Here is a 72,089-nt window from a genome sequence, read left to right as displayed (position 1 = left end):
TTAAAATAAATACAGCATCTATACAGAAATTTAGCATATTTTTATTTTTTGTTTTCAGGAGTAGTATCTTCAGTTAAAGGTAGAGAATAGTTCAGTCACGCGAATAAAAAAGAAACTTTATTTTGAGACTATTAAATAAATCTTTTCAACTGTTCATTTCGCGCACTCAACTGAAAAAAAAATTGTTAAATCAACAAGCACGTGATTAGATTTTCAAAATAGCAATTTCAAATTTATAATTTTTTTAAAAGAAATTTAATTTTCTGTAAATTTAATTTTTTTTCACTTGCATTACTGCAAATTAAATTTGTAAAACCTTTTCATATTATTTTTTAGCAATGCTAAATTTCTATATTTCTCAAAAAGGATCCATTTATTGTATATATTTTTGCTATATATATTAATAAATGTTATTTTTTTAAATATATACATCAGCATGAATAAATAAAAACAAATAATATATATTTTTTCAATTGTCATTTCTTTAAAATTAAATAACTGACAATGAGTAATATGCTTACAGCTGCGAGAAAAAAAACGGACCATCCTAAATAACTTTTGATCTAATGATTGGATTTCCCCTTTCTAGGGCCTAATTTTAAAGATTCGAGGAGGTGATCTTAAATATGTTACTTAATTAGTGCAAACAATGACTTAAATTTCGAAATCAGACACAAAAACGCACTTTCTCTGAATAAATATACCTTCTTTCAATGGATTCTGGTTTCCGTCCTCAAAAGATATAGGAAGTAACGCAATCAGGGAAATATAGTCCCAATATTTTGGTCAGAAAAGCGGTCCTAAGTTTGGTACTCTTAATGTTAATTTAACTTTCTGCGCATTTCAACATATCTCGAGAACTCTTCAAGCAAATTGAAAATTTTTTGCACACAATTATAAAATTCGTTTATCCAAAAATAATTCTATGCAAAAAATAACCTTTAGTAAATATTTTTTTTATTATTTTATTTAATAATAATCGAAAAATTTTTTAGTTGTAAGGCATACAGTTTTTGACATCATTTTAAAGTACGAAATTTGAGAAAAATCGGATGAATAATTTTTACGAAATTAAATTTCAAAATGCAGTTTTTGTTTTAAAATACGAATTGAAACTAGTTTTACTCCATAGTTTTTCATCACTTTTTTTTACTTATTAATAAATATATCGTCTGATTCAAGTATTTTTTACGTGAATACAACTGTCAAAACCCGTTTTCCTAGGAATATTAAAGGTTAGAGGGTTTAAAGATTATTTTTTCCCTGCTCTCATTAATGATTTTTGTGCCAAATAAGGATATTTCATTATTTTTCCGAGTAAAACAAGCAAAAAATTTAAAGCTTCTTTTCAAAACTCTTTCTTATTGATTTCATTACGTTCTGTATTGATTTAGAAAATATTCTTAAAGCATTTCACCATGGCTGTTGATGAGGGATTTAATTTTACTTCATTCTGAGCAAAAACCTGCGATACAAACTTTATTCAATTAATTTATTTAGCTTCTGTTGATTCAATAGTTTTTGGTGATTCAATTTTCTATTTTTCCTGAGAACTACAACATCGTTAGAAATTAACTCGATTTAAAGGACACTGTCCCCGAGTTTGCATGAATAAAAGAAAAGTTTCCCATTCATGCTGTAAAACTACACTGTTAGAAAATTTCCTCAAAAAAATGGTTAAATAGCAATTTATTTAATTGTTATTTAACCATACTCAAACAAAGCAGTCAAATAGCCGTAAATAAGATGGTATTCAAACTGTTAACTATGAAAAAAACATTTATTAACTGCTTTCACCTTATACGATTAAATAGTCGGAATTTTATCGCACGAACTAAACCCACCTAATGAAGCTACTTAGTTCCTGGCAGGTGGGTTCGAATTGCAGCAGAGAGAGCTAATCTGTCATGACCCACAGAACGTCAAGTCGCAGCGTTGATACCTCAATATTTCCATCACCCCCTTCAACACATGAAGAGTTCACAGTGGACGACCCACATTGTTATCCCGGGCTGTTAGAATAGGATAGTCTTTTTCACACATAAATAGCAGCACCAGAAAGAGATTGAACTATCTCTAAAAGTTTCTTTTTTACTGTTTTTAAACTAAGATAGTTGTAAATGGTTAAGAAAAATGCATAGTTTTGTATTCACGTTTCTTAACCATACAAGTTGTAAATAGTTTCAAAACCGTAAAGGTAAAAAAAAATGTTCTTCACCGTAAATTTTACAGTTAATTGAATGGTCAGGCTGCTGCTGGTTGTTTTTCCATAATTTTAGAATAAAAATTCTAACAGTGTGTTTATCTTCCAAAAAAAGTAACTAGATTCTTATATATTTCTTAAAAATCATTAGTTTATAATGTGATCTTATTAGTTCTGACAATTTTAAATCTGCAGCTTAACTTACAAAAGTTGTTTTTGCAAATAGATGGTATTTGATCATTGGAAGAACATAAGTTTACATTAAATATATATTTGTTGCAGAGCAAAGCGTAGCAAGGTTATATATAAGCAATAAAAAAACGAAGCATAACAAATTAGTACTTGCCTGTAAATTTATTTGATATTTTTTTCTTTTGAAATAGATTAATTAGTACTTTTATAAATAAATAGCAACATGCTATTTACATAATAGTGTTTGTAACAATTATTGATGTAAATAAAACAGTTTTGTTATGCCTTAAACTTCAGAGACATTTTTGACGTTATTTTAGAAACGTAAATAATAAGAGTTGAAAAAGCTGGCTGCATTTTAGTCTCGAAATTTAAATGTTTTACAGGAGGCTTTTAAACATTTTTTGCAATATACCAGTAATCTAGTGAAATTTTCAATTTAATTCAAAATTATTTGTACACTTAGAAAAAGTATGGCCATAACTATCAAATTATGGTACAATTTACCGTGTTTCTGGCTCTATGGAAACACCAAAAAGCTCGATAATTTTCACTGAAGCCCTTCTGTAATGGTTTCAGTAAAAATTGATATAAAATAAGGTCCTATAACGCGTATTATAATATTTGGTATATGTGGTAAAATTTGCTACTTTGATAATGATACCTTCAGGCATGACATAAAGGAAATGTATTCAATTAAATTTATTCTTCAGTTTCGTGTTTTTTACTAAACGTGTGATAATAAGACCAGTAATTTTGAAAACGAGAAGTTCCGCTAAACCGTTATCATATGAACTGAAAAAATTATCAAATGAATGGTTTAAATTATTCTATGTATTTTAATTTCATTATTCTGAATAATGGCTTTTTAACAGAAATATTAATGCCAAACAATACGGCAATTTTACCAGACTTTTTTCTCCGTGTAGTACTAAACACTTCACTTGCTAACAACTCTATAATATAAAGTTTATCAAATTATGAAAACTTAAAGTTTATTTTTACATTTCTTGATGTTAAATATTAAAAAAATAATAATAAGTCCTTCGTGAGAAACATTGCGTTGAAAGATAATTATACATTAAAAGACCTGTTAGAAAAGTTAATTAAAACGTTTCAATCTTAATCTAAAATGCTTAAACACCAGCTCGCAATTTACAAATCTTGTTTTTGCTACGCAGCATTGTAAAATAACAATAACACAAGAGTGAGAAATTGAAGTAGAATAATTACAATGCTTAAAATTGAACTAAACAATTTTAAAACTCCATGCTTGATAAAAATTGATAGTTTAAAACATTTTAAATGTAATTTCTTCTGAAATAATACAATTGATTTAAATTCATCATGTTTACTAATCAAAAGATGCTTCAAATGACTTGCACAACAAAAATCTGTTCTTTATATATATATCTTCCAAATAAACTTGTTGCTAGCTGAATCAAGCTGAATAATTATCTAGATTAATAAACTTCAATTTAACAATAAACAACTGACTAATATTGTTGAACAATCTTGATTTCTGAACCAACAGCAAACTGAATACAATGTTTAGCAATCCTGGCTAATAATCTTTCAACTTGCAGAATTATGTTTAACCATCCTGAATAATAATCTTGATTTATAAACTTTCAACTGGATGAATAATGTTTAAACCTGGATAATAATTTTGACTAATAAACTAGCAATTAGATTAATAATGTTTAATAACGAAAGTAAGAAGCAACGTGAATAAAGCACAAACAAAGGTTCATAATTTGACATACTATTGGTTCAGTTATATAAACAAGAGCCTTTCTCTTGTTCATTGAACTAAAACTGCAGTATGTCAATTTATGTACTTTCATTTGCGCTTTATTCACGTTTTTTTTTTCACTTTAGTCTACATAGCATAAAGTTTTACCCTTTTCTTTGTTGAATGCTTAATAATCATAGATAATAATTTTGACTAATAAGCTTACAACTAGCTGAATAATGTTTAATAATCTTAACTAATAAACTAGCAAAAAGATGAATAATGTTTGATAACTTCAAATTTCATTTAAAAAATTAAATTATATGATAAATTAAAGAAAATTTACTAATTTATTTTCGAAAAATACTTTTGTTAAAATTTTAACACAAAACGTCATGATAGAAATTTGAAAGAAAAATTAACTAGAATACTTTTGAGTTTTCATCTAACGAGCCAATCAATTATTCTAAAAGCAACAAAGAGATCATTAATAACAACTAAAGAAAAATAATTAATTTCTTTTCTCTAAACTTTCAATGGGAAACGTGTCGTTTCTATAGATAGATAATCACTTCAGAAAAAAACGAAACGAATAACAGCATCTAATTAGAAGCTATGCATGTCGTTAATATATAATTATAAGATATATTTTGTGTAATGGAATACAGGAACTACAACAAAGTTATGAAAGAATTTAAAAAAAGATGTTAACACATGATTAATTCATAGTTTACACTGCAGTTTGAATTAATGAGGTTCAGAAGCTAAAATTGTGACTTTTTTCTTAATTCCTTAATGTATCTTAAAAGAAAAATTGGCTTACTTTAAAATTAAACTTGTTAGTCGTTGACTTTTATCTCATGAATTCTTCACTGGAGGTATTTTCTTTTCTAATATGAATGTTTACTTTTAGTAGATGTTTTCAGATAAATTTCCTTTTGTGAATTTTATTTTGTTTCTTTTTAAAGTAATTTTTGAATAAAATTTAAGTTCATATTTTTGCATTCATAACTCTGAGGAACAATTTTTTTATTACATTCATACAAATGTTTGATATTGTTATCATTCAGGGGTGCGGAAGTCAATTATAAAATTCGTTTTTCTCCTAAAACCACGGATTTTTTTAAAGGACATTTTCAATGTATTTTTTGTCGAAATGTACAAGTTTAAAAGCATTATATATAACAAAGGGCACATCATCATGAATAAAACTGCATGGGAACTCACACCCGGAAATGTAGTCGTATGCGGTTAGGGGCGTATCTTTATTATAAACTCTTCAGATGCACACGAAGAAGCAGTTAATTAATAAAGCAATTGTTAGTTGACAAATTATTAAATTATGATAAAACAGTCTATCCTGAACAATTCATGATTTATTAGAGTGTAGTAATTATAAGGAAACATAAAATTGCGATGATTTAGTAAAATAAAATTATCTGTTCTGGAGAAGACAAAGAAACAGTTCATATTAGGGTGGTGCCCCTAACGGCGTATGGCTGCATTTTCGGGAGTGGGTTTCTATGCAATTTTAATGCTCGTTATGTGCCTTAACTCTCCTAATAATTTTTTCCATCATTTATGCGACTCCTATTATATATAGCGTTTCTAAACTTGTACATTTCGGCAAAAAATAGAGTAAAAATGTCCTTTTTAAAAGCACTGTAGTATCAAGAGGACAACCTATTGCAAATTCGAAATCAGCGGTATGAAGTTTTCTAAAATTTGTTAAAAAAATTTCAAACAAAAAAATTCATCTGTTTAATTAAAGCAGGACAAATAGATTACAAATGATGGGTTCGGAGTAAGGTAGTAATAAAGCGCACATTTTCCATTGTTGATATTTTTCCATGAACCTGTTCCTTATTATTACTTCCAGATGGGTTATTTACAAGTTTCCGGAACAGCAAAATACATAAAAACAGCTTATTATCTATATAAATATCAATGTGGTTCATGGAAATCATCAATTATTTTGACAATTACTTATTTATCAATCATCAATTATTCATAACATTTCTGAGTTATTTTGAATATTTTTTTCATCTCCTATTTCAGGTATTTGACGCACGATTTCAAATCCTGCAGCCGTCTAAAGTATTGTTAGAAATATATCTAAAAACAGGTTTAAAAAGAGAAAAAGCACAGATTACATTCTGTTTTGAAATATCATTAATATTTATAAAGTTCAGGTTTCAGACGCCTTCCTTCATCAGGCTGTTTTTAAAAACCTTTCTAAATATTGATTTTATTCGTACTATAGTTAGGAGAAAGCATTTTGAAAGGGAATAGTAAAGCACAAAAGCTTTCTGGATTGCTCTATTGTCATATAAGAGCTTTTCTAAACATCAACATGTCACTTAAGAATGAAGACTTTCAGCATCTTCTGGCATTCAAGTTTTAGTGTTTGACGACAAACACTTACCGTTTAAAGTGAGAAAATAAACATTTCAAAAGAGCTAGAAATGTAAGCGAGACTTTTACGAGCTGAAAAGAAGTTTGAGAAGCATTTTAGAAATAAATTTGCGAGAAGCTGCAATCGATGTTTAGTGGGTGTTAGAAAGTGATTTCTTCTTTACTTGTGCTAAATGCTATAAAATAGGTACTAGTAGTGATAATTTACTTTTTTTTATCTCGAGCGAAGTACAATTGATACAAGAGGCTGCAAAATCGTAATTTTAATAAATAACTTTGACAACTTTGCAAAATAAATTTTACCTAACTTTTTTTTACAACTTCGATACTGCTAGTTAATAAAAGTGCATTTTTGAGAAAAGTTGTAATTGTATATCACTGTATAATATTTGTATTATAAAAAATATCACTAAAAAAATTAATGTTCAAAATTGATTTTTGTTGATAAGTTTTACACAAATCATATAATTGTAATGCATCATTGCGGGTGATATTGGAATCAGAGATCAGAGCAAAGAACTTATTGTTCTACTTTTCTTTTCGTAACTCTTTACTATATTTTTTTCTTTATATTTTAACTTTATATGTACATATATATATGTATATATATACAGTAAGACCTCGATTATCCGAGCTAGTTGGGTCCGCTAGTACCTCGGATATCGGAAATCTCGGTTAATAGGAACCATGTATAAAAACCTTCCGTGCTTGCGAATTTAACAACTTTTAAAGTAAAAAGCAATAGAACGTTTTTTAAATGATAAAAATAAACATAGATGAACTTATGTTTCACAGCTAAAAAGACTTAAAAAGGAAATCAACTCTAGTAGTAAATTTTAAAAAGTAAAATGGAATTTTCTTTAACTATACTTAGTTAAATATCGAAAGACGCATTTTCAAAAATAACACAAATCTCAAGAAAATATTGTATTTTTAAAATTTACATGATTAAACTTACAAGTCGCATGACCACTGTTAACAAAGCATTCATGGATGTTGTCTTCTTAGGGTGTAATATTTCATGGAAGTTGAGTGCTTTCGTAGGGAATAAGTGCCTGTAGCACGGAAAACGAACTAATATGTGTATAATTTCTTCCAAGCTCATTTTGGAGAGGAGAAAAAAAAATTAGAATTCGTTATTGCCTTGGTTAACAGAAACCTCGGTTGATCGAAGCTCGGTTAATCGAGGTTCTACTGTATATATATATATATATATATATATATATATATATATATATATATATATATATATATATATATATATATATATATATATATATATATATATATATATATATATATATATATATATATATATATATATATATATATATATATATAGTGCACTGAACGCAAAAAGAATAAAAAGAAAACCGTATAAAATTAAGAAAATTAGTAAGTTTTATTTAGTACGCATAAGCTGCAAGTATACTAAACTCATAAAATAAGTTGAAAAAAGTTAAAACTTACGGAATACTTTTAAAAAAACTACCATTTGCAAAAAAAATATACGTTATCGTTTTAAAAAAGAAAAACCAACTATTATTAACTTATTTCAAACTTTAAAGAAAGTTAAAAAAAGAGTTTTATTTTAACTAATATTGTGATTTATTTTATAAGCTGCTTTGAACTGTTCATCGATGTCGAATTTGCGGCTATATCAGCTTCGTAGACTGAATTCGTAAATTTGAAGTCAATCCAGGAGACAATGAAACCCTTAGATCAAGCATCAAAATTAACTCACCTTCATCAAAAACGCATCTTCATCAAGAACATTATTCACAAATTAGAACATTATTCACAAATTCTCTCCACGGTTTAACTGGGCAGAAATTAGACTCTTGCCCATTATCCGTTTACCGCTTGGGCCATTTTCGGTCAGCATTATGGTCAGTGTGAATCCAGAATAGTATAAAAATCAACCAGACATTTCCGGATTCGAACCTAGGCCCCTCATTCTGAGGCATCTTGTATTTTTATCTAAAAAGCAAACCTTATGCAATGTAAAACCAAAACTAATGTAACATAAAGAAAATACTGTATCTCTAAAACTCTGGTTCAACTTTGAGCCGTAATATCGGCTATATATTACTGTGTGATCAAGTTAAATATAGTTTATTTTGCTTTACAAACCTATTTTGCTTTATTTTTGTTAGTGCTTTAATTTAGGTTTTTCTTAAATCTAAACATTACCGTAGATTAACATTTAAAAAAAAGAAAGTCTTTAAATTATGGCTAGCTAGCTAGGAAATAAATCTTGCTAAAAAAATTAAGAAAATTTTGTTATTTTAAAATTGCTTGGTGTAAAACGTCTGCTGATTGTATTAAGTGTACCCTTTTTTTAAGAGAATGAGCAGGCACTACTTATTCACTTATTTATTTTATTGTTTCTTTTTTGTTTGAGTTACGAAAAGTAAATATATATTAGTGCAACTTAAAAAAACCAACAGTTGACTTCATTTTTTTAATTAACAAATTCAAACTACTTTACTTTGACCTTGAAACTTATTACATTGCTAACTTTAAGAAAGTTGCTGTTTTAAAAAAAGAGGACGTTGGAAATTTTTAAAATTGCTTTTATATGATTATTCTCCAAATACCATTTTTTTAAAAACTTTTTTATGATCTAATTCTATACTTGATAAAAAAAAACTTTTTTACAAAAATGTTTGAATATTTTAATTCTGAAATGTATGTATATTTGAAATATGTGATAAAAATATGGGCAAATTTTGAATCTATTTTGATTTTAAAAGAAAATTACGCAGTTAACAAACTTTTTACGGAAATCATGACTGCATATTTTTCTTATATTTGACAAGAAGGCTAAAACTCAAATGAAAAGCTTGATTAATTTCGTTCATCCAAAATTAAAATTTGTTTGAAGAAAACATTTCATTGCTTGCAAGCTAAAACGAAAAACAATTTAACTATTATTATTTATTTAAACTTATTCTAGTATTTTGTTAATAGCGGCATCGAAGATGAGGAAAGGCTTTGAAAAGCCCATTTCATCATTATATTATAGGTGCATGAAATCATGAAGCTTAAATAATTTGAAACAAATATGAAGGAGTCGAGGTGGTTCAAGGGATATGGCGTTCGCCTTCCAATGAGGTAAACTGGGTTCGAATCTCAGCGATGATTGGCCGATTCAAATTCTGCTCCCGGCTAGCACTGACCACAGTGCTAACGTAAAATACCCTCAGTGGTACATGGATCATAGGTTAGATTTCCCTTACCGTCAGGATAGCCATGAGAGGTTTTTCCTCTCAATGTAAAGCAAATGCGGGTAAGTTTCATCAAAACAGTTCCTCCACAAAGGCAAATTTCCCCCAATACTTGATCCAGGAGTTCCCTTGTTTTCCGGATTGGGTTTAAAATTACAGGGCTACTGATTTAAACATTAGTGTTCCTAAGCACAAAACATAGGGTCGGCAGTTCAACAATGATTATAAAATAAAATGAAACAAACATGAAAAAATTAAGGTGCAAAAAAAGCTATCGAAGTACGCCTAAAGTATACCCTAAATTACATCAAGAAAAAATTTTATAATCAATAAATAAACAGTTCAAACAATTTCAAATAAGGCTGAGATGTTAGGTTGTTTAAAATAATTGTTTCTGTAACTATTTCATTTTTATTCCCTGGGCTAGGGGACATTCCATCGTCTCATTCGACTTTCGAAATTCGAATTGTAAATTGATTTTTTGACGTCCCTTAAAGTACTTTTAGTGCTAGCAGTAAAAGAACTTCTACTGAATTGATGTTTTATAAAGTTGTGACTACTTATTATCATTTTTTCAATCTGCTAGCAAATGCCATTATCCAATGAAAAACTTATTTTAATGTCTTGTGAATATATATATATATATATATATATATATATATATATATATATATATATATAGAAATATATATATATATAATATATATATATATATTTCTATATATATATATATATACATATATATATATATATATATATATATATATATATATATATATATATATATATATATATATATATATATATATATATATATATATATATATATATATATATATATATATATATATATATATTAATAAAAGAATTAACTCTTTCGGTTTCATAAAATGTCTTTGTTAAAGAGTAAGCGTAGAGCTATTCTATTTTGGGAATTCAAGGTTGAAAACATGCCATTGAATAATAATTGGATTTATATTTGAAAGGAGGAGTTATTTTTAGAATCTTGTCCCTCTTTCACTTCCATATTAGGAAGCATTATATGATTTTCCATAGTGCGTAGAGTTACATAGACGTGTGCGACTGGGACCTAAGTACACCAATATCTGTAGTATTTAATGTGAGAGCGAAGGTTTTCGCACGCCTCTTGCTGAATAACGTGTTCCACAAAACATCTGTCGGAACCATCCGGAGTTTCGTCCACTCCCCTTCCTTTGCAGGAGTGGGGATGTGAACTGTTATAACCACCAGCATATCTTTCAATAAAGCGTTTGATAACTTATTATGGTTTTGACTGCATTTCTTAGTATGAATACACCCATGATAACAAAGATGTAGACCTGTTATTGCATATATATATATATATATATATATATATATATATATATATATATATATATATATATATATTCCAATTTTTATCTATCCCTCATTTTGAGGGTAAGGAATCCAAATATATTAAAAAAATTATATGTTTATTCAGAGAAAGTATGTCTCTGCCTGATTTCATAACTTAATCAATAGTTAGCACAAATTAATTAACTATGGAGTCAAACTCTGAAACCATTAAGGATTGATACTTAGTACGTGAAAATCTGATTATTAGAACGAAAATTATTTAGCGTGATACCTTTTTTTCCGAGCGGTATACATAAAAATGAACACGAAATTCTCACATGAGATAAGAAATTAAAAATAAATTCACATTACAAGTAATTAATCTTTGCAATGTCTATCCTATTTTATTCGGAAATAACTCCAGTTTTAATTTTTTTATTTTATTTTTTTATTTTTTATTTGTAAAATAAAACTATTTTATTTTCTTCGTCGGTAATAGTTTGAAAATTTATGTATTCTCCAAGCAAAAAATCAAAGAAATAAAATACGGAAATATATATCTGTAAAATCATTCCTGCTAAATCCATTTATCAAACATTTTTAAAAAAGAAATATCAAAATTCGTCAAAATGTTGAATCTGAAATTTTTTGACAAAGACATTGAAAACATTTCAGTCAGAAATAGACAAGAAAAGTAGCTTGAGGTCACAAAAAAGTCTAATATAAAAATACATGTCTTCGAAAAAAATAAAAATATGTGATGATTCGTAAAGCTTTCAAACATAGAAACTCATATATTTGTCGCAAACTTTTTGAAAGTGAGAGAAAATCTAAGCAGCTTCCTTTGAAGTCCGACTACAAATTACATTTTAAAGGGAGTGAAAATATTTTTATCAAAGAAAGGGTAGAAAATTCCAGTCAATGTTTCGTTTCTTTATAATCTTCTCTAATACTAGAGTCCCGTTGAAAAGTCGAATTTTCTGTAAAAATAAAAACTTCTGTCTCGGAGGATTATGACTTGAAATTGCTTCAGCTCCGAAGAAGTTGCCATTGCTTGAATCCTATCTAAAACTGTTTAAAATCATACTCCCGAAATCTTTGTAGTACATAAAAGATGCTGCTTTGTAACAAAATATAACTGTAAAAATTGTGTACTGTTATTTTTTTTTAATATTTATCAATGAATTTAAATGATTAGAACACGTATGAGTTTAGTAGTGGTAGGATTATGACTTGAAATTACTTTAACTCCAAAGAAGTTGCTTTTGCTTGAATCCTATCTAAAACTGTTTAAAATTATGCTCCCGAAATCTTTGTAGTACATAAAAGATGTTGCTTTGTAGCAAAATATAACTGCAAAAAAATATGTACTATAGAATATCTGATGCTAGTATACTCTTAAAAAGAAGTTGACCCGAAGTGTCACTAGCAAATCAATGTGAATTAATTCCTACAATCAATCCAATAAGACTCATTGTATAAAATAATTACTATAAAATAATTACTATAAAATAATTCACATCTTATCCTTAAAGTTAAGAAATAATCTGCATATCTATTTCTCTTATATAATACAAAAAAATGCGGATATTTCTCTATCTAAACTGGCAACACAACGGATATATATAATAATTAATTTTTCTTGGATGTCTTAAGTAATAATTTAGGTAATAATTTTATTAATTTTAATAATTAATAATTTTAAATAATAATAATAATTTTAAATAATAATAATAATGTTAATAATTTTAAATTAGTAATTTTAAATAACTATTTATACGTTAAAAATTTACTTAAATTCATTTTGTTAGGTTGTCTTAAATGATAGTTTAAGTAGAGTTTAATAATTCGTTAGACGTTAAGTATTTATTTAAAATAATTTTGTACTTTTATAATAATTTGTATTTTTGTATTTTGGATCCCTTCTAAAAAGACTACAGAAATTTGAACGGTACAATGGAGCCGCGTACTATCATGCCAATTATTGGTGACGGAGTTTTTTTTAGCAATAGTATATATATATATATATATATATATATATATATATATATATATATATATATATATATATATATAGTTTTCAATCAATTAATAAAATTTTAAACAAGCATAACATTTTAATGTTTGTACTGCCTGCTATGCTGAAATGCGCCGATCTCATATTTAAGGTGCTTTGAGTTAATTTCAGTGTAAAGTACCGACACTTAGGATGCATGATACGTGAAATCATTTTACCGTAAAATCCATTTTTACCATAAAATATTATATCGTTATTTTTAAAGTTACATTTATTAAATTAGAGTGATTCAGTGATTATTACTAAACAAATTCTAGTAAATCAGTTTTTTTTTGTCCCGTAACATGTTCCTCTAAAAATGGATTTTACTGTTAAAAATAGCGGCACCCTGAATGCCGGTACTTTTTACCGTAATTTGATCCTGAATTTTATGCACTACAGCTTAAAAAGAAACTAATACTCTACCCATTTAAATTCCAAACGCATACAATTCTTAAGAAATAGTATTTTTAGAGCATTTTTTTTGTCTTCACATATTTTCTTACAAAATTCCAAATATTTCGTAATGTTTTTAAATCTGAAATCAGGAACTAAAACTAGGAAATAAAAATATTTGTTATGTTCTTAATATTAAAAAGAAATAACAATAATTCCCAGTTAAAAATTTCGAAATTCCGTCTAACTATAACCGACAACTTAAGCAAAAACTGTGTTTTAATAAATCAGAAACTAGATAATAATATTTATGTGATTTATAATACTATCTATTCCTCATAGTTCAATCTTTCCTTCGTAAGAATCCAACCGGATAATCTAACAAAAAAATCTCAAAAAATAGAATTGGAAAGAGGAAACATAAAAGCTCAGAATGCAATAAAAAAATATAAAAATTTCAGTAAGAACTGTCTTAGAATAATCTCTCCCAACATATAGAAGAATAGATATCGATAAAAATAAGACTCGCAGGAGGGCGAGGATCCTATTATTAACGTCGGATTTCATCTGACAGATTTGAAGTCATCTTTTTTATCAAATGATTTACCAAAGGTGAATTTTCCTGAGACGCGAACAAAACATTCCCTTTGGTGAAAGGAGTGATCTTCCATGTAAAAAAGATTAGGTTTTGATTCTAAGCAAAGATTCGTAATAAGAAATCAATAAAAATCTTCTTTAAAAAATATCAGATGTGTATGTAGGGTTTAAGAAAAATAACGCGAGTTATTGAAAATAAACTTCGAATAAAAACGATCAAGTCATTGGATAAGAGGGTAAATAATTATGCCTCGATATCTTTTTCCGAGAACAAATATTCATTCAAAATACTTAAAATATATATTTCTTAAGAATATACTTTGATCAGTTTTATAAAAAATAATTCATATTTCTTTTTATTTTACTGCATTTTTATTGACTCAATTCATTTTTGTGTCTATGAGAATGGAATTTTTTAATGAAATTTTCGCCCACTTTCTGACTACTGACATAGTAAAAAATTCCGAATCAAATTAAGGTGAAAAGTAACTTCTTTCCGTAAGATCCATTTTTTTCTGGAACACGCTACGGAGCAAAAAATATGAAAGACCGTACTCTTGACGGTAAGCAGACCTGACTATGTAGGAGTCAGGGAACTGGCCTTGCATCAGAAAGGTTCTGGGTTCGAATCCCGGACGAGACATGGATGTTTTTTCATGCTCTGTAATGTCTGCCCTTACTGAAGGAGTAGCATTGGCCCACCTAATATGGTGCCCTTGAAAGAGTGGCTGATAAATCTGCCTTACTACGTCTGACTTGACGAAATGTCATACCAGGTGGGCATTGGCGAAGAAAAACCTTTTTACAGTAATAGTTATCGTAAAATCACTGAATTACTCTAATTCAATAAATATTACTGCGAAAATTATGGTCTAATATTTTATGGTTTCAAATGGATTTTACGGTTTTAAATAAATTTTACGGATGAACGGTAAAATGGATTTTACGTATTTTGTGGTAAAAGGGATTTTGCCGTGAAATTGATTTAACAGATGATTTACCCGGTCAAAATGCTAGTAATTTTTACAGTATAAGTTTTTGAAACTCCACAGCAGATCTGTGAATAGTTTCAAAATTCCTGTGACCACTTCAAGCAGAATACTCAGCATATTGGCGATAAAGGAAATTTATCGTCAATAAAACTTTTGACCGCTTTCCTACTAACTAGATTAAGTCAGTCAAAAAAATATATATCAATCTGGAATTTTTTTTCTAATGGCAAGAATCACGGCTTTCCGCTGGGTGACATTATAAATTTCAAACATTTTCTGACAGCTAAAAGAAGAATTTATAAAGCCATTTGATTGCCAAATTTACATAAAATTTCTATAATTTTCCGACTGTCTAGAGTGGTAAAATTTTGACCACAGCTTTGTGTCTGAAACTATTGCAAGTTACAATTGTTTTCTAGACGATACAGAGTAATCCTACTGCTGAGAGATAATGACAGAGTAATAATAGAATAGAGCAGGCGTATTATAGACTTCAATTTTAAAATTTTAATGCTAAGATTTAAATTTACTTAATCATTAATTAATAAATAATTATTAACCAATTTAAGTCGAAGTTTTTCAATAATATTTTGTAATATACCTAAAAATGTTATCAAATAAACTGAAAACTAGTTTAAAAACTTTTGCCCCGAAAGGTTTTATTTAATTGGATAAATTCATATAGATCGCAAAATTTTTAAAGCGTGAAACAAAATTTTAAAATTGTGTATAATTTAAATCTAAAATAATGTGAGATTTTAAGAGAAAATATTTTTTCGCTCTCTTTTTATTTACTGAAATATTTGCTGAATTTCAATTAATATATAGCTAAATAAACCTTCTCTTTTTTTTCCAGTTATTTGAAAATCTTACATTTTGAAGTCACACTTTTTCTTGTTTTAAACAACAAAAAAAGTATTTAAAAATATTCATGTCAAGTTTTATGTTGAAAAGTTAGTTAGGTCAAACTTACACCAAAAAATAATTTGATACATTTATGTTAAACAAAATACATCGAATCAAGTTTATGCCAATAAAATATTTGAATCAAATTAATGATTGAATAATAAATATCAAAATTATGTGGACAAATATTTTATTCGAAATTATGCGGAAAAATATTATATATGTTACCGGCAAAGTATGAACTCCGGCATTCTATAGAATGCCCAGGCATTCTATAGAATGCCTAAAAATAGCCGGCAAAGCATGAAATGATTTATATTTCAAACATTGCCTAGACATTCTGTAGAATGCCAAATGAGAAACCGGCAAAGTATGAAATAAACGTCCTGATGATGTTATTATGTAAATGATGTGCATGTTATTGTGAATGACAGAAACGGTGGTTGGTGACTTTCACCGGTGAATGTTGACAATCACATAGTCGCTTTGGTGAATGCCCGAAATATTTATTACATTCGATTTGATATTAATTTATTCGTGGATATAATTACATTTATACGATATTTTAATACTTACTGACGATAGATTAGAAGAAATATAAGTGTAGGGTATACCGGGCATATCTATGCCGGGTTATGGCACTTGACCTTAAAAAAACATCAGTGTAGGGTATACCGGACAGTAGCACTTGACCTAATAAGAAAAACATATGTGTAGGGTATACCGGGCAGTGGCACTTGACCTTTAAAAAAAACATCAGTGTAGGGTATACCGGGCAACTGTATACCGGCCAATGGCACTTAACTAGACCTTTGGTAAATGTCCGAAATATATACTAGGGCTAGTTAAGTGCCACTGCCCGGTATACATTTGCCCGGTAGACCCTACACTGATGTTCTTTTAAGGTTCAGTGCCACTGCCCGGTATACATTTGCCCGATACTCCAAACACTGATGTTTCTTCTAATCTATCGTCAGTAAGTATTAAAATATCGAATAAATGTTATTATATCCACGAATAAATTAATATCAAATCGAATGTAATAAATATTTCGGGCATTCACCAAAGCGACTATGTGATTGTCAACATTCACCGGTGAAAGTCACCAACCACCGTTTCTGTCATTCACAATAACATGCACATCATTTACATAATAACATCATCAGGACGTTTATTTCATACTTTGCAAAAATAGTATTTGTCATTCTATAGAATGCCTAGGCATTATATACAATGCCTATGAAAAGTATGTAATGCTTCTCATATTTCATACTTTGCCTAAAAACGTCCGGCATTATATAGAATGCCTAGGCATTCTATATAATGCCGGCGTTTCATTCTTTGCCTGTAACATATATATATTAGTCAAATTTATGTTTAAGAAATAATTCATGTGGGCTCATACCCCATTGTTAAAAAACACTTCTAAAAAGTGACAATTAGCCAATACACTTATAATTTTAATTATAAAATATTAAACCATCAATTTGAAAATTAGTTTAGGATATTTATATTCGTGAAAAAGGACAAAATATTTAATAATATAGTAAGATTTAAAAATTTCGAATAACCTGCATTTGTTTTATTTTATAAAGCAATAAAAATTTATGATTTTAAGCAAGGAAAAAATATTTTTTCACCTCCTTTTTCTCTTAGATACAAGCTCTTTTACGATTTGTTAATTGCTAATTAGTTGTCCCGAGAAAAAGTATCGGTTTTAAAATAATTAGTCGAAGATTAATTAGTCTTGCGCATATTCAAATGACAGATTTGTAATGCTTTCAAGCATTTTAAGTGTTGTTTAAGTTTAAAATAAGCATGCAGTTATAGTAAAATGAACCAAAAAATAATAATATTTTATTTTCAAAAAACAAAATATGTTACTTCATTCTCTCACCTTCTTTAAATGAAAATGGGCTTGAATTTTAAAATGACGTTTCTTACGGTACTCTTTAAAATAGTGATAGATGAATTTTTTTAGAACAATACATCCTTGCCAGAATAAGAATACTTAATCACATTTCGATTGTCATTCCTAATGTTTGCTTCGAATTTCTTTCAAAAATTGCTTTGACATTGGCATTCTTTCCCCTTTAAAAGATTATTTTTACCAGTCACAAATGATGAAAGAATTTATGTTAAGGCTAAAGCCTGATAGAAAACTCTCCGAGTATTCTTTGAATTATAAATGCAAACAATTTTTTTATGTCTGTCTGAGTTCAATATTTTCTTTTAGAATTAACTATCAAATGTACGATCTAGTTAATGAAAGTTTGAATTCAATTTTCGTTTGAAGTGTTGTGTTATCAGTTCAATTCTGCAGCTATTATTAATTAAAATTCGTTGTGAAAAGGCTTATTTTACATTTATTTTATACATAGATTTTGAATTTTTTAAATTCTGTTTTATGTAATTTAAAATATTTTCCACCCTCTGAGCAGATTCGCAGTTTCTTTCGGATTGCTTCAAGATCAAGGTTCGCTCCGCGCTCTAATTCAATGTTGCAGTATTTTAATATAGCTTTATTTAAATGGTAAATAAATTAAATAGCGTAATATAAATACTGTATCACATTTTATATATATTAGATTTGCATAAGATTCAATACTTCTTATGAATTTATTTTTTAAAAATAATTCAAAGAATTTCGATATTTTCCAAATTCTGAATTTTGGTGCTTGGAAATAACAATTTTAAAATTTTGATTTCAAAAAGGAAGGTGAATGGAAGGACCAAAAAAAAAAATTATGTAGCTTCACGCCAATTGACCAATTGCGCCAATCTACGGATGTTACTCAATTCTTACTTTTTTTTAACATTTGGGCTTTGTTTTTTATTTGTTTTGAGTGAATGTGCGTCTTACTACCAGGAGACGGAATCATCTGTTGCTACGTTATATCGCATTTTTACGTCCTAATTTAGTAGTAGTTTATTTACATCGTGCTAGAGCTACACAATGGGCTATTGGCGACGGCCTGGTAAACATACCTGAGGATGTTTCTCTTCAAAGGGGTATTATCTTTTATATACATTGGATTCACATAAGATGCAATACTTCTTATACATTTTATATACATTCTTTTTATATACAGTATTTTAAAAATAATTCAAAGAATTTCGATATTTGCACAGTTCTAAACTTCAGTCTTTCGAAACAACAATTCTAAGTTTTTGATTTTGCTGATAAGGAAGGTAAATGAAAAAAACGAAAATAATTCGAGATGTGTAACGTTCCGTCGATTGACCATTTGTCAATTACATCAATCAACGAACGTCAGTAACTGAAGTCTGACGTTTTTTAAACACTTAGACTTTATTTACACCTGTTTTAGTGAGCACGTTATTTACCACGAACTGCCGGAGTTACCGGTTGCTGCGTCTTTTTACGTCATAATTAAGTAGTAGTAGCTTATTTGGGTTGCACTAGAGCTTCACAACAGCCTATTGGCGATGGTCTGGGAAGCATCCTTGAGGATAGACATACCATCCTAATTTTGATCCTCGCTTGGGTAGCCCGACGACTTTTACGATTTAACAGTTGAACGAAGACCAATATCATATACCCTCGGTAGCTTCGCGGGCTAATCAAAGAGGTCACTCACCCACGGCTAGTGATGCTTGACTTCGGTGATCTGCTGGGAACCATGCCATAACGATAAATCTGCTGCGGTACATACGTCATAACTATAGATTAGCATATATATTTATCTTTAACAGTGATTTCAATCGTTACTATTAGACATCTAATTGTATGTAAATTTTTTAGCATTAATAGAGGTCTCATCTGTACTCGCGTGCTTATTATTTCCAGTGCTTATCATTTGCTTATGTCTCTTCATCGTTGCGGTCTTGTAAATCATCGTCATTTTGAGTTTATGAATTGCTTTTTGATGTCAGGATGCTGCTTTTGTTCCTGTTCATGTTTAAGTGATGTTTCAGTTTATTAGCGTGTCTGCTTTTCTTGACCTGCTGTTATCTTGATCTCTAGCAACAAGAATCACGCACTTCTCGCGGTCAGCGTTGTGTTATTTTGTTAAAACTACTTTTCATACTTTTCGAAACGAAACGAGGATGTTAGAGTGAGGACGCCAACGATAATGAAAATAAATAAGTAATGAGAAAGTACTTCAAAAAAAATAGTGCGTGGAGTCCCTCCGCGCGGAAGAAGTTAAACTGCGCAATCTGCGACGTTAATTGTGGAAGAATCAGCAGTCGTAGAAGGATCGCAAGTTCTATTCAACGACTCTTTTTCCTGCTCCGCTCGCTTCCGTGCTCTTTAAACACTGTAATATTGTGCATTTTTCCCTCGTGGACCTCTTGAACCAGTGGAACTGCTTGTGGTTGCCTCATCGTCTCGCCCTGGAAAATGTATTTGTATTAATAATGTATGTGAATGCGTCATAATGTAATTTCAAAAGAGAAACAATCAATTGACATAACCTTAAATCCGTCGCATTGTCCGTGGGATTGTTTTCACTCATTTTTTGCAATTGTTATCCTTTAAATTTGAAAATAAAAAATACTACCCTATTAAATTATATGTGTAACAAAGCAAACTAAAAAAATATTTACAGAAAACAATACTTTTATGACTTTTATTATTTTTATGCTAGTGCGAACCAAAACAATATGGAAATGAATGAGGGAAAACTGGATCCTACCACGTGATTCCCCGGCCAATAAAAATGTAGCGTTAAATGTTTAACGCAACCTTGTTGGAAGTCGCATAAGAAGTATAACTTCAAAATAGGTAGTATTCCAGATTTTAGTATAACAGTAACTTAAGTGCAAACTGAAAAGTAGCATAAAAGTGAGCTATGATAAAAGTTAAAAAAACTTCCTATCTAAATATTTTCCAATCTCTAGTCAATCTTCCGTTTATAATAAAACGCATCACTCTCCTGTTTTATACAAGTCAGGATATTACCCACCCTATGACAGAATAATCAGTATTAAAGCAAAAATATAAAACATTTATCACAGTGACTATGTGAGCATTAATATTCACCGCAGAATGACGTCTCTGAGAGTGGAATTTTTCTATTGAATTGTCGATCGTTTTTTGTGATTTAGCGTGAGCACTCCAATCTTAGAACTCCACAGAAAATAAACAAAGTATACTCAAAACTACTAGAATATAGTGAGATTTACCATGTTTCTGACTCAATGTAAGCACCATGTTAACTTTCTCTGAATCGCATTAGTTATGATCGCATTACTTATGAAAATGAACGATCAAATACTGCCTATATATTGGATAAGATTTGGTAATTTGATTAAAGTGAAAAAAAATTGGTGATTTTATCACAATACATGAGAGCATGGCATGAAACCTTTATTCGGTTAAATTTGAATTTACTTCAGTTTTCAATTTTTTTACTAAATGTAGGGAAATAAGAACTGCAATTTTATGTAACAGAATTTCCGGTAAACCGTTACCTTATGAGGAATGAAAAAATCAGAAAATGAATATTTTAAATATCGCATATTTTGGTTTTATTAACCAGAATTGGGACCGGAATAGCCTGATTGGCAGAGCGCTGGACACCTGTTAGTGAAAGCTGGTGCTCGAATCCAACCACCCCGAGATTCCCCGTGTAGTAAATGGTGACCTGGTGCATGTTAAATCTGTCGGGTCACAAAGTCCTCCATGGTCCTATAACAAATTATACCTCTGGGGGCACTGAATTGGAGATCGATCGTCCTCTGCTTCGGGTCAAAGTTACGATCTGGACGAATTACATGGATGGATGACGGCCTACAAACGGGTGTGACGTATGGGTGTGGCAAGAGGCAAATTCCTGACCATAGATGGTGCATCTGGGGAGATAATTTAAAATAAAAATAAGTTTTCAAAAATTTGAAATAAATTATTATAATTTTAAAAAGATAATAAGAAGCAATGATTTTCTATTTTATGTATTCAAAAATGAAATACAATCATCAGTTTTTTAATTCATTGATAAAAACTTATATAAAAGCGCTGATAATTTAAAATAATTTAGAGATAATTTAAAATAAAAATAAGTTTTCAAAAATTTGACATAAATTATTATAATTTTAAAAAGATAATAAGAAGCAATGATTTTCTATTTTATGTATTCAAAAATGAAATACAATCATCAGTTTTTTAATTCATTGATAAAAACTTATATAAAAATGTGATTAGATAACTATTGCTGAGTATAAATAAAAACTACTTAAACTTATTCTTCCAAAAATACGTCAAAATCCTTAATTACATTTACTGAAACGATTTTATTTACTACTGTTTGAAAAATTTTTGTTCTAGGAATACCAGCATTTGTTAACTAATAACAAATGATATTCCTCTTTGCTAATATAAATATAATTTAAAAACAGAGAATTAAACAAATATTTATTCAGGGTCAAATCTAAATATATAATGAAGAATAAATAAGTTTCGCGAAATAGACTTAAAATTCTTTCCAAAAATATGGAAATATCATATAAAGTAAAAATAGCTATTTATTTTACATTGTTTCAGTATTTGTTTTACTATAAAAGTACATAGAAAAATCTACTTAAAAAGAAAAATATATGTTTTTTCTCATGCTATTTCTGTAAATATGGAAAATAAATATAATTTTAAAAAAAGAACTATTTTACTGAAATAAAAGGAATGTGATTGAAATATTTATCAAAATTAAAAAGGAAAGTGATAAATCTAAAAAAATATATGAATAAATATCTGAACTTCACACAGAAATGATGTCAGCGAATATGTAAATATGTACTTCTTACTTTTCTTTTAAAAAAAAAAGGGAAACAATCAATATTTTTAAATGTAAGCAAGCAAATAAGTACTGTGACTTATTTATTTGTTTAACTTAAGTTTTAAATGAAAAGTAGAAAAGATAAGCAAACAAAATGGCTGCATACTCTACTTTTTACTTTACATGTTTATAATTTTCAAAATAATGCATTATGTATTAAATGTGTACTAAATTGTATTAAAAATTAATATTTATAAATGCAAATAATCATTAGGAATTACTTATTTTCTTAATTATGAGTTTTAAATTAAAAGTAGAAAAGATAAGCAAAAACACGGCTGCTTACATCATTTTGGAGTCTATATGTTTATTATTTTCAAAATAATAGTATTTTAATAATACTCTCAACCACTCAGAATAAGCACTTAAAAATTTGTATTGATAGAAACATGATAGCATTCAATATACTGTTTTTATTATTTTATTGCTATGTTTTTATTTTAAAAAAAATCCTTTCTCTGAGGATGGACACTTGCAATCAATATTTTGACAACTTTCCGATTAGCTGGATTACTAAAATCTTTACTGGAGCTTAGCGCCTAATGACAACTTTCGATCGTTTCTTAACAATTTATCGTCAATGAGAATTAGTGTTGAATCAAAAACATTTTCATTTCACAACTGACTAATCTCAAAAAGAGATTTGTGCATGGTGATAAGACTCGTCTCATTCAATTCCTGAGCTTTATAAACAGAATTGGTCGCCACATTGCAGCCAGCTTTCCGAGCCTCTAGAGATCTCAAATATTACCTGGAGCACTGTGTCTGCTGATAATACAAGTATCAATCGTTTTGTTTCATTTGCAAAATATACGTGAAGAAAAGAAATCTGGTAAAATACAGATATGCAATATGCACCAAATTTACACAAAAATACGTAATATTCACATAAAAGCATATTTGACAACTATTTAAACTACACCAATTACCGTGATGCCAGTAGAGCTTATTACCAAAATTAAACATCATTGGTGTCAATAAGAGTAAGGCGACTTTTTGCGAAATGTGAAATGTAGGATTCCTTCACAAATATTTCAATTCTTTCACTTTATGTGCACAAAGACAGCCTCAAAGACATGTATAAACAAACTAATTATGCCTCGAAGTTGCCATATGGACAAAGCAAAAATGTGATCTCCGTTACAATAAAATATATAAACAAATATCTAAGTTAAGTAAAATACATAGACAAGAAAGAATTATATTTCACCAATTTAAATATGTTTTACGGCGCAGTATTTAGTTAACTTCAAGTTAAATGACATTATAACTAATGTGAAGAAAATTTTGCTTATAAACGGCCATTTTGCTTATAAACGCACCATTTTGCTTATAAACGACAAGCTGGCGCTGACGTCATAAGTTGCACGTGTGGGTATCCGTGATCTTCTTTCTAAGTGAAAGTACACAATTAGTAGCTATTACCAAAATTAATTATCTTCAGCATCAATAATAATATTAATGTGTTTTTTTACGTTTCTCTTCAAAGGATTAGTTCCAATTCTCCTTTAATTTTGCTTTTCAGCTCAGAACTTTTTTTTTTATTTTCACTTAAGTTGATTTTAAATTATTTAGTTTTATAAAAACTTGTTTTAAAAGCACTACTATAAACGAAATAAACACGTGGTTGAGATAGAAATATTAATCTAGGGATCTTGACCGCATATTTCTATCACGATCATGTTGACCATTCAGATGACCTAGCATAAGGAATAAAAAATGATTAAGTAATACAGAACGCGCAATAAATTAACTTTTATCATCAAAGCTATAAGCTTGCTAACAGCGCTGTTCTTAACTTTAAAATATTTGAAAAAACTAAATCGTTTATAGCGTATTTTATAAAAAAATGGCTTCCGCTAATCAAAGGAGAAAATTTCATTTTGTTTTTTAAATTTCTCCGAATTTAAAATATAGTGGAAAAATCGAAAATCGGGCTTCGTCATTTTTTTACATTATACCCATTTATCTTCTTGTTAAACATTGTGTTTTTAAAACATACGGTTCAGTCGCAATCCAGTAAACAGACGCATGCGCACAAATTCTTTATTTTATTACTAGTGAGCTAAGTCCCCTATTCACTGACGCTCATCTCCCCGAATAATTGTGTGACGTAACTATCACTAAGATTATTAAACATCATCCTACATCACTAGTATATAAACATCACTATATAAGACATGTTAACTTAATTCAATCTTGAGGTACCTTTTCATAGAGGAAGGGCGGCATTGTCTAATGATCTTTCCCCACATTGGTGACCCGGACGTGAAATTATCAAGCCTACTTCGATGGATGGTCCACATTGAATAGTTGACTTGCTATGTGGGACTGCGTTATTCTCATCCTCACGCTGTTGCTTCTCAGTCTCATTTACGCACAACGTGTTTCTGCACACACTCGACTGCTAATAGTAACACAGGAGTGACCACACACACAACAATGAACTTAATATAGCTTTCACCATGTGTGCTCAAAATCCGGTGAACTTAATATAGCTCGCTCGGTCTTTCACAAATACGGCAACTAATGGTATCCGTTCATCGATTTCTATCCCTGATAAAATTCTGGTGGGGGAGAATTGTGGCGTAACTACCACTAAGATTATTAAACATCAATTTACTAGTATATAAGACATGCTAACTTGATTCAATCTTGAGGTACCTTTTGATTGATGAAGGTTGGCAATGTCTAATGGTGAAGGGATTTAATCTCAGATTATGGCAACCTTCATCTATCAAAAGGTACCTCAAGATAGAATCAAGTTAACAAGTCTTATATACCAGTGAATTGGTATTTAATATTTATAGTGGTAGTTACGCCACATTACTCCCCTTCCAGAATTTTATCTGTGATAGAATTCGATGAACGAATACCACTAGTGGATTCATATTGTTTATTTATTTATTCCAATTTTGCTCATTATATTTTTTCTTCATCTTTTTATTTTTGTTTTTATATCATTTCTCTCATTACTATTTTTTTTTCTTCCTTTATAGCATTTGGCTCATTATTTTTTTTTTCCTTCATTTTTTTTATGTTTATTGACCGGGAGACTTTATTTTACTTCCCCGGATTTTTTCTTCAGGCAGTTTATTTTTAAGCAAATCAACTCCTTAATGTGGATCATAAATCAGTTTTGGCAATCTCTTATCACGTCCTGGTCACCAATGAGGGGATTTAGTCTTAGACTATGTCAACCTTCATTTATCAAAAGGTACCTCAAGATAGAATCAAGTTAACGTGTCTTATATACTAGTGAATTGGTATTTAATATTTATAGTGGTAGTTACGCCACAATGGTCTTTCCCCACAATTACTTCGCTGCTGTTTCTTGACATATAATAGTTGAAATTATGCACACAAAAATATATGTACTAAAAGGACACTTGTGATTCCACTTCACAAGTCCAAATATTTCCCTTGTGATACTATTAAGATCTATTAGTGAACATAAATCATTTTTCTAAGGTATCATTTTTAAATAACATTTAAAATTAAAAGTATATTGTTATGACAAATTTAGTGAGTTCTCAACTGTATATTAATATTTTTGATTACCTGTGGCCAAACTACCACTATCAATATTGAATACTGATTCAATAGTATATAAGACATGTTAACTTGGTTCTATATTGAGGTACCTTTTGATAGATGATGGTTGACACAGTCGATAATTAAAATTTCCCTTCAATGGGGACCTGCAGACGTGTTATGAACTTGTCATTATTGATGGATGGTCTACATTAAACAGTTGATTTGCTTAATATAAACTGCTCAAAGAAGAAAAAAAAGATTCGATGAAGTAAATAAAATCTCCCGGTCAGTAAACAATATTGAAGAAAAAAAAATAAGCGAAATGCAATAAACAAAAATACGAAAAAATAATGAGCAAAATGCTATGAAAAATTAGGAAAAAAATATTATGAGCGAAAATGATATAAGTACATAAACAGCCTGAATCAACTAGTGGTAATCGTTCACGAATTCTATCACAGATAAAATTCTGGAAGGGGAGTAATGTGGCATAACTACCACTATAAATATTAAATACCACTAGTATAAAAGACATGTTAACTTGATACATCATGTTAACATCATACATCATACGTCAAGTTAACATGTCTTATATACTAGTGAACTAATTCACTAGTATATAAGACATATTAACTTGATTCTATCTTGAGGTACCTTTTGATAGATGAAGGTTGATATCGTCGATAATTAAATCCGCTCGTACTAAATGGACTGGTGTATTTAAATACAATTTTCGCATTCATCACTTTGGGCATGAAGTTGAAAGTTAAGATCTAAATCATTTAACGAACCTCTTTAACCGTATTTTATGATAGTATATTAATGTAAATTGCACCAGAAAATTATAAATGTAAAACGGTTGATAAGATCAGACACTAGTCTGAATAACTTTATCTGAAAATATGATATAGAATTACATCATTCTACTACTAATAATAATAAAAACAATCCTCTGAAACTCTTAATTTGGAAATCAAACTAAATCAAAAACGTAACAGGTAATTTTAACCTTTAAATTAAGGGAGAAAAAAATATTTTTTGGAAAACTATAACTTTATGACTTACCTGTACGTCAATTTTATGCTGATGACAGCCAAACCAATATGAAAACTAATGTGAAAAAACTGAATCTTACCATGTGATTTCGCAGCCAATAAAAATGTATTGACAACAATTGAAAACTGTGACACCCTCGTTAGATTTTTATACATATATAAGATATGTATGATTAATAAAATATATTTCTTATTTTCACAGACTCGTAAAAAAATCGCATTTAAAAAATTCAGATCGCAATCGAACACAAAAGAAATTTAAAAATTCACACTTTCAAAATGCACACGGTTCAGTGTTATTCAGCAGCTTAGTTGAATGATAACAATCCAAATCGCTCGTAATTATTTACTAGCGTTAAAATTCCGATATCCACCGAGGCGAAATCCAATCATTAAACTTCATTCCTGATCAAATAGAGAGAAATCCAAGAGAGTTTCTATCAAATTTTTAAACTGAGCTAGTTTCAATAAAAGTAGGCTTATTTCATTGATTTTGTTACATCATAATTGGTAACAAAATAACAGTACTTATTCTCTAAATCCATATCGAATAACTGTCAGTTGCATTAATTCCATACCAGTTTCCTGTCAGTTGCATTAATTCCCTATCAATTTCCAGTCAATTGCATTGATTCCATTCCATAAAAAAGATTTATAGAAAAGCAATACCTTTGAATTTTATTAATTTTATGCTGGTGACAACCAAATAAAAATAGAAAGGAATGAGATAAACTGGATCCTACCACTTGATCTTCTGGCTAATAAATATTCACGGACAACAATGGAAAACTGCGACACCATCCTTAGATTTGTACATATAGTAAGATATGTATAGGTATCTATATATATATTTCTCTTACACGGCGACAAAAAAAGCCTCATTACAACTCCCCGAATGGCAACGCTAAAAAATCGACCAATGATTGCTGCTAAAAATGCCACATGCCAAATCTAGAAGAGGTGGCTCATCATATAGCGCTTTTAAAAACGGAAACTGAAATAACCAGAGAAAGCATTCTCTCTTCCGAAATTCACCCTATCAGCTGCGACAATCTCATACTATTAAGCTAGGCAGAAGTGAGTAGTCTTCGTCGATAGATCTCTATTTTAGTATTTTGTCGAAAGCGCTTTTTTCACGAATTTATATATTACGAATTTATTTGACGATTTTTTATTTATATCACGAATTTATTTGTTTTATTATTGTTAAGTTTACTAAAAATATGTAATTTTTCTTTTTAAGTTGTTATATGAATTTGAATTATTGTTTTGAATTCTTTGAATTTTGTGCATTTGCAACGTACCTAAGTTAGTAGCGAGCGAAGCGAGCTTGGTTTGCGAAGCAAACCATATAAGATTGCGTAGCAATGTTCGGGGGCTGGCGAGCGTTGGCGAGCAGGGGACGCAGCCCACTTGTTAAAATATATTTCTTAATTTCACGGACTCGTAAAACAATTGCATTTAAAAAATTCAGATCGCAATAGAACACAAAGGAAATTTCAAAATTCACACTTTCGAAATGAGACGGCTCAGTGTTATTCAGCAGCTTGTTTGAATGATAACAATCCAAATCGCACGTAATTATTTACTAGTGTTAAATTCCGATATCCAACGAGGCAAAATCCAATCACAAAACTTCATTCCTGATCAAATAGAGAGAAATCCAAGAGAAATAATTGAAAAGCGGAAGAGTATAAAGAAAATCCTATAGAAGGCATAAAAACCAGTTTAAGCGAAGCGATAAAATTCACGAGATTTTCTTTTCTTATTATTATAGGCTGCGGATAATGAAAAGGATTTGAAGCTTTTATAGAGTTGAAAAGGAACTACAGAATTAATGCAGTTTCGAAGACAATCAAAGCATTTCCTGAAAAAGGAAATGGAATCCGAGATGAGACTAAACTTTCAGATAAAGATTCGAACAATTGGATTTTTTATTAAAGTTTAACGGAAATTCAATGTGGTTGTTTAGTTTAGAGTAAAATAATATAAATTCTCAAAATCATTTTCTCAAAAATGGCTTTACTTTCTCCGGCTTACATTTAGTAAAAGAGTTTTAATTAAAATATTAATAATAAATGTTACTATTAATATAATATAACATTAAATAATATGTATATATATATATATATATATATATATATATATATATATATATATATATATATATATATATATATATATATATATATATATATATATATATATATATATATATATATATATATATATATATATATATATATATATATATATATATATATATATATAAATAAATACAAAAAAACACGAAGAAAGTTAAGAAAAACAATAAGTTTCATAACAAATCAAATTTCAGAATAACAAATCACTTCAGCAGTGCAGTAAGAACGACACTTCAAAACCCTCTTGTTACACTCAATTTGCGCTTTTGTTTTCATATTTTGTAATCTGGCAATCTTTCTGCGAAAGCATTTTTAAATCATTCTTGAAAAATTTTTCGTCCATGTAAGTTGATCTGATTTTGCTACTCGCTTTATAGCCCCTTTTTAATGTTTTTTCTTTTTATTTCATTTTATTTTCTGTTTTTACATGTTATTTTTACTTATTTTTACTTTTTGTGATCTATTTTATTTATTGTTATTTTTATTAAAAAAATTTTTGACTGCTCCTCACACTATTGTATTAATATATTTTGCTTTGGCTTTATTGATACAATATCAGAAAGCACTCTGTTTTGCGGATATAATCGTGTGGGCTGAAGAAAAGATTATACCTTTTTTTCCGGTTTTTTAAATAAAATTTCATTCATTCTTTTTATATATATATATATAAACTGTTGTTTGTTATTTTTTACTTATTATTCCCCCCCCCCTTTTTTTTCATATGTCTATAATTTTTCTTTGTTTTATTCCTCATTTTGAACTTATATATATATATATATATATATATATATATATATATATATATATATATATATATATATATATATATATATATATATATATATATATATATATATATATATATATATATATATATATATATATATATATATATATATATATATATATATATATATATATATATATATATATATAAGTTCAAAATGAAGATAAAATACAGTTCAAAATAAGATAAAACAAAGAAAAATTATAGACATATGAAAAAAAGGGGATGGGAATAATAAGTAAAAAAATAACAAACAACAGTTTTAAAAAAAAAAGGATAAAATTTTATTTAAAAAAACCGGGAAAAAAAGATATAATATTTTCATCAGCCCACACGATTATATCCGCAAAGCAGAGTGCTTTCGGATATTGTATCCATAAAGCCAAAGCAAAATATATTAATACAATAGTGTGAGGAGCACTCAAAAAACTTTTTTACAAAAATTACAACAAATAAAATAGAACACAAAAAATAAATATTAGAGTAAAAATAACATGTAAAAACAGAAAATAAAATAAAAGAGAAAGAAAAAACAGTATAAAAAATGAACTATAAAGCGAGTAGCGAAATCAGATATACTTACATGAACGGGAAATTTTGCAAGAATGATTTAAAAATGTTTACGCAGAAAGATTGCCAGATTACAAAATATGAAAACAAAAGCGCAAATTGAGTGTAACTAGAGGGTTTTAAACTTATTTTTTTTTCTTAACTTTCTTCGTGTTTTCTTGTATTTATATATATATATATATATATATATATATATATATATATATATATATATATATATATATATATATTATTTAATGTTTTCTATTTTATCACGCGACAAATAGAAAGTTTCTGTCCCGGACTCCTACTTATGATGATTTGTATGATTTATTAGAAGCCGGACAGATTTTAAATTATTTCTAAAATTCAATACATGTAGAAATTTTACAATATCAGGAATATCTGATGAAAATAGTTAAAATTGAAATTAAAATACTTCAGCTCTGGCAAAGTCGTGGGTCACTTTAGAAACATAAATGTAACAAATATCTAGTGAAGTTAATCTCGAAAGTATTAACAAAAATCATCAAAATCAGTTAATTTGTTAAATAAAATATAAGGGCGTTATAATAAATCACCTTTTACTTTTGTTTACTCACATCTACTTTCTAAAAAGTTCTTTATTACTTATAAATGAAGATGTCACACTTTTTAATCACCAGATATCATAATAATTCGTCAGATTTTGACCTCATTTCTGCTTTATCCTATCTCGCTCTGTCTTCAGAATTTGTGAAAATAAAACAAAAAATAATTTTCATTTAAGCAATTGAATACGATTAACTGTTTTTTATACTTTTGAAATAACTCCCTGTGTTTTTTTGCATCAACAAACAAATTTTAATTTTAATAAAATTTTAAACTAAATTTGTACTGATAGAAGTTGGTTATGTGTCATTAATTTTGTTACATAATAATTGGTAGCAAAATAACAGTACCTGTTCTCTAAATCCATATCAATTTCCCGTCAATTGCATTAATTCCATATCAATTTCCTGTGAGTTGCGTTGAATTCCATGTCAATTTCCTGTCAGTTTCATTAATTCCATATCAATTTCCTTTTATCATCCGAACTTATTTTGTTATTTAACAGCAGTCTCTAAATCATTTGCTAAAAAAGAACTTTCAGATTAATTCTAAAAACTTCTTAATAAAATCTTTTCAAATAATTTTTTAAACTAAAGTTATCTTAAATTGAGCCTTAACATGGTTTGCTAAAATATTCATTTTTATTCATATAAAGAAGATGTCATACGTTTTTAATCACCAGATTTTTTAAATAACGATGTCATACATTTTTCATCACCCGTTTTTATAAAAAAAATACTCTTCAATTGATATATTTTTATTAAAATTACTTTTTTTCTTTCTAATAAGGTCGCTACTTTGTTATTATTGAGTTATTGAAAGAAAATTCTGAGAAAATAATATTTTTTTTGCTTAGATTTTTTTTTAGCTAAGATTAATCTCAACAAGAATAATTTTTTTAAAAAAATTTAGTTTTCTATCACGCAGTTTATTTCTTTAATTGTTATAAAAATAAAAGCAATGCACAAAGCATTAAAAATAATTTCAATAATTTTAAAAAAAAATTTTAAGAAGATTCTTTTTATCTTTTTTCTTTTATTGTTGATTATTTTTTGCGGTTTTAAAATAAAAAGAATACCTTTATTTACCTCAATATACTTTAACTAAAAGAATACCTTAATTATATATAGTGTCCTACTTATGGGGGCCTTATTTATACCTAAATAGACCCACTTAAATAAAATCTCCTTCATTTTGTGCTAAACCTTGACGCAAAGAGAACCGACGTGAATCATGCATGGATATTAAGAAAGTCGGTATCCAAACACATATTTAGAAAGTGGAATTCATTCTCTGTTCCATATGGACAGTTAAAAATCTGGGAGGGGGGGTTGTCCCATCGAAGCAAAGATTATAGCTCTTCAGGTTACAGCCCAAAATATTCGCTGCGTTTATATAAGCCTTGAAATATGCAATATTGTTTATCTTTTAACAATATTTAAAGGGTAATATCATCAATATTATGCCAAAAATTTCAATGATGATGGACCTCAATTCTGCCCCAGGCTAAAACTGTCCATTTTGGTACATACAACTCTACTGAGCTTTCTTGGAGATTGAAGCTAAGGGGAACGACGGGTCATTAATGACAAGCACCCTCTTACAAAAAATGCACTTCTGTGTAAATTTTTCAATGTGAATTGCGGCATTATCATGCTGGAAAATCTGGTTTGGGACACCAATTCTCTCTACAAATGGCAATAAATTGGTTTCTAGCATTTTTTTCTTACGCGGCATGAGGAAAGGATAGGTTAAGTTGACAATTTAAGTTGTAGGCTTCCCACACATTTACTGAGCCTCAAATTACCTGTTTAACGAAGAAGAAATCTCTTTTTTTTTCATTCCATGAAAATTGTACACAAAACTGTCTGGATCATCCAAATTCTTCACTTTTTCTATTTTTTTATTTTTTGAGGATAATTTTCACCTTAAGATACTGCTCAGTTATTTTATACTGCAAATTTCTGCCATAATTGTATAAAATGAAACAGTAGATGGGGAAAATATAGTCAGAGTGCATTCTTTTTTGCGGATATAATCGTGTGGGCTGATGAAAAGATTATATCTTTTATTTTCCGGTTTTTTTTTTTTTTAAAAATTTCATCCTTTTTTTTATTATTTTTTATTTTTAAATCAGTTGTTTGTTGTTGTTTTTTTTCATTATTATTTCCCCCCTTCTTCATTTGTCTATAATTTTCCTTTGTTTTATCCTCATTTTGAACTTATATATATACACGACCACTATTTACGACCACTTTTGGGGGGCACGGAATTTTTTCCATAGACTGCATGTTGAAGAAAACTGTTAGAAGAGACTATCAAATCCTCTCCTAGAGCAGCAGGACAAACCTCCGCACCAAATGTGGGAAAATTCAAATAAGGAAATACGAAAAAACTATCGAAACAAAAAGTATTAGCGAAGCAAATAATTTTGTGATGGCTTTTAATTAGATAGCTCTTTTTCACTATCTCAGAAAAGGATCGACAACCTCATGTTGCAGTCAGGATGTACTAAAGTCCTTGTTATAAATGATTTATTTCAAGAGTTGAAAGTTGAAATGGGAAAGAAAAATTATTTTTAAAGAAACTAAGTATCTCAAGTAAACAAACCTCTTCTTATTTTTTATTAAGGTAAACGAACTTTTATGACATAAAATTAAATGCAAATTTAGACAAAAAATACACAATTGTTTATTTATTTAAATTAGTTCTGTCATTAATTATTGATAAATTTGTTTTGACACATAATTATGCGAGTAAGAGTCATTTTTAATGACGCTAAATTTTGTTCATCAATCCCATTTTCATGACGCCAATGCAAGTGGCATTTCACCAAGAAAATGACACTAAGTAAAATTAAAATAGCTTGCGAAAAATCATGTGCACTCGATAACATTTTGGAGGTTAACACAAAGGAACGATCAACCTCCATTAACGATCATTTTATGGTGACAGAGATTGGTCGCTCCCGAGAGGTTTCACTGTATATATACATCGAGAGATATTCAAAGTATTGCATAATATGAGTTCCGAAACCACGTGATGTACGAAAAGCCTAAAAAGTATTCTGTTACCTAGTCCAAATGATGATTGTAGTAGTAGTAGTAGTTCATTTACGTCACACTAGAGCTGCACAATGGGCTATTGGCGACGGTCTGGGAAACATCCCTGAGGATGATCCGAAGACATGCCATCACAATTTTGATCTTCCGCGAAGGGGATGGCACCCCCGCTTCGGTAGCCCAACGACCAGCTCGAGCACTTCACGGTAGCACAGTTTAACGAGGACCAATACCGCACACCCTCGGTCCCTACGCAGACTGATCCAAGTGGGTCACCCACCCGCACACTGACCTCAGTCAGTGATGCTTGACTTCGGTGATCTGCTGAGAACCGTGTCTTAACGATCAGTCCACTGCGGGACTAAATGATGATTGTGTTCACCCTTGCTGATCTGGCACACATCTCAATGATAAAACAGTACCATCCATACATTAATAGCGTGTATAATGCTCCTCGTGTTAGAGCAACACTATCTGTATTTAAGTGATTTAAAAATTCATTCGCTTTAAAAATATATAAATAGGAAATAACAGTCGAGTTGTTTGAAGCGCTCAAAAACAGCCGCCCATTTTTAAGACTTGCCAGACCTGAATGAGAAGAGACAAAAGTGATTTGAAATATAGAACGAAAGATTTCCAGCAAAACATAAGAAAATGGAAATGAAAAATAGAACTAGAAACTCCACAGAAGCTGAAAGAAGGGGAAAAAAATAGATGAAAAACAAAACGAGAAAAATCACAGTCACAAATGGAAGTAAAATGAATTTCCACGCGGTTTCGAGAGTTCAGAAAAACTAATATCGTTAACAAGAGTATTAGCATTCATAAGAAAACAGGATTCCAGGGCATCAAGATGAGCTGATGTGACAGAGGTGACTTTGTATGACTTTCATGGGTGATGTGCCTTACCGCCTTAGAGAGAGCTTATTGGGATTATTTGCTTAATGCTTATCTTTTCTTACGTAAGGAAATAAGCAGGAAAACTAATATTTGGTTTAATTTAAAAAATATGGCAATACTTTTTGATGAAATGTATTTGTTAAACCTTTGATCAGAGTTATTCTTTTTTATTTATCCTTTTTGTTTAAATGAAAGCATGCAATTCAAATAATTTATTTCAAGCCTTTTTCTTGGTCCCTTTTACTTAGAATTATCCATGTTTGACTGATAAGAAACTGATATCCGTTAGTAAACAGGAAAAAGAGTAGTAATACAAAAATAGCATAGAAAAATAGCCGGAGATAAATCCTGCCCGATTCCGGTTGGAAAGCTGACGGCTTATTATTGCTTGACCGATGAGGAGATGTTCTCGAACAACTGATTTTCTATTTATCGAAAAAACTCTTCTGATAAATTCTGAAAGAATATTCTTTCGAAAACGTTTTATATTATTTATGTGGAAAGTGGATAGGATAGCCTATTTGGAGAGAAATCGCCATTTTTACTTTTGATTAGAACTTATTATTTGAAAAGCGTATTTTTGCTTATGTGTTTCACAACACACGGGTTTATAAGTGTGTTTGGACATTAATTATTAACTTTTACTTTGTAAACATGATACTAGCGTTTTATTTTATTTTATAAGCAGTCGACTCAACTTTGAGTTTACCACAATAGATGATCAACTCTGTAGCTTTGTAATTTTGAACCCAATCCAGAAAACAAGGAAGCTCCTGGATCAAGCATTAGGAGAGATTTGCCTTCGTCGAGCACTTTTTGATAGAACTACCTCGCATTTGTCTCACATGGAGAATAAAACTACGAAAACCTCCCATGGTTAGTCTGATGACAAGGGAACTCTAACCCATGATCCGTCAACCATTGAGGATATTTTACGTCAGCAGTATGATCGATGGAATTCGTATGGACCAGTAATCGCCGGGATTTAAAACCGGGTCATCTAATTGGGAGGCAAAATCTCTATAGAGCGTTCCCCTATCCTCTGAGCCACCATTACTCTAACACTAACATTGTAAAATTAATAGCAATCAGCATACGAAAACAAACATATCAAAACGATTAAATGAAACCAGTAATGAAAGCTTAGAGATAACAACGCCATTTTATTTAACCGCCCATTAAGTTTAAAGCATTAAATTTCTGAGAAAAAGGATCACTCAAAACCAGAACGAAATTAAATTTCTCATAATATATTAAATGATAAGCCATTTTTTGTATTTTAGAGGTCAGTTACGACCCTAGATATGCATTATAATATATTTTTAATCACCATTCTAGATATTTTATAGAGGTATTCTGCAATGACCACTCTTCATATGTATTTTAGTACCTTAGTAAAAATTGGGGTCCAAAAAGTATGCACATTCGAAGTCATAATTTAATATTTAAGCTAAAAAGAATTCGAGCAAAATGTAACAAGTCATAACTGAGAGGGGTGAGATTGAAAAATCAAAATCCTTTCGATTGCCGAATTAAACAGAGATGAGCTCAAAAACGATTATCAAACACACTTCCAATTTTCAACCGGCAATCAAACTAGAATTGATGCTTTACACCCCGCTTCTCTCCCTAGTGATTAGATATATTTCGATGACATGTATGTTAATTTCTAGCTCAAATATTAATTCACAGCCTTTAATATACAGAATTTACTTCATTTTTCTCAAGGTTTCTAAAGATTAGGGATTGTTTTTATGGAGCATCCTGTAAAATTTTAAAATTCTTAGAAAAAATTAAGTAAAACGATTCATACAAAGAACAGAAATAAAATAATATTCAAGTACAATTTCTGAATAACTGTTACATATTAAAAAAAGCAATATTATTATTGTAAGTAAGACCTGAATTCAAATTTAGAATTGCTCTAAACAGCTAAAAGCTTTTAAATTATGATAGAAATTCCTGGCTGCAAAATTATTCCACATATTGTTCCTTTTTATCCTACATTTTATTAAAAATTCTACTGTCGCAACATTATTTTTACTAGAGTTGTAGCTGCATGGAAATTACAACTCATTAAATAAAGCTTATATACATTTTCAAATTCCTTAAAATAATATTTTAATAAAAAAATGCACGTTTCATAACCTTCTTAAATATCTTAAAGCATTTAAAAATTAATCCTCTTAATTAGAATTTACTGAGTTAAATGTTAAGAACGAAATACATTTAAACTATCTCAATGAATTTTTTGAAACATTAAATATGAAGTAGAATTAAAAATTAAAGAATTTAAAAAAAATTTTAAAGATGAAAAAGCAAACTTATTGAGTTACGACAAAGATTAAATTTCCTTTGGGATGCAATTAGTTTTTTTATGATAGCAACATACTTTAAAATTTTAAGCGACTTTCTTCTGTTACAGTTATTTTGCTATAAAACAGATTTAAAGTATTTTTATACGCAAGTAATTGTGAAATAAATCTATAGTTTCGTTTAAGATTTGAGGCTTAACCCCAAAAAATAAAAATCATTTTAGTTTAATCCTCTCAAAATTAAACAAAAAACGTTTAATGGTTATTGCCTTGAATGTTCTGGTATTTCTCAAACATGAAGATATATTATTTATTGTTGAAAATTTAGTTTATTAAATTTGTTACGTATGAAAGACCATAAAGCATTTTAAAACTCTCCTTTTTATGATTTCTACATTATACTATATTATATTATATTATATTATATTATATTATATTATATTATATTATATTATATTATATTATATTATATTATATTATATTATATTATATTATATTATATTATATTATATTATATTATATTATATTATATTATATTATATTATATTATATTATATTATATTATATTATATTATATTATATTATATTATATTATATTATATTATATTATATTATATCATATTATGTTATATTATATTATATATTGATTCCAATGAGGAGGGAAATAAAATCATTAAAACTAGGTTGAAAAGAGCTGAAAGATGCCCGGAAAAAAATATTCTTTTAAATTTATCACGCTGAATGGAAATGACATTTTTGGTATTAAAAAAAGTAAATAAAAAAATGAATAGAATAAAAATAAAAATAGAAAAAAAAGATTCTGGTTACTAAAACCAAACTTTACTGTATTTAAACCATTCATTTATTATTTTTTAATTTAAAACTTCATTCGCTTTAAAAATGTACAAAATTAAAATATCATTCGACGTGTTTCAAGCGCTCAAAAATAGGTGCTCATTTTCAAGACTTGCCAGAAGTGATTAATTCGTCAGTCTTCAAATTTCTTTTTAAATTTCTTCTCATTCACGTCTGGCAAGTCTTGAAAATTTTTATATTTTTCAGTTTATGTAGTTCTAAATCAAGTAATATCTTACCCCTTCAGTTTCTTAAGATCATTTATCTAACATTCATTTGATATTCTTTCCGTTCATTTGGTAATGGTTTACTAGAAATTCTGGTTTTTCAAAACTTTAGATCTTATTACCAAATATTTAGAAAAATACAAACCTCTAAACTAAATTTAGTCGAATAAATGATTTTTATGCCGTCTTCTAAAGTATCATGATAAAATTACCAAATTTCACCACATTTTTCAAATTTTATCATAATTTAATCCACATTATAAAATTTTTATCACACATTATAAAACCATGTTTCATAGTTAACTTTACAAAAATAATTGCCAGGGCCTCTTCGGTAGAAACTACCAAGCTCCTTGGCGTCTCCTTAAAGCCAAAAATACGGTATATTTTATCATATTCTGGATAATAACCCTAAGCAACAAGTGTGACAGGTTAGTTTGACAGCTAAAAAGCGTAAAGCTTTGAACTGGCCGTGTCAATCACCTGACCTGATTCCAAAATAGCACTTTTGATAATACATCGGAAAAGTCGGGATACGGAAGAATTTTTTAAAGACGGAACTCCTTTAGGATCTTTAGTCGGCTTTAGAAAGCCTCCACTTTAAAAAGCCTCGTTAATTCTTTTCACAGACGGTGCGTCACAGTCATCAAAGCAAAAGAATATACAACAAAGTGTAAAAAATGAGCTATATCTTCTTACCATAAAAGGATTAATTTCAATAAGATTCTAGAAAAGCTTTTGTTTTCCAATGCCCACCCGATTGACAATCGGCAGTCAGTAGGACAGATTTGCTACAACTCTTTTAGAGACACTATATTAAGTGGGCCAATGCTGCTCCCACAGTAGAAATAGATAGTACAAACAGCAATAGATAGTTCACAGTAGAAATAGATAGTTGAAAGAACATCCTTACCTGGTCCGGGATTCGAACCCAGAACCTTCCTAATGCTAGATCAGTTCCCTGACCACCAGCAAGACTGAATCAGCAAGTCTAGCAAAATTAAATCATCAAAAAAAAATTTTAATTTTTCAAATTCTCACTTAGAAATTTTTGAACTGAATTGCCATACTGGGAAACAATTACTTCAAACCATCTTCGTCTTAAATACAATGAAATCGTAAGCTGCTATGGACGATATCTCCTCTGTCACTTGGAGATAGCAGGATATAGAAAAATATAAAGATAATTCCCTTAGATTTTATTGAACCGCAAAATGCTATAAAAATCAGAACTGCGATTAATCATTTCAGGCTATTTTTATTATTTTAAAGGCAGTAAAAAAATTTAGCTTTTAAGAAAAATGTTTTTAAAGAAAAATTGCATAAGGTTATGCAATATATCAATAAAAAAACTTGCGTTATAGAATAGTACATGAAACATATTTAGTTTATAGAACATGTTTGAAAGTATATTCTATAAACTATGCGATGAAAAAAATCCTTTTTTTTCTTTTTGTAGATAAATAAAAATTTTAAAAAATGAAAAGAAAATCCGTATATGCAATTTTATTAGACATTCTTCATAAACACATTTACTCAAATTATTTCTCATCGATAGTAAATAAATTCTAATTTAGAACATTTTTGTAGAAAAGATATTAATTAATGTAAAATCAAACAGTCCTTCTCCCTTCAAAAGACAACTTACCTAATTAAGTATTAACAACAAAGAAAATTATTGGGCATATTTCATTTAAAGATACTAACTACATTACTAATCACCGATTTCCATCGTTAAAATGACCTTTAAAAAATGTTTTTCTATTTTTTTTCTCCTTTTGAACGAATAGGAACATTTAGTTTCAGAGTAACTTTTATCACTTTATGAAAAAGAAAAAATGTTAGAAAGTCATTGCGTTTGAAATTTTTTGTAAAATTGTTATCTCTAAGCTTTACTTCTTTAAAAGAATGTTTCTATCGATAAAAAAGAAATTATAAATGAGCTTAAAGAACGATAAAATATCAATAAAACTAAAATTCGGTGTAGAGGATACGACTATTCTATCTGAAATACGGTTGCTTTAAAGTGTATTTATTATCAATTTCTTACAAATTCCAATATTAATTTCTTTTTTTAATGGAAAATATATTCTATTTAACTCCCACAGTGTTTTTCAAATTTATCGTATTAAGATACTGGAGGTTTAAATTAATCCTGCTGGATTTTTAAATTAATCTTACTTAAAACTGAAAATAAAGTTGGACGACAAAACGTATAAAGCACAAAAATAGACTAACAATTATTTTGTTTCTGTAATCAAAAACCTTTCGCAACGTTGAAAAGCTAAATGATTTGAAGAATGTTTATTTTTTGGACTCTATCTATGTTTTGTTCACGCTTTCTATTTTTTTATCTGTAGCACAAAAAATAATCTTTCTTAATATCAAAAATCTGATTGATATTTGGAAAATATAGGAATTTCTTAGCATCATTTAATACTAAATTCAATAAAAACAACAAGTAAAAGGAATGTTGTTTTTAAGCAAAGCAAGCAATTAGAATAAACTACTTTTATTTCATTTTTTAATTTAATAACTTGTTGTTGTTATTTTCTTCGAAAAGAACAATTATTTTTTAAAAAAAATAAGCAATGGAGAAATTAAATAGATAAAAAGTATTTTGCTACCGAAATGAGTTTTTAGCATGTTTTGTGTTTCTAACTTTATACAGTCGAACTCGTTTATAACGAGCTCGGATTTAACGAGAACTCGGATTTACCGAGGGAAACGAGAATATTTGGTTGGATCAATGTTAAGTCTATGGAACAGAAGTCGCTTTTAACGAGAAAGACCCGGTTTTAGCGAGCAATATTTTTCTGTCTTGCAATCTTTTTTCTCATCTTTCTAGTTTTTCTGTCTTATCTTTATTTCAAAATTATAAGAAATGCGCGAGAAATAAAAAAAAAACGCGAACTGAAAATTAATTGCCCTTATCGCTCTAATCTAAAGCATGGGAAAAGTCATCGGTCATGACGTCTGGTCATGACCGATAAAAGTATTTATTTAAATTTAGTAAGTAAGAATTAATTTAGTAAGCAAGAAAAGTATTTAATTAAATTAATTAATGTAAATAAAGTAAGTAAGTATTGATTAAATTTTAAGTAAACTCAATCATTTGACATCCAAAGCCCCCCCCCCCTCTTCTGATTGCACGCCTGCCTTAAGGACCCGTTTATTACGAGCACTCGGATTTAACGAGTACAATGTTACGGTCCCTTTGTGCTCGTTATAAACGAGTTCGACTGTAGTACGAAACTATGCTTTTTATCTGTAAATTTTATATTTTTATTTATAAATATACCATAGATACAAAAAAAAAAATTCTGATGATATTACCGCATTGTATGGTAATAATGACATTTCTCCCCTTTTTAGTCAAAAAAGGAAGTAAATAATTTTTTTGTGAAAAAATTTTGTTAATAAATCCTAAAATATAATAGCATTGGATTAGAGTAATATTTTAATGAAGAAACGGATGAACAATATTCCTAATTCCACGTAATTCCAGTCAAAGGATACAAGATAAGATGAGATTAACATACTATATGTATACGTTACTGTGAAAATACCTTTACTTTTAATATTTACCATAGAGTTGCTGTTCTATAATGTTGCTGAATAGTACTTCATTTCTAATACTGGTTTACAAAATTTCGATTAAGATGCATGATGTTGCACCACGCCAGTTTAAGCTGATGAGGACTCAATAAGAGTACTAATTAATGCAAAACAGCAAATAGTACACTGTAAGAAATTTCTCGGAAATAATGGTTAAATAACAATGAATTGAATGGTTATTTTACCATACTTAATCAAAACGGTCAAATAACCATAAATAAAATGGTAATCAAACGGTAAAGTTTATATGAAAAACTGCTTATTAACTGCTTTCACCTAATACGGTTAAACAACCAGAATTTTATCGCACCAACTAGAACCACCTAATGAAGCTACTTAGTTCTTTGCAACTGAGTACATATCATAGCCGAGCGGGCTTATCTGTCATTCTCATGATCGGCAGAACTGGAGTTCGAGTCCTTGTGTTGACACCACAATATTCCCGCCATTCCCTTCAACACATGAAGAATTTCCAATGTCCGGCGCTCAACGAAAAGCCGGGCTCCTATGTCTAGTTAAATAATAAAAAAAAATTGCGTTTTTAAGAAATGCTAGTTGTAAATGGTTAAAAAACCGTATAGTTTTGTATTCATGGTCTTATAACCATGCTTTTTGTAAATGATTTCAGAACCGTAAAAGAAAAAAATGATCTTTACCGTAAAATTTACGGTTAATCGGGTGTCCAGACAGCTACCAGTTGCCATAATTTTAGAATGAAAATTTTAACAGTGTACAATAACTCGCGAGATCACTGATACCTCTACAAAATTGTTTTGATAGTACAACTTTTACTTCAAATAGGAGGTCAAAAATCACATATATCAATTTTTTAACAGCAAGGAAAATAAATTTTATGCACTTGGAATGATTCAATTTGCCAGAAAGATAGAAAATTGCATTGTACCAGAATGGACAATATATGATTCAATAAAATATTTACTCACTGTAAAGAAACCGCCTTTCATTTTCATAACAAAAAAGATACTTTCCAAGCAACCTAATACTGTGCATTTTTTTAAAAATATATTGAATGGCTTCAATATCGGATGATTTGAAACGTTATGTGCTTTTCAGTTGAAAAAATAATATTGATTTATTTAGAAAGCTATTGTTGCTGATAATTTTATTATAACATAACAACATAATATAATAACAACATAACAACATTTTATAATAACATAAGTATCGATAATTGATTAACACAATTTTAATGTCCTCATCAAGCCATGAATAGAGTCAAACAATATGTAAAAAGCCTATCATTAGATTAATAACTAAAGATCTGAAACAATTTGTCTTTTATATTTATAAAAAAAATTTTACTATTAATGGATTCTTCTAATAATTGATAGAAGTGAACAATATGTAAAAAAACCTATCATTAGATTAATAATTAAAGATCTGAAACCATCTTTTCCTTTATATTTAATAAAAAAATTATTATTAATGGTTTCTTCTAACAATACATTAATTCGCATTTTTTTTTCGTGTATTTCTCTTTTTCTAGAACTCATGTTATCACAATTTCAAAAAAAAAAGTTTTATTTTTAGTAATTTTGTATGTAGTTAAGGACTATTTTGTAAGAGAAGTTTTTTAAAAGTTAACATTTATTATACATGGCTTCAGAATCTAAAAAATTATGCTACATTCAACTCAAGAGATGTCCTATTTGTTTAAAATTTGACTCTAAAAACCAGTTATGTGTACCTTAAACAATTTGCCACGCAACAAAAAAAGAAATTTTCGAAAGCAAACACAATTTCTCAGTCATCGCTAAAATATGCCCATGTTTCGGAAAATTAAAATCTTAGTAAATAGATAAAACTTGTTTACAATAATACAATTTAGGATAAATTTAAAGGAGCACTTTTATTGCTGAGCGTAAATTTTACAAAAGCTCGAAAAAAACCATTGAAAACTTCTTGTCACATATTTGTTTACAGCACAGATTTAGCCTCGAGTAAGTGCATGGAATAAACTGTTGAAAAGGCGGCACATTTAACAAATTGAATGCAGAACAGTGACTTTCCTTGCTTCAAAAAATTTCATGTTTGTCTAGAAACAAATTTATCATGTTCTAAGGAAAACTTTGATTGTTCCTAAAAGCCGCCAGGGATTCTTTGAATAAGCACACAAAGTCAACCATTTCTTTACAAAACCATTTTTAAAAGAATGGTAAGAGGAACGTTCAGAGCATGCTTTGAATCGTGTTTTTTTTTCTCCAAGAAATGTATATATATAGCAGTAAAATGGGGTTTTTGAGAGAATAAGAAGCTTTTATGTAGTACATGCAATACTTATTAAAATTAATTTTTATGACATTCAAAATTTGCATACAGAATTTTGATAGCGTTTAATATATATATATTTTTTTAGAATCCTTGTCGAAATTAAGAATAAATGGTAGGCATATTAACGTCCACAAGTTAATGTTAAATGAAAAAAAGCTAATATTTTCTTGTCCATTCTTGTTTTTGTCCTTACAGTGATCGCAAATTACAAGTTTATGAGCATCCTCTTCTCTGTAAAAAATTCCAAATCAATTTATAGTATAAAGTACCAGCTCATCATCCGTAAAATCCATTTTTACCGTAAAACATTATACTGTAATTTTCACAGTAATATTTATTTAATTAGAGAGATTCAGTGATTTTTACTGTAATTATTACTGTAAATATTGCAGTATATCAAATATTTCGTTCCAAAACATGTGCCGGTGAAAATGGATTTAATGGCAAACCACCCTCATTGCCAGTACTTTTTACCGTAATTTCTTACAATGCGTATTCTTTAGAATTCTTGCCAAAAATACGAATGAAAAGTAGACACATTAGAAATCATAAGTTCATATTAAAGTTTTGAAAAAATCTCATATTTTTTATCATAATAATCAGGTTTATTACAAATTACAGGTTTAAGGATAGCATTTAGTATATTTTTTAGTATCTTTGTTGAATATATAGGTATAAAGAATAGACGCACTTGGTGTTACAAATTACCATTAAATGTAAAAAGCTCATAATTTTTCATCATCACAAATTACAAGAGTAATGGCAGCCTTTAATGTATATTGTTAGAATTCTTATCGAAATTTAATATAAATGGTAGACAAATTACAGATCAAAAAATAGTATTAAATGAAAAAAAACGCAGAGTTTTTTATTTTAACATTAGCCAGTTAAACTCAAATTAAAGGGATATAATTTTAGGATCTCTGTTAAAAATAAGTAAAAGAAAAGCATCGGAGATGGCAAATTAATATTAAATGATATATAAAAACTCATAACGCTTAATCATCATAATTAATATTTGCGAATTACAGGTGTAATAGCAACGCTTAATTTATGAAAAATTAGGGGTAAGAACAGTTTATGATCATTTTTCAAAAAAAGGACATTTTGATCTCCATCTGTTGCCTTTTAGGGAATACTGAGTTTCTACAAGTCGATAACGTTAAAATTCGGTTCTCCCTGAGTGCTATTGCACAGTGAAGATGGACCTAACTGTTGAAAAATCCTTCTTATCAGCTTGCAGATTCGTTTTTTCTCAGACTTGTTTTGACTATTATTAGTTAAAATAATAAAAAATGATAAATATTTACTGAAATATATTTTTTGCTCGGAATTATCTTTGGAAAAACGGATTTTGCATTTGTGTGCAAAAAATTTTTAATTCACTTAAAAAGTTTGCGAGATATGGTGATATACGCAATGAGTAAAATTAACATCAAGGGTTCCAAACATTGAACCGCTCGCCTGGCCAAACTTTAGGGAGCACATTTCCCAGATATTTTGGAATGTCAGAAATGCGAATCCGTCAAAAAAAAGATATGCTTATTCAGTTAAAGTAAGTAACTTAATGTAACTTAAAATAAGGTAATATAATACGGTAATAAGGTAAGGTAATAATAAGGTAAAGTAACTTGAAATAACTCAAGTAAGCAAACTTAAAATATCGTCTGCACTAATTATTTATCATATTTGAGGTCATCCCCTCGAACCATGAATATTGAGTTCTAGAACGTAAAGATCCGATGATTAGATCGAAAGTTATTTAGGATGGTCCCCTTACTTTTTGTGCTCTGTACATAGTTTATTAACTGCATTTTTGGCAAAAACTCTAAAAATCTTGATGAAAGATGATTATTAAAAATCACTCACCGTAGAAGGATGGACTTAAGCTACCCAGGCTAACAAGGCCCGTACGCATCCACAGATGTCTCGTCATCACGACAACAATAACAACTACAGAACAGAAGGCCTCGAGTCAGACACGATAGGAGCATCGCACTTGGTTCTATGAAGAAAGGAGGTCTGTAAGTGCGCAAGGGCTTGGTCTAGGCCCGAGATCACGAGATGACCTGGTCAAAACCACGGGTCGCACGCAGCAGAACAGACAGACATGCATCGTCCCAGTGGACCAATTTCGGAATAGAAGGCAAAAACAAACATTTAATATGAAATATATAAAAGAAAATTTCATATAGTTCTATAGTTTAACTTCATGAATTTAAAATTAACACACCGTAAAAAAAAGTACCGGCACTCAGCAAGTCGTGATAGCTCAGTGGTTAAAGCACTGGGTTGTCATTGTGAAGAGCTAGGGTTCGATCCCCTGTGGCAGCTTGAAGCCCATCCAGCTTCAAATCGATGGGTATCGGCTTGTAGTCGGGGAAGTAAAGGCAGCCTTTACGCTGTGCTGACCACATTGGCGCGATCATGTAGTTGGTCACGAAATTGTGGATCCTTATCCGTCACGTCCCCGATGGCCCACAACGGGCTGTTGCGGGAATGCTTTTCTACTTTATTTTCCTCAGAGTGCCAGTACCCTGAGTCCCAGGTCTTTTAACCGTAATTTGATCCGGAATTTTTTGCAGTAAAATAGTTATTTTCCTTGCAAATTTCGCGATACTTAAAAAAAACAGTGCTACTTAAATTTTGTTTCTTATGCTTTAAGTTTTTAATGCATTTTCATGACACTTAGGAAAAGGTATTTATTTCCTTACAAAAATTTAAAACTTTAGTTAGTTTGAATGTTAATCTACATTTTACAATATTGTTTAGACGTTATTTAAGCATGGTTTTTGCTAATTAAATTTTTTTAAAAGGAAATTTTTAGTTAAATAAACTTTTAAATAAATGAATCATTACTAAACTTCTTAGCTAATTTAATCCAAAATTAGCGACTGAAAACCGATTCGAAACCCTTTGAGAATTTATTTCACTTAAAAATTAATATCTTTATCTATGACAGTTATTTGAAGATCAAGTTTAGTAAAGTTTACTTAAAGTAATCCCATTATAATTTCCAAAAACTAGTAAAACTATCGCAAAATAATATTAGCATCATAATTAAAAATAATAAAAGCAGCATTTTAGAAAAAAAAAATTTCTCTAAACTAATAAATATCTTTAATTTAACTCAGGTGTGCTGACAACAAATTTAAACATGGTTCATATTTTAAATAACATCCAAACGGAATTTTTTATTGCTTAAATTTAATCAAAAAAAGAGTCAACTCCCTGGTTATACTTATTTACTTGCAAGTTAATTACGAAAACTAATTAGCGTTTTCCTTTATTGTATTAATGGGTTCCATTTAAAAAAGGAATGATTGAATTAATTATCATATCTAAAGTAAAGTAAAACTTGTATGCTTTATTTCTAATAGTTGCCTGCTTTACTTTCACTTTTGCTTTATCAAACAATGTTCTCACTTGAGTGCGAATAGCTAGTTATTTTGATCAATGTCAAGATTAATTTAAAAGCAAACTAAGTGGTTTAAATGATTCATTTAAATAATTTAATGTTGAAAGATGAGAAAAGTAATCCCACGTTAATTTTACCATTTTAACTCATTATCTGTTTAAGAGAAATTAAAACATTTGAAGTAAAGCGAACCAATCAATGTGAAAACAAATATTTTGCGTAAAGAGAATAAATTCTTTCAATAAATTTAATGTTTTTTTAAAAGAGATACTTGAAAATACATCACATTTTCACAAAATTTTCAACTAAAATTAAGACTTATAATAAAATAACCTTATATATTACTCAATTAACATTAAATCCTTTAGTTTAAAATAAATTATTTTCAATGCATAGTATAATACTTCAATAATTCACTATATAATAGTTTTTCAAAACCTAAAAAATGCCCTTCTTTTACTTTTATGGTTAATATGTCTTATTGATTAAATTAAATAAAAAATACAAATAACTAATAAATAGTTTGTAAATTTTGATAAAATAGCTATTAGTGTTTCAATTTTGAAATTAATTAAAGAAGTACACGTGTTAAAAAAAATATTTGTGATTATACAAAAGTTTCTTTTTTTCTTCTAATGCCCGCCTGTGTTAACATACGTCAATTCAGGCATCTACAGGGCGATTTTGTTGACGTCTCTTACTGGGGCACCATATTAGGTGGGCTAACGTCGTTCCCACAGTAAGGACAGAGAGTACAGAGAAGGAAAGAACATCCATACCTTGCCCGGGATTCGAAACCAGATCCTATCTGGTGCAAGGACAGTTCCCTGCCCCCTACACAGGCCGGTCGGCATTATAGAAAAGTAAAATCAAATATATCTTGCGGGATTTCTGTTGGGGAGATAAACTTTTAATCGAATGTTGGAATTATCACAAACACAAATGCAATCGTATTAGTTCGAATGGCAGATTTTAAATTTTTTAATTATTCGAGCAAAGCCTTTGTGGCTCAAGATAGAGCGCTCACCTCCTATCGAGGTGACCCAGGCTCGAATCCCATTGCTGGCTGGTCGATGCAATTTCTACTTTCAGCTCACACCGACCACAGTGGTGACGTAGAATATCCTATGAGGTAAACGGTTCATGGGTTAAACTTTCCAAACCGTTTTGCTAACTGTTTGGGTTTTCATGGTTTTCCTCTCCATTGAACACAAATCGGGTTGTTTCCATTAAAAAATCCTCCACAAAGACTATTTTGTTCTAATTCTTGATCCAGGAATTCTCCTGTCTTCTGGATTACGTTTAAAATTACTATGGAGTTGAATATCGATAGACGTGAACTCAGAATTGGATTGGCTGTCCAACGCTGGTTCTAAAATAAAATCGAAATATTTGGGGCAGACACAGTATAAGAAGTTGATATTCAAATTACACAAAATTGTCTTCGTTACAGTTGAAACCCCTTTCTATCCCTATTCCATGAAACCCTTTTCTATGGGCCAACAAAAAAATCTATCATGATCCAACATAATTTACTGGTTGCCATAATAATTTTCCATGACAAACCATCAATACTGCCAACAAAAAAAGCCATCATAATCCAAGATAATTTACTGGTTACCATTATAATTTTCCATGACAAACCATCAATTCTACCAACAACAAAAAAACCATCATGATCCAAGATAATTTACTGGTTACCATTGTAATTTTCCATGACAAACCATCAATTCTACCAACAACAAAAAACCCTCATGATCCAAGATAATTTACTGGTTACCATTATAATTTTCCATGACAAACCATCAATTCTACCAACAACAAAAAATCCTCATGATCCAAGATGATTCATTGGTTACCATTGTAATTTTCCATGACAAACCATCAATTCTACCAACAGCAAAAAACCATCATGATCCAAGATAATTTACTAGTTACCATTATAATTTTCCATGACAAACCATCAATTCTACCAACAATAAAAGTCCATCATGATCCAAGATAATTTACTGGTTACCATTACAATTTTCCGTCACAAACCATCACACTTTTTGTTGGGACTTTCAAATGACCAATCAACACTCCGAGATTGAAATTGACCCATCAGTCACATTTTCTTCACTTGCGGGCTTCTTTCTCTTCAAGCAGTGAATCTTACCTTTATAGGGTGTGTTACCAAGCTATGTCGTTTTAGCTACTCACCGAAGCAAGAGAAGCGAGTGTTTTTTCCACCATTGCCGCTCATCCTTATTATTTTCGTTTCGCACATCAATATTATTTTTCGTTCTCTTAAATAAATTTTTAATTTATTTAACCGACAATTGGTATTTATAAACAAACAAATTGATGGTTTTAAAATATAGTTTTGATGTAACCATTACTTTATGTTGAAAAATATTACGCACAAAATATTGTCTGCATGAGATGAAGAATTTATCATTCAATGTGAAATGGTTTATCATATACGAGTTTATTATAACTTATTCTATAACGAAATAAAGGATGAAGCTCCATTATTAATAGCAGACATTTCTTGATAGATTACTAGTCTAGTAAAGGTAAATTAATGAGCTCATCAAATGATGAGTGTTGTTGATTCACCAATACCCAAAAACTCATTTGATTTTTGACCGCCATAGTACTTGAACATCCCCATAATGAAATTATGTATGTTGTTGGCCCAAGAGTTTAAAACATAACTTGTTAGTTAACCATCATTAAGCCAAAGCAGCATTTTTTATCATTAGATGATGGAATTTGTTGGTCAAAGAATTTCTAACATAACATGATCGTTGAGACCATCTTTCAACATGAAATGGAGTTTGTTGGCGTATCAAAATCCATTATAGCATGATTGTTGGATCATGGCTACTATCAAACAGCCATCAAGAAACTAACATAAACCATTAAAATATCTTGATGGTCCCATCAATGTTCCATGTTTATGTTCTGTATGGCTTCGTGCCTGTCTATCACTTCAATAAGAAATATATAATGAAAAAAATTGAAATATTTGTGAAAGAATATCGAGTCTGTCTCTTAAGAGAATTGATACTTGACTGGCTAGACTTACTCGAAATAGAATGGAAGGAACAGTTGCTAAAGTAAACAAATGCCACATTTCAACAACCAATCAAGATCGAGATATCCACACTTGCAGGCATCCCGCTGGGAATAGGGAAATTGTTAAAAAATCTATTCATTTATTAAACCACGTTAAGCACATCCAACAGCAACTTTCTATCCCTTCCAAAAAAAAAGCCAATCTTGTTCTGTTCTAAAAATAATTAAATAATAAAATAAAACTCACACACGACGATTTTTTTTATCGTTTCATGTTGTTCTCATATCATTATTTTCCATGCTTCTGTCTGCCTCGCCAGATTTTATTCTTAAAAGTCCTGACATGCATATATTTTGTATTTTACGTTACTATCCATAAAAGTCAGTATACTTCTCTGTAGAATGCCTAGGTATTGTATATAATGCCTAAAACTAACCGACAATATATCAAACGATTTACATTTCACACATTTCTTAGGCATTCTATAGAATGCCAAATGAGAAACCGGCAAAGTATGAAATACATCTCCGATTCATCAAATTGTCATTCAAAAATGTCAAATTCATAATGTCATTCAAGCCTGCCATGCTGCAATAAGTAGGTTCATTTCTTATTTTTTATATGAAACTTTTGTTTCTCTTAATAAGAAAGGCATAAATTATATTTTGTACAACTTTCATTTTTCTTTACCCATTATGAACAAATTTTTTTTAATGGCACTCTCATTATTTTTTCAGAATAGCATTTTTTTTTGAGAAATATACATCATTTACATAGTAACCTCATCAGGACGTTTTTTTTTCATACTTTGCCTAAATAGCATTTGTCATTCTATAGAATGCCTAGATGTAATACACATTTCCTAGAGAAAATATGTATACTTCTCTTATTTCATACGCTGCCTAAAAACATCCGGCATTATATACAATGCCTAGGCATTCTATAGAATGTCGGCGTTTCATACTTTACCGGTAACAGATGTATGCGATGGTTGCTGAATTTACATCGAAAAAATGAATTTAGAAAATGACATATTACTTCACTGGCGCTTGGAAGGAATCACTTTGTGTTGTTCCTTGTTTTAAAAACCATCCTACAAAGACTAATATCTAACTTTAGTCATTTGCCCGAGATAATTCGATACAGTAAACTGATGGTAAGTTCAACATTTTTTGCACCATAAGAAAAATTTAAAATTTAAACTTAATGTGTGTATTATATTTTGTTTTAGTTCCTAGTATTTATTAATAAAACAAAAAAAATGTGTTGAATTTTGTTATTTCTGTATAAAAAAGAGATGATAAGGGAAGCGGTTAATATCCACAGATTTCTTCATCTGCCGACTACTATGAACTGTCTAAACTAAAAACAACAATAACATCTCCAGATGGCCGTCTCATTTTATTAACCTTAACAATTCGATTACTTTCAATAAAGCTTACACTTCAGACACACACACTGTCGCTTTCGAACAATATATTACACACTACTTTTATATATCTCTCTCTCAAAACACCCCTATAATCACGGGAAACAGATTTCCTATCTGTCACGTTATTTGTAAAATATGGCGCAATTTATGGATTAATCGTTAGACACGAGTAATTGACCGTCCCGACCCCTATTGCCGAAGTTCTCGGTATTCTTCTTGTCTGAGAGAAATTCCAGATCTAAGAAATGTTGACAAGCAAAGATATATGAGCTTAAAGAAGATTATTTATCAAAAATGGTTTTTATTGGACTCAATCTAAAGCTTTCCAGATTCATCATTTCTTTGATAGCTGTCTGGGAAATATGACCGATGAATCTCTGATATCCCAGATATGAAATCGACTATTTTTTTCTCACATTCTTTTGCATTGTCGGATCATTTATTTATGCCCTGTTATGTTTCAGAAGAAATAATAGACTTCTTCCGGAAAATATGCTGTAAAATTGAGTTGCCGTAGTTGTTGTTAAGGGAAAAGAAAACTCCCATTCTTGAATAAATATATAAAAATGCATATTTTAATTGGTGTCTGTCAATTTTAATGATCGATATTATTATCTGGAGAATTCAAAACAATTCAGGAATTATGGGAAAGAATTGAGACATAATTGTTACCGATGTGAAGATAAAGTGATTGAAGTGGTTAATTGAAATTCAGCGAATGAGGGAACTGAACAGAGGGTCTAAAAAATTCAAAATCTGGTGAATCAAGGCCACATGAAAGGACAGGGAGAAGATTTTTTCGAGGAGATTGAAGAGGCAATTTAAAAATATATATATATTTTCTTAACTGCTGTGATTTACAACAGTTACTAATAACTGCTAGGTTGCTCAAATTTAGCCTATTTTTAGCAGAAGTAGAAAATCACGCAAAACGTCTGTACGGAGACAAGTAGCAGTTTAGTAAAAATAGAAAGCTTTTGTTGTATAATATTTTTTTATATATACATTTAAAAACTTACTCTAATGCCGTTTTGTCTGGGCTCATAAGAAAATGGAAAAATTAAGAATAAAACATTGATTTTTAAAATTTTCATCCAGGTGAAAAAATAACGCCAAACTGGCGATTTTTAAAAATAGTTTTACGACATTTAAAATATTTTAGTTACTTTTCCGTTTTAAAGCCTAGATAATTACTTACGGCAAGATGGCATACATAGTGTAAAATTATAGCTTTTCTTCAAGTGTAAGGCAGTTAAACTGCGCCTTTTTTATTTTCCTAGGTGTTAAAGCCAGTCTCATGGACGATCAACTGACAAATTATACCGTTTTTCTTCAATCATGGACAAAATGATTTATTAAAAGTTCCGTACTGCTGTTACACACAGTACATATCTTCTGTGGCTAAGAATGATGATAGCCGTGATGGAAAAAGACTAGACTACGCGTCAGAATTTTGAATTATATTTTTCTAACTTGGAAAATCAAACGGAAGAGAAAATTAAATTTGTGTCTACATTACTTCTTCGAAATTTACTTGAAGGTTTCCGGAAATATTAGATAAAATGCAGACACACAGCACAAGACGGAGACTAAAAATAAAATTTTAAATCTTGAATCACCTTCAGAGGCCACGCATATCCATCAAGTGACGCTAAGATAGCATTCCGGGGATACATGACCCCCTTACAGTTACAGTTTAAATAAGAATCGCACTGAAAATATCAATTTAGAGGTGGAAATGCTACCGCATTTAAAAAAAAAAATTTAAATAACTTAACTAAATTTTCCTTGCGAACGATAACTGGCAAAACTCAATTAAACCAGTTAAAATGAGAAAAAAAACGATTCGGCGCTAGTGTGATGAAGCCACATCACAAGCATGTCAGTTCTTTGCTTGTATGTACACTGTTTCCAAATCTTTATTAAAAAATTAAATTGTTGTTAAAAAATATTTGTCTGCTGTTGTTGTAAACTGCATATGTTTTAATAAATAAAAATGCATAGTTAAAGCTAGTCATTAAAGACAGAAAAATAAAATCTTAAATATAGCTTAAATTGAAGACAGTAAAAATAAAATCTAAATCTTAAAATTATACTTTGTTGACACAATTTCATTCATTGGACATAATTCAAATAAACAATAACAATGCAATATATAAGAACTGTGAAAATAAAGCAATTTAAAGAACTAAATAATCTAATGATAGCATGTTTCCTACGGCTTTTATCACTTTACCTTCATTTTGTTAACAAAAGTAATTTTTTTATACTCTAAAGCATTGTAATTTTTTAAAGAATTTTTTTCATACGCTTGTTTTTTTATTCTTTTGATCTTGTTAACGAATCATTAAGACAAAAGTACGAAACATCTTCGAAATATATGCATTTAACTTTACAAAAAATGATTTAAAAAGTTTTTTTATCTTAATATTCTCTTTTTTGTATCTCTTTTTTTTATTTTTCTATTTTTGCCTTTTAAATTTTTAACTAATATTTTTTTATTATTCATAGAAAAATATTTATAAAAATACAAAGTGATAAATAGAAAGCTCGGACGAATTTATGAATGAACTTTATAATTGTGTTAAGTCAAAGCAATTTTCCCCCAAAAAAAATTTAAATATATTCTTTTTTTTTTTTTTTTTTTTTTAGCTTGAACTACTTTTTATCTCTATGCAAAGAAAAGTATTAGGAACCTGATAATTACTTTTACTTAAAATAATTTTATTTTTGAAACACAAGAGTTTCTTTTTTTGATATACTAAAATGACTGAATATGGTTAACTTAGATGTATTATGAAAGATTTTGAAATAATTTTTAAAATTTTAAATGACAAATATATTTTACCTAAGAAACATAATTGGTACTCCACAAACATAAATCTTTTCATTTAAATAGTGAAATGTATGGAGATACCGTTTCGTTATATTATGGCCATTAATGATCATTCTACAAATGGAAACAATTTATCATGAACATCTGCTGGGTGACCACGCTTCGCATGAAGGTAATGTCAAATAGATCAAACTTCATGTTTGGTGAGTTAATCAATTCAGTCATATAAGATTCTAATATTCTAAGTAGTGATAATTATACCTAGTAACTACCAGAAAAAAATATAAGATATAAACCAATAGGACCTCAATATGCAATTTAACATTGCCTGTACAAATTGGATTCTTACTTTATAAAAACACTTAACTGGCTCACAATAGAATTTCCTGGAAATGCGATAATTGACTAGAATTAAATGAATGTGTTAAGTGTCTGGAGTTAAGTGAATGTGTTAAGTGACAGAATATTAAATCTATAATAAGACCATTCAGTAAATTAGAATTGAAAACATGCTGTTGTTGGCTCAGTTAAAGTTATCCCACATGCAGCAGAAAACATTGTTTTGAAGTTGCAGCAGTGCCATCTGTCGATGAACTTTGAAACTTATTTTAAAATTTTCTGCAAAAAATATCTTGATTCAGAAACAGAAGGTAACAAACATTTAATTGCCATCTTATTATTTTTCAGTTGATTGGTTGATTACTATTACTATGATTATTAGTTTGTTGATTATGATTACTATGATTATTAGTTGTTAGTTGATTATGATTATTAGTTGCTAGTTGATTATGATTATTAGTTTTTAGTTGATTATGATTATTAGTTGTTAGTTGTTTATGATTGCTGTAATTATTAGTTGATTATGATGATTAGTTGATTATAATTTGGAAAAAAAATTTAAGCCATTTTTAAAATATATTGTATTTTAACAGTAAGCCAAAAATACGCCAAATCCAATTTTAAATATTACAAGCTGATACTTAAGTTTTAATGTCTATCGCTAGGTTACTGAACTGCGTATAAGTACAAGATAAGTCATTAAAATTTACGAGCTGAAAACATTGTTTTGTAGTTGTTGTAATCAGCACCGCAATCTGTTGATGAACTTTGAAAAGAACTTTAAAATTTTCTGTGAAAAAAAAATCCTCGGTTTCCTAAAAAGAAGGTAGAAAACTCTTAATTATCATATCTTTCTATTGTTTTTTCAGTTGATTAGTTGATTGTGATTATTAGTTATTTGTAGATTAGTTGATTATGGTTATTAGTTGATTATAAATTAATTTTAGAGATACCCTGTATTTTCACAGTGAGGCGAAAATACATCAAATTCAATTTTGAAACAGATAAGCTGATACTTAGATTTTATTGTCTATCGTTAGATTACTGAACTGCATATAACTACAAGAGACGCCATTAAAATTTACGACCGTCTGTTTGATTTCGATTTGAAACCGTAAATTAGAGAGACTTCAAGTATCCTGAAGTCAAACTTCAATTATCTGCCAAGCTCATAATCAAACTAAATTAGAATGGTTTCTCATTCTTCCTAATTAAACACAAATATTTTGCTTAAGCGTGGAATTCATGGTTAATTATAGATTCTATAACGGACATTTAATCAAGAATATCATCAGAAACAGAAGACTCTTATAGAAAACTGGCTCTTTAAATATTGATTACTGTCTGAATTTATCCTCTGACTTTTCCAGGAAGTAAAGGCTTCGGCTAAAATGTGATCGAAGTAAAAGATTATTTTAGAAACCCAGTTAGAGTTTCGCTCGTGTAAGAATAAATAAAGAAAAGGATTGAATTCATACAAAAATATTTGTATTTAATATGCATATTTCAATCGCTATCTTTTAACATGAAAATGTTTCTGGACCATTAAAATTGTATTAACTAATTTAATTAAATATATTTCATAATTTTAATTCATCTTCCTCTTCATTTTCTGTATCATTTCATTCTTTAATTGTTTTAGTGTTAAGATGCATAATCCTTAGGAAGATGATTTGTCTTAAAAATAGGATAAAACATAATTTACTGGTACTGCTTATCAGAATTTATTCGATGACGTCAGCAGCAGTTTATGGTCAGTATTTTAGCCAAAAACTATACGATACCTCTTCGTGTGTATCAGTTTCACGATTGTTTGTAATTCTTTCTATGTTTAGGGTCATTTAATTTGTTAACACATTCATTGATCATCCGATCTATTGATCACCCGATCCATTAATCATCCAATCTATTGATCACTCGATCCATTGATCATCCGATCTACTGATCATCCGATTCATTGATAATCCTATCTATTGATCACCCGATTCATAGATCATCCTATCTATTGATCCCTCACTCGATCCATTGATCATCCTATCTATTGATCATCCAATCCATTGATAATCCAATTTATTGATCACCCGATCCATATATCATCCTATCTATTGATCATCTGATATATTGGTCATTCGATACATTGATCATCCAATCCATTGATCACCTGAGCCATTGATCATCCTATCTATTGATCATCCTATCTATCGATCGTCAGGTCCATTGATCATTCGATGAGATATCGGAATCTTAAATTTTCATGTCCGTAACCTTGTTATTTACAATTGGAATCAGACAAGAACTCGCATTTACGCTACATGAAGAAAAAAACTATGTTAAACTTTCCGCAGTTAAACTGATGGCAAATTGTTGTCAGCAGCTCTGGGTCGGTAAATGCTGAAATTCGTAATTTTCTAATTTTAAAATCAACTCAGAAAAAGCAAAACAAACTCCTCTTTTTTTGTTATACACATAAAAATAATCCGCATTTAAGTTGTTTCCCGAATGTTTTCCATTCTTAATCTGGTGGCAAATTGTCTTGCAATTGGCATCAGCAATATTAAAACTCGCTTTTTTTCAAAAAACACATATTTGAGCATTTAAAGTCTAACTCACCCAAGGGTAAAAAAACGTCTGGTAAAATTACAGTTCTGTATGGTAAAGACATGAAAAGAAACATAATCCTGGTAATTAAACCTAACCAAAATAGACGGTATTCTAACCATTCATATGGTAACGATTTTCTTTCATATGGTAAGGGTTTACTGAAAATTCTAGTTTTCAAAATTATTCCACTTATAACCACACAATTAGTAAAAATACAAAACTGAAAAGTAGATTTAACCGAATAAAGTATCGTGATGAAATTACCAAATTTTACTATATTTGCCATATTTTATCACATACTATGAAACTATATTTTATAGTTAATTTGACCAAATCTTTTTGGTAAATTACCGTGCTTGTTGTGTCTCTGAGCAAGAAACGAGGTAAATTTCACCATGTTTTGGTAGTTTCATACGTATTTTTGATAAATTTACTATTTAAAATGGAGAGGCCAGAAATAAAAATTATTGATTTAAAATATACAACTATTTAAGCTTTGATGATAACATAAATTTATACTTTAAAAAATGTCAACCCGCTAAATTAAGTGGGATGGAAAAGCATTTATAGTTTAATAAAGCGTACTTCTCTGAGTCCCTTTTATAAAATCTTACCACTTTCATATTGATATTAAGACTTGTACAAACAAGAATTCATTGACCTCTTATTATTTAAGACCAAAGGCTTTAGAGTGTATAAATAGTATTCCGAGAGATGGCATCAATATAGATGCGGTGGTATCAAGATGGATAAAAATAGATACTTTTTTATAGTATATATTAAGCTTTTAGACTAAATCCGGATCATTTCTCTGCCTTCTTAGGGAAGATCTAATTGATAGTACGAAATAAGAGGTCACAATCTTAAATTCAGTGAAGTTTGGATCTTTACAAGCAACTGTAACTGTGTGGGTAGTAAATTACAGACATTAACTTTCATCAATCAAAGGGTATACTTCAAGATTGTAGTGTATCTGTTACTGTGAATGACCGAAATCAGGAGAATGTCGACTTTCACCGGTGAACGTAAACAATCACATAGTCGCTTTGGTGAATGTCCGAAATATTTGTTATATCCAATTTTATATTAATTTATTCGTTAATATTATTATATTTATTTGATATATTTATATTTATTCTATATTTAAATACTTACTGACGGTGGATTAGAAGAAACATCAGTGTTTGGAGTATCGGGCAAATATATACCGGACAATGGTACTTGACCTTAAAAAAATATCAGTGTAGGGTATACCGGGCAGTGGCTCTGAACTTTAAAAAAACATCAGTGTAGGATATACCGGGTAAATGTATACCGGGCAATGGCACTTTATTAGACCTAGTATATATTTCGGACATTTACCAAAGGTCTAGTTAAGTGCCACTGGCTAAATCATCTTGCTATAAATATCATCTTGCCGTGAAGAATTATTTGAGCTTTAGAACAGACAAATAGCTTAAATATTTTAGAAGTTAAATAACTTTTTTAAAGTTATTTAACTTTTATTAACTTTAAAAAATTGACAATTTGGCGACATTTTTTGACCTAGATGAAAATTATCAAAATCACTACCTTTATGAGTCCAGGAAATGCAGCATTGGGGTAAGTTTTTAAATATTAAAAAATTAGACCATAAACGCTTTTCATTTTCTCGAAACTGTGACTTTTTCTTATATTGACGTTTTGCTCCATTTTCAAAATAGACGTAGACAGCACTGTCTTTAGATAGGCTAAACTTCACCTAACAGTCATGAGTAACAGTTGCAATCTAACAGCAGTTATAAAAATTGCATATTATCCGCAAAAAAGCATTATTTCATATTACGACGGAGCCTTTGAAAAACAGCCTTAACAAACTTGGTTATAATTTTTTGATAGATTAACAGCTGTTCCATAAACAAATAGCACGTTTTTACATATGAAGGATATCATTTCTTTTGAAATGAACTTCTAGTATGAATTTACATATAAACCTTTAAAAAGAGAAAATACCTTCTGTAAAAAAAGCGTATCATTTCTACCGAATAAAAGAACTCTATCTCTTACACTTTCATAGATTTTCTATTGTTGCACGCACATTTCTCAAATTTCTTTTTACTGAAAAGCATTTTTTCAATGATGCATAAAATAAAAGTTATAAACCTTTTTGACAGGCCGCACATGTTTCCAACTAAAATAAAACTGCAAAAAACCCTAAAATAAAACTGCATATTTCCATCAAAAATTCAAATGAATTTTTTGTTGCCCTTTTTTTCCCTATTTTATAACCTCAACGTAAACTTAAAATTGTGCATTCATGCTTACTTTTTTCCACTAAAAAATCACCCTTTTAGAGAAAAAAATTTTACATTCTCTTATTAATCAAAACGACTGCTACTTTTCCTAAAAAAAATATTTCATGTGGGAACAATTTTTGTTTAATACTGTTTCACGCAAAAACGACTTCAATTCTTTTTGTTATTTTTGATTAATTCGATAAACTGAAAAAGAAAATGTGACAGAATTCTATATTCATAATCAAATTTACTTTATTTAGAAAACGCAACAAATTTGCATCTGATTTACACAAAGCATAAATGGCACATGACGCGAGTAATAAAAAGAAAACATTTAATTAACCAAAGTAAAATCAGAAAATATACTTTTAAAAAAAATTATAAAATAATTGTTCCTCTGTTATAAGCTTATTTAAAATATCCTGGCTTGCCATATAAAAGGAGTGATTGCTCTATTAAAAATTTAAATTTATTTCCTTATAATAGATTTTAGTTAATCAATGCAACCAAACCAAAGAATATATTTTTATTTCATTTATTTTGTTCCTTTTACAATTGTAAGACCTAGTAAGTGCACTGGTCAGAATCTCTAAAATTCGGAAATCCCTAACTTTGGAGCAATTTTAATCTCAAAATTTCCCTGATTGGAAATTCCCCAATGCATCCCCCCATTTTTTTCTAACTTTTGGCCATTCTAAATAAATAAAATTATTTTGATTTGAAAATAAACAAACCATAAAAAGTACTGCTGATATATATTTTTCTAGTAAAAACACTACCATATATTGAAGAATGTGTCATTGGTCCAAATATCCAGATAGGCATTAAAGCTTTGAACTTGGATAGCTGCAAGTGGCATCATCGTAGATAAATTGTGGCATTTGTCAATGCAGAAGCCGATCAAGTTAGACACACACGCGGGATGTTGCTAACAGTTATCCAATTGAATCTGATTTGAATCACGTGGTTAGGTCTTCTCGAATGACAAGGATAGACAGGTTGGTAGGGGATTGGGCCCCTGCCTAAGAGGTCTTGAATTCAATCCTCGCAGCCTAAAAACCCCAGCGCAGTAAATGGTGGTAGGTACACGTTTAATCTCTCGGGTAACAAAGTCTTCCATATTCCCATAACAAATCAATACCTCTGAGGGATACTGAATCGGATAATAATCAATCTCTGGCTCAGGTCAAATTATGATCTGTGGATTAATGAATGGGTGTATGAATGAATCCACCTTATAAAAGGGGTGACGTGTGTGTGTGTGAATGAAGTCCTATCTTTATCCATAGATGGCGGCACTGTGAAACAGGAAACTCACCCTCTGCCTTAAATTCGCTTTTTTTCACTAAAAATTCTAAATGATATTGGCAAGTGGCATCGGAAACAGCTACAACAGGTCTCCTTGATTTCGATGTAAGTATCCGATTTCTGAAATTATAATCGTCTAAATAAGTTTCTGAAATATGTTGATGTTGTTGTTGTTGTTTCTAATGCTACTTACCACATTGGCAAGCCTGCTTGGCGAAGTCAAGCAATTTAAGCCAGAGAGTGCGTTTCTTGTTTTTCAGTGGCGCCATCTATGGCCAAGAATTCGACTTCAGCCATATCGTACGTCACACCCGTTTATAAGGCGGACCCATTCATGCATCCATTCATTCATTCATCCACAGATCGTAAGTTTGACCTGAATCAGAGAACGATCGATCTCCAATCCAGTACCCCCAGAGGTAGTGATTTGTTACAGGAACATGGAGGACTTTGCGACTCGGCAGAATTTAACGTGCATCAGTCACCAACTACACGGGGAGTCTTCAGCCGGCGGGGTTCGAACCCACAAACTCTCGGACATGGGCCCAGCGCCCTACCGACCAGGCTATCCCGGCCACAAATATGTTGATAATTTACGAGAGGGAAGTTTTGCTGAAGATAAAAAGAAATTTAATTCCGACAAAACAAACATTCGAAGACTGAACTTTTTTTTCCCTAGAATATGCCCGTTTCTTTGCAATATTTTAATAAATAAGTATTTAGAGATTCCATTTGTTATGTATGACTCTGTACTGCAGTTTTATGTTGTATAGAGTAGGTGAAAAAGAACTAAAATTAAGGCCTTTTTATTTACAAGATCAAGAATCAATTATTAATCGTTAAGTTTTTACTGAATACGAGTTTTTTCGAAAACCAATAATTAAGTGCTCTACCTACACGGGAGAAGTATTTTAAAGTTTGAAGAAAAAAAGCTTATTGATTTAATACAAAACGTCAGAGAAAATTCGCAATCTTCGTTTTCGTCCCTTCATTCAAAACTTAGTTTTGAATGAAAGAGCGAACAAAAAAATGAACGAATGAATGAAAAAAGAAAACAACAAGGAAGAAGGAATGAAAATAAAACGCAGCAACGAGCTATAAGACTAGCAAAGAAATAAATGGACTAATGAATAAACAAAAGAAGATAACAAGAAGGGAAAAAAATTTATAAAAAATGGAACGATTTAAGAAAGATGGAATGAATAAGGAATCAACCGAAGGAAGGAACAAACTAACTACACTGTAAAAAATTTTGTTGTATAATTGCCACTATTTCTGGTCTAAAGATAAACTAAATGCATTTTAATGCACAAACTGTAGTTATCGTGAAAAAATTGTGTAAAATTGACAATATAACGATTGCTAGAAAGAATTAGTGAGAATGCATTTCAAAAATGTGCTTGTTTTTTAATTAAATTATTTTTGCTATGTAGCCATTAAATTGATTCTAATGCGCATAAAAATATGTGTTATCAGAAAACAGACAAATAAAAAATGAATAAATAAATAAAACTACAACAGTATAAAAGTTTATAAAAAAATGTGACTACATGCATTGCTAATAATTTTAGTCTACTTGAATACCACAAATGATTGCAACTTAGCGCCAATTTTTTTAGAGAGTTATTATAGATGGAAAATAAAAAAAAGGAGGAACGGAAAAAAAATATATAAAGAAAATAAGTAAGGAATAAATGAAGGAATAAAGAAACAAGCAAATTATCTGGTGCATAAGACTCCTATGTATTAAATGCTTATACAAGATCACATGCTTACGTCAGAATAACTCACCTATGAGATATGGTGGGAAAGATCCTTACTTGGAAATAACGACGGGCTCGTGGGTGGGAGCATTTTTTTCCCTGATAAAAGAAAATCCGATCGCAGACGAGTAAGGCACGTAAGCTCATAATTTTTTTAACCTGGAGTATAAATAAGCAATATTTTACAGTTCTGAATTTCTAACAAGATAAGAAAAATATGAATTGTGCTGCCAGGGGGCTAATAATTTAAGGTGCAGTGCGCAAAATAACAAACGGAACACCCTTAATCACTTTTGATCTAATGATCGGATCTTCACATTCTAGGACTTATTTTTAATGGTTTGAGGGGGTGATCTAAAATATAATAATTAATTAGTGCAGACGATATTTTAAGTTACAAAATCAGACACAAAAACGTACATTCTCTGTATGTGCATGCCTTTTTTTGACGTATTCGGACTTATGACCCCCACAATACATGGGGTAGCCACAATACAAGGGGAAATTTGGTCCCCATAATTTGGTCAGGAAACCAATCCAAAGTTTGGACCCCTTAGTGTTAACTTTGCGTTTTGCATATTTCACCATATCTCGTGGACTTCTTAAGTGAATTGAAAAAAAATTACACACAATTATAAAATTTGTTTACCCAAAGATAATTTCATGCAAAACAAAACTTTTAGAAGATATTTTTTATTAATTTATTTAATAATAGTCGAAAAAGATTTGAATTATAACGTACGCAATTTTTTACATCATTTGAAAGTGTATATAATTCAAAATGGCAAATTACTAAATTTGCGCAAAATTGATCGAATATATCCTACGAAATTGAATTTTTAAAATTTTTCAGACTGATAGTAAATAAAATTATAAAAAAATAATAAATATTTAAATAAAATTATTTTTTGTATGCAATTATCTTTGGATAAATGAATTTTATAGTTGTTTGCAAAAATTTTTGATTCGTCTAACTAAGCAAAAGAATATAGGTATTTCAAATTTTAAATTGAACTTTAAGTAGGGACAAACATGCAAATTGTTATATTATGATTAAATTTAATAATTATTAAGAAAAAAATTATTTTAAAAATTAAATGCGAATTTTTTTTTAAGTACAATGCAATGCTGCAATAAGTCTCAATTTCAAAGCTATTTCAATTATGCAAACCAAGCAAAATAAATAATTATTGAAAAGAATCTAACATTATAACTATAAAAATTCTTGGTGGTAAAATTATGAAAGAAAAAAACACAAAAATTTAAAGTTATTAAATATATATATGTACCTAAAAATGAAACAATTAAAATGCTCATGAAAATATAACTAAATTGTCCTAAAATTGAATAATACTAAATCCAATACTAATCCAATCTGTTAAGAAAATATTAATTGTTAGATATAAACTAAAAAATTTTTTAAATTTTCTTTGTGTAGAAAGTATAAATTATGCGCTGGAAAAATAATTCAGGTAAAATTACAGAACTGAATGGTAATGACATCTCCGGTGAAAATAACCATAAATCTGGCTAGTAAAACCAAAATACACACGGAAAAAAATGCTGGTAAAGTAACCGTAATACATAATAATAACAATTCTGGTAAAAAAGAAATTCAAAACAAGTTTTGAAAAGCGTAATTCTGATTGAACCATTCATTTGGCAACCTTTCCGTTCAAATGGTGAAGGTTTAATGAGAATTCTGAAAATGAATTTACTATACGGTAATGATATTTATGGTTAAAAAAAATTATAATTCTGGTTAATAAAACAAAGTATATGGTTTTTAAAACTTTTTCTGGTAAATTTTTTAATCATACGACAACGGTTTACCAGAAATTTCGGTTTTCAAAATTATGATTCTTGTTATCACACATTTAATAAAAAAATACAAAATTGAAAATAAATTTAACCAAATAAATGATTTTTACACCATGCTCTAAGATATCATGATAAAATTTCCACATTTACCACTTTTATCTAATTTTATCACATATTATTAAACCATATTTTATTGTTAGTTTTATTAAAATCATTATCAAAACTTTTTAATGAAAATTAACTTTTTTTTTACAGCAGGAATAGAACTTACCTTTCTTAGCCATGCAATGTGCCGGAAGTGTTGCTCATTTTGCGTTGCTGGTGGGCACCATGTGACTAAAGTCACAGAGGGGAGGAACATTACTCACGTCACACTGCCACATATACCCGTTCACGGTCACACCTCACCCACAACAGAGGACAACACACAGAAGGAAACATCCATACACTAAGCGGAATTCGAACCCTAATCACCTGACTTCTTATCTGGTAAAAATTACTGAGCTTTTTGGTATTCCTTTAAAGCCAGAAACACAGTAAATTTTACTATATTCTAGCAGTTTTGACTATACTTTTTCTCTCAGTGCATAATATTTAAACCATACATTTAATAATTTTTCCGTTCATATGGTCACGGCTTACCATAAATTCTGGTTCACAAAATTATACTTCTTCCACGCATTTGTTGTCGACGTATGCCTGTTAAGGCAGAAGGGGTGCGATTGTTCTTGTTTTCCAGTGGCGCCATCTATGGCCAAGAATTCGACTTCTACCACACCATACGTTGCACCCATTTATATGGCGAACCCATTCATACATCCATTCATTTATCCACAGTCGTAATTTTGACCAGAATCAGAGAACGATCGATCTCCAATCCAGTACCTCCAGAGGTATTGATTTGTTATGGGAACATAGAGGACTTTTGCGACTCGACAGATTTAACATGCATCACTCACTTTACTACTCGGTGAGTTTTCGGCCGGCGGGGTTCGAACCCACGAACTCTTGGACATGGGCCCAGTGCCCTACGGACCAGGCTATCCCGGCCCTCCACTCATTTGTAGTTCATAACTGAAAAAAAAACCATAACTGAAAAATAAATTTAACCAAATAAATAGTATTTATACCAGTCTCTAAAATATCATGATGAAATTACCAAATGTTATCACATATTATAAAATTATTTTTATAGTTAATATTACCAAAATCTTTACCAAAAGTCCTGTAAAAATTATCAAGTTTTTGGTGTTCAAACAGAGCCAGACACACTGTAAATTTTATCTTATTCTGGTAATTTAGAGCATATTTTTTTCTCAGTGTAACATTATTCGAATAAATGAGTTTTAAAATTTGTTCAGAAAACTCTGAATTTCCTCATGTTAGAATGTATAACTTTATAGATATATCATTTTCAGTGAATACATCCATTTAAACTAGAAGTGGAAGTAATGCTGACAATTTGTTTCCTCTATAATTTCATTCAAGTCGTCGAGACAGTGTCAAATCGGAAGACGATGAAAATTAGTTGCTGAATATTTCATGGTCAACCAGTTAATCTACTGAATAGTTAATGGAACTAGTCTCCTTAATTACTTAAAGTCACGCAACTGTGATGTAATTTAATGTGATGTTCTAAATGCGAACGGAAAATTAAATATTTCTCAATGTCGTTGTTAAAGATTTGCTTAACAACTTTAACGAAGAGTTTTAATTCTATTCAATTAAAGTTGTGGGGAGCATGAGGCAACGTTTATTCTGCTTTGAATTTTTCTCATTATTTTAATTTTTGTATATTAGAAATTTCGTACATTGTACATTGATTCGCTGCACGGAAAGAATGGTAAAATTACCGTTCTGTTTAGTAATGAAATTTCTGGTGAAAAGTACCGCAATTTTGGTTTATGAAACCAAAATATATGATATTTAAATCAAACCATTCATTTGGAAATTTTTCCGTTTAAATGGTAACGATTTGTCACAAATTTGGGTTTTTAAAACTGAAGTTCTTATTACCACACATTTAGTAACAAACACAAAATTGAAAAGTAAGTTAATCGAATAAATGGTTATTATACCATGCTTTACAGTATCATGATAAAATTACTAAGTTTTTCCTCACTTACCAAATTTTATCACATGTTATAAAACCATATTTCAATCTCAATTTTACCGAAACCGTTACAAAAAGGTTTCAGAAAAATTACCTAGCTTTTTGGTGTACCCATAGAGCAAAGCACACGGTAAATTTTACCATTTTAAAGTAGTTTTTACCATACTTTTTTTCTTAGTGTAAAATTAAAAATTTGCATTGACATATAGTTTTTACGATTATAATAACATCTGCACAGTAATCAAAATTCCAGAGAATTTATAGAAGAACTTTTTTTCTGTGCAGGAACATTTAACTAAAATTCAATATTTACCGTAAAAATATTATGTGGGAAAAACACTGGTTAGTTTTAGTTAACAAGTCTTTATTCAGATGACATAGTTAACGAATGAAGATGAAATTTTGTATATACGTTATATAAAGCATGGGAAAGAAAAATCTGCAAATAAAAAAACATTAGTTCGAGTTTTGAGTGCTCGACAAAGAAAGCGTGTGCCTAAAAATACAAACGAAAATCAAATTGGATACTCAACTGTGTTTAATCATAATATGCATTACATTGATGTTAAGTATGCATTATAGCATAATCAAAATATGTTCTACCATGCTCAACAATGTAGCGCAAAAATTCTAGATTTATCGCCGCTTCACGATGTATCGATTGCTGACCCCCAGTTTAATTTGAAAATCGCTTCCGTTCATCTCTTCATTCCTGCAGCCCTCTTTTATCTTCATAATCACTTCGAATTTTGTAATCGCATTTTTCAAGTTAATCAAAACAATGTGAATAAAGCAGAAATAAAATTACAGAAAAAGACATACCAAGCTAAGCTATGTTGATTTGCATACCTTTATTTGTGCTTTGTTCACGTTACTTTATTTCATTTTTTTTTAATACAATGAATACCCAATCCTCATTTTGTCCTCTTTTTGAAATCTAGCCTCGTTGCGGATCGTTTTCTTAAGCCTTTTAAACATCGACTATTTGTTGCTCATGCATTTTTCGCGCTGACTCGAATAACACCGATAAAAAGTGGATACCAATATTAATTCAGACGTAATAAAGGGTTTAATAAATATAAAGTACAAAAAGTACTTTTTATTACACTTTTTTACGCATCCTACATCGACAAATAAGGTATTATCTCCGATGTATTTTTTTGTGCTGAATCGAATGAAGTTTAAAACTCAGTTGATATAACTAAAAATTCAAAAGTTATTTAAGTTTTATGTAAGAAGCATCCATTTTTAATAAAGCGCCAATAATAGAACTCTCCCTGTATTACGAAACGTTACTACTTTTACTTGATTTACTTCACTGTTGATTTGATTCTTCAGCTGAGAGATTGGGAAATTGAAATTTTGACCTAATCTTGACTGTAAAAAAACTAAATTTTTAAATCTCAAAATTTATGTGATTGAATGTGGCACACACTTACAGCAATTCATAAATAAGATATCAACTTGAATGATAGAGTGTATAGGAGCTCTAATGAAAGCACTCAAGTGCTGATAAAATTACATTCACTGATCTTTATTTGAAAAATGGAATTTGTCTTTTGTTTTTATTGTGATGACTAAGAGGGGGCTACACATATTTCAGTTTAACTACACTTGTTCAGATATTTTTACTTCATTAAATTCAATTATGCCTTCATATTTCAGTACGTAAATTATAGTTTTTGCGTTAAAAGTTCGGCAATGAACTTCAAAAAGTGAACAACTTCTATCATACGTTAATCAATTCCATATTCACAACTATACTTAAGAACTGGCCTATTAGTATAAGTATTTCCAGATTTTTATCAGTTTCTTTTTTAAATATTACAAGTTAATATTTTAAAAGTTTATTGCAACAATTTTAAATTAATCTTATACTATTCATTCTTTTAAAATATGATCGTCTTTTAAACTAATCTTAAATTTTCTTGTACATTTATAGAAAACCTGATTTCTTCCTTCATTGAAAAGATGTCACTTTATTTCTGCTGTTCTTCTGTATTTCGATCCAAGCATTTCGAAACATTAGTTAATATTTTTACTTCATTAACTTGATTTACTTCACTGTTCATTTGATTCTTCAGCTGAGAGATTGGAGAATTGGGCATTTGTCCTTTCATTCTGTCTTATCCGTAGAAAAACTAAATTATAAAATCTAAAAATATACGTGATAGAATGTAGCACTCATTTACAACAATTCGTAAAGAAGATGTAAACTTAAATGATATATTGTATAGGAACTCTTAGGCGTGCACTTAAAAGCTTTAAAAAGTTGCCTTCATTATCCTTATCCTTATTTCCTTATCCTTATTTGTGAAATGGAATTGGTCTTTTGTTCAGGAGTTACACTCATTTTTAATTCATTAAATTCAATTACTCATTCATATTTCAGTACGCCCAGTATAGTTCTTGAGTTAAAAGTTCGGTAATAAACTTCAAAAAGTGAACAACTTCTATCATACCTTAGTTGCTTCCTTATTCACAACTACTTAAGATTTTTTTAGTATTTATGAAAATATTTACAGATTTTAATTAGCTTTTTTTGAAATATTACAAGTTATTTTTTTTAAAGAAAAAAAATGTTTGAATTAATCTTATACAATTCATTCTTTCAAAATATGATCTTCATTTAAACCTATCTTAAATTTTAGCTTAAATTATCTCGAAAACTGATTTTCTCCGGCATTAAAAAAATATTCTTGCATTTCTCCTGTGTTTCTGTATTTCGATGCTTGTATTTCGAAGCTTTATTTAATAATTTTACTTGGTTGACTTGATTTACTTCACTATTGATTTGATTCTGCACCTGACAGGTTGGGGAATTGGGCATTGGCCCTTCCTTTCTGTCTTACCCGTAGAAAAGCTAAAATATAAAATATAAAAATATCTGTGATTGAACGTTACAGCAATTCATAAATAAGATGTCAACAAAAAGGATTAAATGATATAGTATATAGGAGCTCTAATACACGTACTCAAAACTTAATAAAGTTGCATTCGCAGATCCTTATTTGTGAAATAGGATTGGTCTTTTGTTTTTGTTCTAATGACTAATAGGAGATGCAAATATTTTAGCTTCACTACTTTTTTAAGTTTTTTTTTTCTATATCTAATGCAGCCGGCGATACAGACATTATCCTAACACCGTACAGAGATCAAAAGAAAAGAAAAATACAAATACAGAAAGAGATGAAATATACAAAATACAAAAACAAAAGCAAAACATCAAACACAAAAATCAAATCAAGAATTTAAATTTTAAGTTTATTATAACAATTTTCAATTTATCTTATACTCTTTCAAAACATGTTCTTCTTTTAAGCCTATCTTGAATATTCCTGTAAATTTTCTCTAAAACAGCTTTCATTCTGCATTAAAAAAATGCCATTATCTTAAATCAAACTGGCAGCTGTAGTTTGTTTTCAAAGGGAGAGAAAATCTCTTTTCAAAAAAAAAAATAATAATAATTCCCAATGCTTTTATTTCTAAAATTTTTAGATGCGTATATGAAATGTTTTGAGAAAAGTAAATCCCAAATAATGAAAAGCTGAAACGGAGTCTCATAACACAGGGATGAGACAGAGCAGCCTAAAACGCAATTTACCAAAGCAGCAGAATTAAAAATAAAGTATTAAGATTGAATGAAAAGATCATAATACAATATAGGAAGTAGAAATTCTAAAATTTATTAGAACGAAAGATCTTCAGGAAGTGTCTGGAAAACGGATAAGAACAGAAAGCTTTACTATAAAATGAAAATCCTATGATTAACGCGGGATTTCGTCTGACAAATCTAAAGCCAAATTTTTAATCAAACTATTTTTCAAACTTTTCTATTTTCTTCTAACAATGGTTTTACTGCATTCAATGAAAGAATTCTTCCGTTAGTGAAAATTAGATTTATAACTTAAAGAAGAAAGTCGAATTCCTTTCTTAAAATTGATATTAAACCAGTATTTTTTTTACAATTCATCTTACTTTCATTTCTACTATTCATTTTTACTTCATAAAAAAACTATTAAAACAAAATACGCATGTGATTTGATGTTATTGAACGAATTTTTATAAGAATTTTTAAATAATTTTTAATTTGCTTTTATAAATATCTTTTTTTTTAAATTTAGAAACCTTGAAAGAAAACTAAAGCAAAAAAAATTTTTTGGGAAGAAAGTTATTTATTTTTTGATTAGAAGATTGGAAGTATCTCTAAATTTCTTTTAAGTGAAGTTTAATAAATAAATTATATAAAATAAATTTTTTGAGATAAAATATAATTTTTTTTTAAAAAAAAGCTTTTTCTTGAAAAATAAAAAATTTTATAGGAAATAA

At 29.3% G+C, this 72,089-nt stretch overlaps 1 long non-coding RNA gene across 1 annotated transcript; it reads right to left on the bottom strand.

Moving 5' to 3' along the window:
• Positions 1-20,740: 20,740 nt before the first annotated feature.
• Positions 20,741-66,587, bottom strand: LOC147802991 (uncharacterized). Its single transcript, XR_015429860.1, has 3 exons — positions 65,919-66,587; positions 31,871-32,043; positions 20,741-21,880 (listed from the first exon to the last, which is right to left on the bottom strand). It is a non-coding gene; the product is annotated as an uncharacterized LOC147802991 (long non-coding RNA).
• Between the last annotated feature and the right edge of the window lie 5,502 nt (positions 66,588-72,089).

Source organism: Parasteatoda tepidariorum, chromosome 10 (genome assembly GCF_982258835.1).
Source record: "Parasteatoda tepidariorum strain Cologne lab strain chromosome 10, Ptep-v5.0, whole genome shotgun sequence".
NCBI classification, from domain to species: domain Eukaryota; kingdom Metazoa; phylum Arthropoda; class Arachnida; order Araneae; family Theridiidae; genus Parasteatoda; species Parasteatoda tepidariorum.
This window is presented reverse-complemented; position numbering and strand designations above follow the sequence as displayed.